Raw genomic sequence first — 72,089 nt, forward strand, 5'->3', positions numbered from 1 at the left:
CAGAAACTGTGGGCATGGGCTTGGCGAAACAAGTACCCCCACAGGTCATTCAACTAAAAGCCAGTGCTACACCAGTATCAGTCAAACAATATCCCATGAGCCGAGAGGCCCGAGAAGGAATTCGGCCCCATATCCTAAGACTGATTCAACAAGGTATTCTGGTATCAGTTCAGTCCCCCTGGAACACTCCCTTACTGCCAGTTAGAAAACCCGGAACCAATGATTACCGCCCAGTACAGGATTTGAGAGAAGTCAATAAAAGAGTACAGGACATACATCCAACTGTCCCAAACCCTTACAACCTCCTTAGTGCCCTCCCACCAGAGCGGATTTGGAATACAGTGTTGGATCTAAAAGATGCTTTCTTCTGCCTAAGATTACATTTGGACAGCCAACCTCTTTTTGCCTTTGAATGGAGAGACCCAGATACAGGAAGGACTGGGCAGCTCACCTGGACCCGGTTGCCCCAGGGATTCAAGAACTCCCCAACCATCTTTGATGAAGCCCTACACAGGGACCTAGCCAATTTTCGAGTTCAACACCCACAGGTAACCCTCCTTCAATATGTTGATGACTTACTCCTGGCAGGAGCTACCCAACAGGACTGTCTAAAAGGTACAAAAGCATTACTACTGGAGCTGACTGACCTTGGTTACCAAGCCTCGGCTAAGAAGGCCCAAATATGCAAAAGAGAGGTAACATATTTGGGGTACTCCTTGCGGGATGGACAAAGATGGCTGACAGAGGCATGAAAGAGGACTATAGTACAAATACCGGTCCCAACTATGGCCAGACAAGTTAGGGAATTCCTGGGGACAGCTGGGTTCTGCAGACTATGGATCCCAGGGTTTGCAACCCTAGCTGCCCCCCTCTATCCACTAACTAAAGAGAAAGGAAAATTCATTTGTACCTCTGAACACCAGGGGGCCTTTGATGCCATCAAGAAGGCACTATTAAGTGCACCTGCCCTAGCCCTCCCTGATGTGACCAAACCATTCACCCTTTATGTAGATGAGCGTAAGGGGATAGCCCGGGGAGTCCTAACCCAATCCTTAGGGCCATGGAGAAGACCCGTTGCCTACCTATCAAAGAAACTTGACCCCGTGGCTAGTGGATGGCCTATATGTCTAAAAGCCATAGCGGCAGTGTCCACATTGATCAAAGATGCTGATAAACTAACTCTAGGGCAGAGGATAACTGTCATTGCCCCCCATGCCCTGGAGAGCATTGTCCGGCAGCCCCCAGACCGATGGATGACTAACGCCCGTATGACTCACTACCAGAGCCTGCTCCTCACCGACAGGATAACGTTTGCTCCACCTGCCATCCTCAACCCCACTACTCTTCTGCCTGAAGAAACTGATGAGACAGTGACTCATGACTGTCATCAACTGCTGGTTGAGGAAACTGGGATCCGAAAGGATCTCACAGATGTCCCACTGACTGGAGGAACATTAACCTGGTTCACAGATGGAAGAAGTTACATTGTAGAAGGTAAGAGGATAGCTGGGGCGGCGATAGTAGACGGAACATGAACAGTCTGGGCCAGCAGTCTGCCAGAAGGAACTTCAGCACAAAATGCTGAACTCATAGCCCTCACACAGGCCTTACAACTAGCTGAAGAAAAGTCTGTGAATATCTACATGGACAGCAGGTACGCTTTTGCTATGGCACACGTACACGGGGCCATCTACAAACAGAGAGGGCTACTTACTTCAGCAGGGAAAGAAATTTAAAACAAAGAAGAAATTCTAAGTTTGCTAGAAGCTCTACATCTACCCAAAAGACTGGCCATTATGCATTGCCCTGGCCACCAAAAAGCCAAAGATTTTATCTCCAAAGGAAACCAGATGGCTGACCAAGTGGCCAAGCAGGCTGCCCAGGGGGTCAACCTTCTGCCCATAATAGAAAAGCCAAAGAACCAAAAAAGTGAGCAACGATATACCCCAGGTGACTGGCAAGAAGTTAGAAAGTTAGGCCAGTTCTCTGAAACTCCAGAGGGGGCCTGTTTTACCTCAGAGGGAAAAGAGATTCTACCTCAAGCATAGGGACTAAAGTATGTTCAACTAATACACCGCCTAACTCATCTGGGGGCCAAACATCTACAAAAACTGCGGCAGACGTCTCCTTACCATATTCTGAGGTTGCCAGAGATAGCTGGCTCAGTAGTCAAGCACTGTGTACCTTGCCAGATGGTCAATGCTAATCCCTCAAGAATGCCTCCTGGGAAGAGGCTAAGGGGAGACAGTCCAGGTGCTCACTGGGAAGTGGACTTCACTGAGGTAAAACCAGCTAAGTATGGTAATAAGTATTTACTAGTTTTTGTAGACACTTTTTCAGGATGGGTAGAGGCTTATCCTACCAAGAAAGAAACCTCAACCGTGGTGGCTAAGAAAATACTGGAAGAAATTTTCCCAAGGTTTGGGATACCCAAGGTAATAGGATCAGACAATGGTCCAGCCTTTGTTGCCCAGGTAAGTCAGGGACTGGCCAAAATATTGGGGATTGATTGGAAACTACATTGTACATACAGACCCCAAAGCTCAGGACAGGTAGAAAGGATAAATAGAACCATTAAAGAGACCCTCACCAAATTGACCGCAGAGACTGGCACTAATGATTGGATAGCTCTCCTACCCTTTGTGCTCTTTAGGGTCAGAAACACACCCGGACAATTTGGACTGACCCCCTATGAATTGCTATATGGAGGGCCTCCTCCACTGGTAGAAATAACCTCTATACATAGTACTGATGTGCCGCTTTCCCAGCCTTTGTTCTCTAGGCTCAAGGCGCTCAAGTGGGTGAGACAACGAGCATGGAAGCAACTCCGGGAGGCTTACTCAGGAGAAGGAGACTTACAGGTCCCACATTGCTTCCAGGTGGGAGATTCGGTCTATGTCAGACGCCACCATGCAGGAAACCTTGAGACTCGGTGGAAGGGCCCCTACCTCGTCCTACTGACCACTCCAACGGCCATGAAAGTTGAAGAAATACCCGCCTGGATCCATGCATCTCATGTCAAGCCTGCTCCACCACCGGGCCCCGAATGGCAAGCCGAGAGGACAGATAATCCCCTTAAACTTAGGCTTCACTGTGTGGCTTCTCCTTCTCCAGCTAGGTGATGCCTCCAATCCCCATGCCCCCCAAAAGTTGACTTGGCAAGTGCTTTCTCAAACGGGGGATATAATATGGACTGCAACTAGGGAAGCACCCCCCTGGACTTGGTGGCCTGTCCTGACCCCAGACATATGTGCCCTGGTAGCCGGGGTAAAATTTTGGGATATCCCAGAGCTCACCCCGGAGAAGGTCTCTAGAGAAGTCCACTCTCATGTGGCTAAGCGGGCACTCACACTAGGGGTCATCTCCCAAGGACAATACATGGCAGACAACCCGGGGTGCAGCTCTGGGCCAGCCCAACGTAAGATGCAGCATACTCCATTTTATGTCTGCCCCCAAACTTCTAAACGAAGTTGTGGAGGGATAAAACAGTTCTACTGTAAATACTGGGGTTGTGAAACTACAGGCAATACCTACTGGCACCCAGTTTCCTCCTGGGACCTGATTACTGTGCAGGAAGGATTAGATGGGAAAAAAGCAGTTCCTCTCAGCATCTCTTTCACCCCCCAAGGTCGAGAGTCCCGAGATTGGATAAAAGGAAAAACTTGGGGACTCAGGTTTTATATGACAGAATGGGATAAGGGCCTAACCTTTACTATACAACTTAAGATAGAGCCTCCCACCCCAAGACCAATAGGACCTAATAAAGTTCTAGTAGAACAGGGACCCCCTAAAGTGGCATTACCCAAGCTCCCACCCACAGTGGCAGCCAAGACCCATCACATAACGACTGCTAAAACCCCTCTGACTAGCCCACTCTCGGAAGCCCCACATGGGACAGGACAGAGGCTCTTTAACCTAATCCAAGGGGCCTTCCTCGCCATAAATGCCACCAACCCCAACATGACCTCTGCCTGCTGGCTTTGTTTATCCTCAGGACCACCCTACTATGAGGGGATGGCAACTATGGGAGAGTTTAATATGACTAAAGAACATAATAGCCGGTGTTCATGGGGGACCAAAAACAAGTTGACTCTCCCCGGGGTCTCAGGAAGGGGGGCATGTATAGGAAAGGCCCCCCCGTCCCACCAACATCTTTGTAATGTTACTCTGACCTATAGTCAGACTTCAGACAACCAATATCTAGTGCCAGGGTATAACAGGTGGTGGGCATATGATACTGGGCTAACTCCCTGTGTTTCTACTTCAGTTTTTAACCCATCCAAAAATTTCTGTACAATGGTCCAGCTTGTCCCCCGGGTTTACTACCATCTTGAAGAAGTAGTCATTGATAAATATGACTATCATCCCACCCGATCCAAAAGGGAGCCTGTAACCCTTACCCTAGCAGTCATACTTGGTTTAGGGATAGCCGCCGGTGTGGGGACAGGGACCACAGCCCTGGTCACGGGACCACAACAATTAGAAAGAGGGCTTGGTGAACTACATGCTGTCATAAATGAGGATCTCCAAGCTTTAGAGAAATCTGTTAGTACTCTAGAGGAGTCCCTGACCTCCTTATCTGAAGTGGTCTTACAAAACCGGAGGGGATTAGACCTACTGTTCCTAAAAGAAGGCAGATTATGTACAGCCTTAAAGGAAGAATGTTGCTTTTATGTAGATCACTCAGGAGCTATCAAAGACTCCATGAGCAAACTCAGGGAAAGACTAGAAAAGCGTCAAAGGGAGAGGGAAACTGACCAAGGATGGTTTGAGGGATGGTTTAACAAGTCCTCCTGGATGACTACTCTGCTTTCCACCCTGATGGGACCCTTAATGGTTTTGCTCCTGATGCTTTCAGTTGGGCCTTGCATACTTAATAAGATTTTTACTTTTGTTAGAGAACGAGTGAGTGCAGTCCAGATCATGATGCTTAGACAACAATATAAGGGCCTTCAGGGCAGAGAGGAAGATTACATTTAGTCCTTCCAAGTTCTAGGATTCGAACTATTAACAAGAGAAAAAGTGGGAAATGAAAGGCCCAAGAATTCAGAAGCTCAGAAATATTATCATGCTCCAAGGGGAGCTTAAGCAGGCCCCCTGCATACCACAAACTCCAGGCTTTACTCTCTGATGGAAGCAAGTAAAGAATCCCTCTTCTCAATATATCAGAGCCTGCTCCAAATATAAAACTAGGTAAAAAGGGCATGAGATAGCCCTCAAGGATGGGAAATGAGTAATGAAGTGAACCACTTATTTGGTTTCTGTAAATAGCCTGCACTATAAGCCTTACACTATAAGCCTTAATAGCCCACACTGTAAGCCTTAGTAGCTTGCACCATAAGCTGTAGCAGCCTGCCTCAGACCACCAAGGTCATAGGAGGCTGATACCATACTCTGCTACCCTCACCTAAGGAATTGCGCAAAGGCTGACCTCCAAGGTCATAGGAGACTGGTACCACACTCTGCTACTCCCACCCAAGGACCTGCGCAAATGCTGACCACCAAGGTCATAAGAGAATGATTGGTCCACGAGGGGCTTGAACAAATTAAACTAATTGGCTTAGAAACTATGAGGTGGCACAAACTGACTGGCTAACACCCTGCGGGCTCCTGATATTAAAAAAATGATTGGTCTAATGCACAGGCTTTGTTAGAAACCCTATAAAAACTGTCCTATTCCTGCATTTGGGGCTCTGCAGTCCTCTACCCCTGTGAGGTGTATGACTGTAGGCCCCAGCGCGCTTGGAATAAAATCCTCTTGCAGTTTGCATCAAGACCACTTCTCGTGAGTGATTTGGGGTGTCGCCATATCCGGGCAGAGAGTGGGGACCCCCCTACTGGGGTTTTTTCCTTCAATATATCTATAAAAAGTATGTTTTTAATTAAAAAAAAAAAAGTATACAAAAGGACCTAGGATTTCCGGCCAAGATGGCGACCGCCTAGCTGCACTCCAGATACCAGGGGAAAAAAAAAAGATAGATGCAGATCCTAAGGAGAGAGCTGCCCCAACATACCTCAAAAGGGGCCCAACTGAAACTAAGGACAATTGGCGAAACAAGCAAGGGTGATGTTTTCCTGTGAACCGGATACCAGCACAAAGGGGAAGGAGACCAGCAGAGAAAAATCAACTCCTACCAAATCAGAGAGCAAGAGCCTCAGAGGCCCCCAACACCTTAGCACTGAAGCAGACCAAAAATGAACCCAACATGGCTCAGGGAAATTTTGCAGAAGAGGGGGCGGAAAGAATGTCAGAGTCACATGTTGGGTCATGATTTGCAGAGACATTTATCATACCAATAACTGGGGGCTAACTCCACAATGTATGACCCATTTACATCAACAAGGAGGGTCCAATGGGAGGGGGTAGATCACAGATGAGCCTAAACAATGGTACCAAACTGCCTGTATTTACTGAAAAGAAAACTAATAAATTAAATTTAAAAAAATATGAAAACAATAATATAAATTATATAAATGGATAGCTAACCAGTTCATGGAACAATAAAAGACAGAAAGTAAGAAAAATAAATATGGATATGTTGAACTTACTACAAAAAAAAAAGGATCTAGGTATGTGGGTCAGCCAGTAGAATGTTTGTCTAGAACACATGAGGCCCTGGTATTGGTCCCCCAAACTGCATAAACTGGGTGTAGTGGTCCACACCTGTAATCCCTATATTCAGCCATTCGGGAAGTGGGAAGAATCAGAAGTAGAAATTCAAAGTCATTATGGGCTACATAAATGTGTGTGTCTATCTTTAAAGTGAAGAAAATACACAGACAACAAGTTCATGAAAAGATGCTCAAAATTACAAGTATAGGCAAGAAAAAACAATATACAAATGGGACAATTCCCCAGTACCAGATACAGACGGTGGTACAAGTATCTGGAGTTTGCACTGCCAGGAGGTCCTGGAGTGCCCATTCTCCCCCACCCCTTTTTTTCTCTATTTCTCAAATAAATAAATTTTTTAATTTAGTATATGATATGTGGCATAAGTATTCTAAAACCAAGTTCCTCAAGTACTTTTCAATTTAGCCTCAGGAAAACCAACTAAAGAGCTTCAGGCTCCAAGGATAGACTGGCCTCAAAGCATTTCCTCCTGTGTCCTTTCTTTACCGTGTTCCTTCTTCACTTTTATGGCTTGCGTTCCTCTTTCTAAGAGGCTTCATCTGGGCTTTTTCTGTTTCTCCTTTCATTTTCTTTCTTTGGCTGCTCTTGTGTTTGTTTAAATCCACTTTCTCAGAACTTCTTTTTCTCTGTACTTGGGCTGCTCTTTCTCAGTTTTTCCCCTGTAGGTGCCTTTTCCTTTTCTGATGCATTTGTTTATGACTAGCTTGAGGGTCTCAGACACTGTGATTACAAATTCTATGTTGTATGAGGCACAGTTGTATTCATTCTGACTAAGGTTCAGGGATACTTTTTTTCTTGATGTTCAATGCTAGTTTTAAAAATATATTTGTAAATATACAGTTTTAAAATTTCATTGATTTATTTTATAAAAATGTTGCACACCCTGACCCCCACCCCCACCCCAGTTCTGCTGAGGGTCTTTGGTGGGGTTATTGGTATTCATTGTGGGGAACAAGAGGCTGCAGTCAGTATCTGCAGGGATGGGAGAAAACATGGTATCTCAGGCTATTCTCACCCACCCTGATAATCTTTCTGCCTACTCTTCCATGATACTCCCTGTGCCTTGATGAACACAATAGAGATCTGACTTAGTGTTGTTTTCACTACAGACTGTAGTTTTTTTTTTTAAGTTAGGATCTCGCTCTAGCCCACACTAACCTGGAATTTACTATGTAGTCTTACGCTGGCCTCAAACTCACAGCAGTCCTACCGCTTCTGCCTCCCAAGTACTTGAAATAAAGGTATGTGCCACCATGCCCAGCAAGGATGTCAGTTTTAAGAGGTTTGAGTGACCATGGTGTCTGTAGCCATTTCTCTGGAATTGGGTTCGGAATAGCTATGAGAGCAGTATTGGTGTCACCACTTCCATTATAATGACTTCTGGGCCCAGGCAGATGAGGTGGAGGTGACCCACCTCCTGGTTGACAGTTGACTCTCCCTTCTTTATGTATTGATGTATCCTTGTTCTCCCCTGTATTCTCCATCTGTAAGATAGAACAGATTCTCCAACCAAAAGTGAGAACAGTTTGAATAAAAGGGGATAAACCTTGTCATTAGAAAGATATATTGATGTGTATATTCATTCTTCTTAGAGAACAGTGGAGGTTCTTTCTGGAGCCTATTGGATTCCTGTTCTAGGAAATCTGGCTTGGTTCACAGAGGCAGATATAGGTTCACCACCGACTGTGTTTGATGTTCAATCCATGGGGTTGCCTATGTCAGCTGGGTGCCACTATTGCCCAAGTGTATACTGCTTGCTTGGCTGGTTGATTTTGTAACTGACATCATTTCCTGCTTAACCAATCAGTTGACAACTGTTATTACTTAGCTACTCTCACAGAGCACTGCCCAGTACTATGAGGGGTAGCTGGGAGGAAAATGGATACTTTCTCAGTTCCAGCATGGTCACTTGATGTCCTGTAGCTACAGACTGTGGTGTCTTCAGCAACAGGGACTTACCTTTTAGCTCTTGTAGGTAATAGGTGTTTTGGCAATAACCTATATTAATTTGGGGACCCCGTGTCTCCATGACCTGTAACAGTTCACTGTGTGGGGAAAACCCAATTTTGGCCCTGAGAATTACCAGCCAGTGCCCATGGTTTTAGGTTAATGCTTTCTCCACCTTTTATGGAGCTATTCTGTTTGGGGACTTACTCCCCTATTGAGGGTAATAATGTGTAAAGTGGTATCCCACCCCTCCATCAGCATATGATATCATCTGATTTTTTTTATGGTTGCCATTCTGACTGGAGTGAGATGGAATCTCATAGTAAGTTTTAATATGCATTTCTCTTTCTCTGATGAGTAGAGATATTGAACATCTCTTAGGTGTTTAACAACCATTTGCATTTCTTCCCTTAAGAACTCTCTGTTCAATTCCCTACCCCATTTAAAAAAAAAATTTTGGGGGCTGGAGAGATGGCTTAGCGGTTAAGCACTTGCCTGTGAAGCCTAAGGAAAATTTATTTGAGAGCGACAGACACAGAGAGAAAGACAGATAGAGGGAGAGAGAGAGAATGGGCGCGCCAGGGCTTCCAGCCTCTGCAAACGAACTCCAGACGCGTGCGCCCCCTTGTGCATCTGGCTAATGTGGGACCTGGGGAACCGAGCCTCGAACCGGGGTCCTTAGGCTTCACAGGCAAGCGCTTAACTGCTAAGCCATCTCTCCAGCCCAAAAATTTTCTTTTTTGAAGTAGGGTCTCGCTCTAGCTCAGGTAACCTGGAATTTACTCAGTAGTCGCAGGGTGGCCTTGAAGTCATGGAAATCCTCCTACCTTTGTCTCCCAAGTACTGGGAATAAAGGCACGCATCACCATGCCTGGCTCCCAGACCCTTTGTTTGAGTGGGGTGCTTGATTTTTTATTGTTTAGGTTTTTGAGTTTTTTGTAGATTCTAGATATTAAATCTTTGTTGGAGGTATTGCCGGTGAAGATTTTCTCCCATTAAGTAGGTAGTCTATTGACTGTGTTGATGGTTTGTTTATCTGTACAATAACTTTTTTTATTTTCATGAGGTCCCAGTTGTTGAATGTTTGTCTAATTCCTTGGGCCAGTGGAGTCTTGTTCAGAAAGTCTTTCCCTATGCCTATATCTTGGAGTGTTCTCCCACCTTCTCTTTTAGTTTATTTAGAGCTTCAGCTCCTATGTTAAGGTCCTTGGTCCATTTGGAGTTGTTGATTTTAATGCAAGGTGAGAGAAGGGGTCCAAATTCAATCTTCTACATGTGGCTACCCAGTTTCTCCAACACCATTTGTTGAAGATGCTGTCTTTGCTCCAGTGAGCACTTTTGGAAGCTTTGTCAAAGATCAGGTAGCCTGTTGTTATGCCAGTACCTTACTGTTTTTATTACTATTAGCTTGCAATTAGGTATGGCGATACCATCAGAGGTGTTCCTGATGCTGAGTACATTTTTGGCTAAGGTCCTTTGTGCTTCCATATGAATTTTAAGAATGTTAGATAAAAGTCTGTGAATAATATTTCTGGAATTTTGATTGGAATTACATCAAATCTTTATATTACTTTTGGTAAGATGGCCATTTTAACAATATTAATTCTTCCAATCCATGAGCACGGAAGGTTGTTCCATTTTTACATGTCTTCCTCCAGTTCTTTCTTCAATGTTTTTATGTTTTCATTGTACAGGTCTTTTACTTCCTTGGTTAGGAAGATTCCAGGGTATTTAATTTTTTTGTGGGTGTGACTATTGTAAAGGGGACAGCTTCCCTAATTTCTTTTTCCATGCTGTTGTCATTGATATATACGAAGGCTAGTGATTTTTGTGAGATAATTTTATATCCTGCCACTTTGCTAAAAGCATTTATCACTTCTAGGAGTGTTTTGGTGGAATTTTTTTGGATCTCCTTTCAAATTTGGATCCCTTTTATTTCCTTCTCTTGTCTTTTTTTCTTTTCTTTTTTTTTTGGTTTTCCGAGGTAGGGTCTCACTCTGACCCAAGCTGACCTGGAATTCACTATGTAGTCTCAGGGTGGTCTTGAACTCACAGCGATCCTCCTACCTCTGCCTCCCAAGTGCTGGGATTAAAGGCGTGCGCCACCACGCCCAACCTCTTGTCTTTTTTCTTGAGCTAAGACTTCAAATGTTATGTTGAAAAGCGATGATGAAGTGCTTCGAGTATTTTCCTATTTAGTATGGTATAAGACTTTGTTCTGTTGTATATTACTTTTATCATGTTGATATATGGTCCTTCCATCCCTGTCTTCTCCAGTGTCCAGTGTTTCTTTTTTCAGTTATTTGAGAGACAAAGGGAGAGAGAGAGAGAGAATAGCATACCAGAGCCTCCACCCTCTGCAAACAATTGCAGATACATGCGTTACCATGCGCATCTAGCTTATGTGGGTACTGGGGAATTGAACCTAAGTCCCTAGGCTTCACAGGCAAATGCATTAACTGCTAAGCCATCTCTCCATCCCTTCTCCAGTGTTTTAATCATGAAGGGATGTTGAAATTTGTCAAAGGCCTTTCCTGCATCTATATGGATGATCATGTGGTTCTTGAGTTTGAGTCTGTTTATATGATGTTTACTGATTTCTGTATGTTGAACCAACCCTGCATCCCTGGGATGAAACCTACTGGATTGAGGTGGATGATGCTTTCTTGAATTCAGTTTACAAGAATTTTATTGAGGATTTTTGTGTCTAAGTTCATCAGGAATATTGGACTGTAGTTCTCTTTACTTGTGTCTCTATCTGGTTTTGGTATTAATGTAATGCTGGGTTTATAGGAGGAATCAGGGAGTATTCCCTCCTTTTCAGTTGTGTGGAATAACTTGAGAAGAATTGGCATTAGTTCTTTAATGAAGGTTTGATAGAATTCCGCAGTGAAGCCATCTAGGCCTGGACTTTTTTTTTTTTTTTACAATTTCCATAATTATAGACAAGGTGCTTGCCTGCAAAGCCAGAGGACCCAGGTTTGATCCCCCAGGATCCATGTAAGCCAGATGCAAAAGGGGGCATATGCATCTAGAGTTTGTTTGCAGTGGCTAAAGGCTCTGGCATGCCCATTTCCTATCTGCCTCTCTCTTGTGCTCTCTCTAAAATAAATGAAAAATAAAAAAGTTAAAAATTTATATGTGTGAATGTATGTATGTGTGGATGTGTATAACATGTGTGAGCACATGCATGCCATGGCACATGTGTGGAAGTCTGAGGACAACTCAAGGTATCTGTATCTCTTCTTCTACCTTGCTTGAGATAGTCTGTCTCCCTTCCCTCCCTCCTCCCTCCCCCCCTTCCTTCCTGCCTTCCTTCCTTTCTCTTTCTTTCTTTCTTTCTTTCTTTCTTTCTTTCTTTCTTTCTTTCTTTCTTTCTTTCTTTCTTTCTTTCTTTCTGTGTGTATGCCAAACTAGCTGGTCTGTAATCTTCAGAATTCTCCTGGCTCTATCTCATATTGCCATAGGCACATTGGGATTGAAAAACAAGCATCAATTTGTATCCTGCTAAACATGGGTGCTAGGAAATTGAACTTGGAAATTGTACTTGGATGGGCAGGCTTAACTGTTGAGCCACCTCCAGCTCCTGTTGTGATGTTTAAAGAGTTAAACTGAGAGCTAGAGAGATGACTCAGTATTTAAGGGCACAAGAAACATGAGGGTTTGAGGGGACCTGAGACCATTTGTATTTGAATTTCTAGAATTCATGTAACCAACTGGGGCTGGCCACACATATCTGTAATCTTGTCCCATGGGGAATCAAGACCAGAGAATTTCTGGGGCTCATGAGTGGCAAGCTCAGGAATCAGTAAGAGAAATTAGTACAGACCTCACTGCAAACAAAAATAGCTGGTGAATGATGGGGGGGACACCCAATGTTCATCAGCCTTTGCAGGCAAGCTTATGGGGTACACACACCACACCACACATTAAAAGAAAAAACAAAACAAGACTTACATCAAAGCACTTGGAACGGTGCCACAGCTGTGGTAAGAGCCATGTGCTGGATAGCACCAAGCTTGTCATCATCACCACTGATTCACTCACAGTCACTGGGTTCTCTGTGGGAGATGAATGGAGATGAAGAGGCTGGGTCCCAGTTTGCAAAAGTTGCAGCCCTGTGTGGAAGGCACAGAACTGCCACATGTGGAGTGGAGGGAGTCCTGGGTGTGATGTCACCTGAGCAGGGATATCTGGGAAGGCCTCCCTGGGGGTGGCAGAAACCAGCTCTGAAACTGTGACATGGCTCAGAAGCATGTTAAGGCTCTCCAGACTGTTCACTCTTGGGGTGGCTGGACTCGAGGACCCAAGGTGTCACAGTGAAGAACAAGAACTAGTCCAGCCTGCTGGACAGGTCTAAGAGCACAGCCTTGCCACGGGACCTCTCACACAGTTCAGGCCCACAGTCTTCTATCCTGAGCCTGGGGCCCTCTGTGTTTAGCACTGAGCTTCAGGTCCCCTGTGATATGCTGATGACCTGTTCTGGTTTATAGCTGATTGTCAGGGTCATCCCATTTTACTGCAAAGGAAACGGGCTGGTACAATAAGTGTCATATAAAAAGCCAAACCAGTTACTGGAGTCAAAATCAGGTGCCATTTCAGTACCCCACCCTGAGCAAGAGCAGGGTGACTCAGATGAGAACTCTGTCCTCTGGGAAGGTGGAGTCAGGGATCTGATAGCTGACCCCTCAGCCCATGGGAGGATAGAAGGGCTAAGAGAAGCCAGGCGTGGTGGTGCACGCCTTTAATCCCAACACTTGGGAGGCAAAGGTAGGAGAATCATTGTGAGTTTGAGGACACCCTGAGACTACATACTGAATTCCAGGTCAGCTTGGGCTAGAGTGAGACCCTACCTCAAAAAGAAGAAGAGGAGGAGAAGGAGGAGGAGGAGAAAGAGGAGGAAGAAGGGCTGAGAGAGCTCTGCTCTAGCCACCCACAGACGCTGGGTGTGGGGTCCTCTACAAAGACTGCTTAAAGAAGTGGACCTCAGGCTTAAGAAACACTGCTATAAACATCTGTGGCTTTTTTCCCCCAGTAAAATTTCTTTTCCATTCTTTTTTTTTTTTTTTTGAGACAAGGTTACATGTAGCCCAAGCTGACTTCGAACTCTCTATATGTAGCCAAGGATGGCCTTGAACTTCTGATCATCCTGCTTCTACTTTCCAAGTGTAGGGATTATAGTCATGTACCATCACACATTATTTATGTGGTCCCGGGGATCAAATCTAGGGCTTCATGCATGGGAGGCAAACACTTTATCAACTGAGCCCTATCTCCAGTCCTTCCAAACCATTTTTACTTTTTGTGGTGTTTGGGATTGAACCCAGGGCCTCATGCATGGTAGAGAAGCATTCTACCACTAAGGCAGCCCTAAACCCCAACCCCCAAACCAATTTTTTTTTTTTTTGTTTTTTGTTTTTTGAGGTAGGGTCTCACTCTAGCCCAGGCTGACCTGGAATTCACTATGGAGTCTCAGGGTAGCCTTGAACTCTTGGCAATCCTCCTATCTCTGCTTCCCGAGTGCTGGGATTAAAGGCATGTGCCACCATGCCCGGCTCCAAACCAATTTTTTAGTGGTCAAAACTTGTACTTATGAAAGACAAACTAAAAATACCAAGGAAAACAAGAAGGGACGAATTACTTTTTGAAATTTTGGTCTTAATGTGATATTTATATTTGTGTGTTTTGGGACACAAAAGGTTTACAAATAACTGTTTTGAAGATCTATACCCTTTGCTTAGAAAATTTCTCCAAAAACATAATTTTAACAAGATTTTGGGGCCAGGTTTGGTGGCACATGCCTTTAGTCCTAGCACTTAGGAAGCCAAGATAGGAGGATCGCCATGAGTTCAAGGCCACCCTGACACTACAGAGTGAATTCCAGATCAGCTTGGGCTAGAGTAAGACCCTATCTCAAAAAACAAACAATCGCCGGGCGTGGTGGCGCACGCCTTTAATCCCAGCACTCAGGAGGCAGAGGTAGGAGGATCACCATGAGTTTGAGGCCACCCTGAGATGACAGAGTTAATTCCAGGTCAGCCTGGACCAGAGTGAGACCCTACCTCGTAAAACCAAAAAAAAAAAAAAAAACAAACAATCAAACAAGAAGACAATGGAAGTACCCTGCATTGGTGGATAGTGTGCCCAGATGCTATAGGTTATTAAAGGAAAATTCTAGTGCCAGGTGTAGCATTCTTCCCAGCAAGTTTTTAGTCAGGAAGGTCCCCGAGGCCCCAAAAACAATACAGGCTATTGTTATTCTCGGTTGCCCACCAAAACTAGATGGTAAGACCCTATTGCCCACCAGAACTAGAGAGTAAGACCCTATTATTGGGAGACATAATATAATTCAGTTGCAAGACACAGAAATCAAGCTGGGGAATGGAGGGAAGCCTAATGAGCTGAGTTCAGTTCACCAGTACCCACACAGAGCCAGATGCACAAGGTGGCACATGCAAGGGCTAAAGGCCCGGGCACACCCATTCTCTCTCTTTCTCTCCTCTCTCTCTCTCTCTCTCTCTCTCTCTCTCTCTGTTGAGAATGAGGGGCTGCATGCCTTTAATCCCAGCACTCGGGAGGCAGAGGTAAGAGGATCGCTGTGAATTTGAGGCCAGGCTGACACTACATAGTGAATTCCAGATCAGCCTGGGCTACAGCAAGACCCTACCTTAGGTGGGGGGAAGGAGAGAGAGAGGGAAAGGAATCAGGCTGGAAGTGAGCTGGAAACTTCCTTCCTGCTGGCTAGCATTGTGATTCTGGAAGGATGGAAGTGCTGAGAGACCCCTGTCCAACAGGCTGCTGGGAGAGAAAAGCCATCAACAGTGGAATCTGTTTGCTATGCAACTGACCAGCCCACTGGTGCAATAGTGACAAGATTGCTGGGTATAACCAACTGCTCTTTGATCAAATTTGAGACTTGCTCCATAAGTATGAATCCATTTGATACTGAAAGCTAGTCAAAAGCCTATGGCTATGGAAGTCATAGAAGAAGGGAAGGTACTATTGCAGTTTAGCTAAATATACAAGTCGTGTTCATCAAACTGCCTTGTAAGTATTTATGCCTTTAGAATAGTGCTGCTCTCAGATTTGGTCAGAGATGGCAACTATTGGGAGACTCAAAACTCATCAAAGTGTGGAGAATAAGTGACTATTGATTGCTCGGCCCTAGATGAGACATCTATGTTACTCCCCCCAAGACTCAGAGAACACTGAAGGAAAGGTGACAGAAAAAATGTCAAGAGCCAGTCCAGGCATGATGGTGCACACCTTTAACTCCAGCACTCTGGAGGCAGAGATAGGAGGATCACTATGAGTTTGAGGCTAGCTTGGAACTATAGAGTGAATCCCAGGTCAGCCTGGACTAGAGTGAGACCCTACCTCAAAAACAAACAACAAAGCTGGGTGTGGTGGTGCATACCTTTAATCCCAGCACTCAGGAGTCAGAGTCGGAGGATCGCCATGAGTTCGAGGCCACCCTGAGACTACATAGTGAATTCCAGGTCAGCCTGTGCTAGAGTGAGACCCTACCTCGACAAACCAAAAAACAAACATACAAACAAACAAACAACAAGCCAGGCGTGGTGGTGCACACCTTTAATCCCAGCACTCGGGAGCCTGGACTAGAGCGAAACCCTACCTCAAAAAACAAAACAAGACAAAAAACAACCAACAAACAGAATGGAAGAGCCAGAGAATGTGGAGGAGGGCTATGGAATGCTGATTTCTGGACATCACTATTACTCTTATGAATTCACAGAAGCTGTAGTTAACCTGCACAAAGTTGAGCCCTTCAACATTCTGTCACGGATGGTGATAGGAGTCACAGGCCCCCATTCTTCCCTGAGGAGTTATTGCCAGGTAATGGCTGCTGGGGAAGGGGGGGGATATTTTATTCAGTGGTGTAGCTACTAGTAAATTTCCCATGCTCTGGTAAATAACCACCTACCCTTGCTCATGCAAGCAACCCTGATTAAATTCAGTGGATAAAACACACACACACACATACACAAAGACATCAAAGTAGAAATGAGACTAGTTAAGAAGAAGTTCAATGGAAAGGTAATGGAGGGGTGAATATGATCAAAATATGTTACATATATATATAAAAATTGTAAATAAATAAGTAAGGCTGGAGAGATGGCTCAGCAGTTAAGGTACTTGCCTGCAAAGCCTGGGAAACTGACCCAGGTTCAATTCCCTAGTACCCACATAAAAACAGATACACAAAAGGGTGCATATGTCTGGAGTTTGTTTGTGTTGGCTAGAGGCCCTGGCAAGCCCATTCTCTCTCTCTCTTCTCTCTCTCTCTCTGTCTCTACTTGCAAATAAATATACTGAAATAAATATAACAAATTAAAAAAATAAAGGGTCATCAAATGCAACAGAACATTATTAGTAAAATGTAGTGGATAGGGGCTGGAGAGATGGCATAGTGGTTAAGGCACTTGCCTTTGAAGCCTAAAGACCCAGGTTTGATTTCCCCAATACCCATGTAAGCCAGATGAACAAAGTGACACATGCATCTGGAATTTGTTTGCAGTGGCTAGAGGCCCTGGTACGCCCATTCTCTCTATATATATATGCCTCTTTCTCTCTCACACAAATAAATAATTAAATAAAATATTTTTTTAATGTAGTGGATAAATCCAGGTGTGGTGGTGCACAGCTTTTATCCTAGCACTCAGAAGGCAAAGGTAAAGGATGGCTATGAGTTCAAAGGCCAGGCTGGGCTAGAGTGAGACCCTGCCTTGAAAACAGCAACAACAAAAAATATGTAATGGATATACACACTGATACAGAAATTTCTTAATAAAGCAAAAAGAAAATCCCTTTGTCAGTATCCCATTGCTACCTTACAGGGAAGTCCAGCTGTTTGGTCAGGGAGATCTATAGTAACAAAGGAATGGCCGTCCATTAATGTAGCAGAGACCACCTGTTGCAGTCAGGTTTGCGTTGCTAGCTATAACACCCATAAGCCCGCCCCCAACAATACACTTCCTCCAGAGGCATTAATTCTCAACTCTCCATCAGCTGGGCACCTAGCATACAGAACACCTAAGCTTATGGGGGACACTGACGCAACCCGACACCACCACCATGGAAGTTCTCTACTTGCATCTGCAAGCACTTCACTGAGGGGCTTATCTGAGAGCAGTGGAAGTCTTTGAAACAATTTAAGTAGAGGTGTGGGGTGGCAGTGGTGATGATTTTCATCTCAAAGGTCCTGGGGAACAGGTAGAAGGTGTGCCCACTGGGGAAAGCTCTCATTCTCAGTTTGTTCTTCATGGACCCTGGAACTGGACTGTTTGGACCTGATGAGGGGGCAGGAGAAGGGTGATAGGAGGAACGCAGAAAGACAAGACACTTGGGAACACCTTTTGTCTTCAGTCTATTGTTGCAGCTGAGTGACTGGGGGTGGGCCAGCTGGTTGGCCCAGGGTCTCTGATTCTGTAGAACTCTCTGGAGCCTCTACTTTACTTAGCTCAGCATCTCCTCACACTCCTCAACCCATCTCAGCCCCTCTGATCAGGCTCATACTACTTTCTGGCGAGTGTCTCTCTCCTTTCCCTTCCTTCCTAACCCAAGATTTATCCCTCGGGTACACATATGCTGCATGACTTGAATCCCCATCTTTGCTCCTCTTGTTGATAGGAATTGGGAACAAGATAGCCCCATTTTGTAGGTAGCTAGTCAGGGTCACAGGCTCTTAATGAACAAAAATATTTACATGCTCTGCCAACACTTGGAGTCAACTCCAAGATCATGCAAGTTTTACAGTGAGCTCTGTAGTCCGTGATCAGTTCAATGAGCTTAAGCCCTGACTCATCAAGATGTGGGCTGACCACCATCCTTTGTTCTTTTTACTTCCTGGTTCGTCCTCCTCCTTGGGACCTTTGGCAGGCTTTTTTCTTTGGTGGACTTTTTCTGGGTCTACACTCTTCCACCTAACCCTTCAACCAATCTGGATCTCCCTTATACACTTAAACCAATCAAACAGGCTCATCCTAGTTTGATGCCAGGACCAACTGGGCCATGGTCAGGATATAAAAACCTCCAGTCTGGAGTGCTATGGGCAGACCTTTTGGTGCTCTCCCTGCTTCAAGGAAGTTGTCTTACTCTCACATCTCAGTAACGCTTTGCTTACCTGCCCTTCTTCTGCTGTCCTCATTTATTACTCCTTACAATCATGAGACAACAAACTCTGATACAGGAAACCAGGAACATCACCAAGCTCAGTCCTTTGAGGTCTTCAATCTGTAGCCTGTGATGGGCTGGGGTGGACGGCACACTGGTGGCAACCTTCTTCATTGTCAGCTCTAATCAAGAGAGTCTTCCCAGTGAGTGGAACAGGCAGGAGGGGGACCATGCTGTGTTCCCATTAGTGACATTCAGGCAGATAGAACAGGGTGACACTTGGCCTGACAGAGACCAGCAATGGCGGCTCCCTAGGGAGAATCTGCTGGAATCATCCTTCACCTCCAGGGTCACATGGTGCCCAAGTGCCCAGTGGGAAGAAACTGTAACTACCATCAGAGCCTCAGACACCTCTTGTGGTCTGCCGCCTGCACGAGGGCTGGGATCTGTTGCTCCATTTCCGGTGTGTGGGCTCCTTCTGCTCAGCACAACTGCACTGGGGACAGAAAGACATGTTCAAAGAAGCTTTGTACATGTCTCTTGATGATCTGGGAGGCCTTGACTAATGTGGTAGGCAGCTCCTAGGCAGCACTTTTTGCACAGAGACCAGGGCCACAGCTCTCTTACTGCAACAGCAGGCTCTTGGGGAAGGCCGTTCACCTTCTGGGGCCCAACAGCTCCACGCCACACACGCTGGGCCACACTGGAGAGTGACCTGGCAAGAGGCAGACCAGCGAGAAAATGATCTGAAGGACAGAGCCTCTGCACTTGTGTGTGTTCACGTGTATATGCAAGCTTGCTTGCACGTGGAGACAACAGCACTACCAAAAGTGGTGCTCCTCTAGATGCTGATCTTTTTTTTTTTTTTTTTTTTTTTTTGAGAAACAGGGTCTCTAACTGGCCTGAAGCTTTCAAATTAGCCTAAACGGATTGGTCAGTGAGCCCCAGGGATCTTCTTATCTCTGCCTCCCAGTGCTGGGATTACAAGTACAAGTTTCTTTGCCAGACTTTTTTTTTTTTTTACCAACTCAGCCACCTAATTGTGACACAGGCATTTTACTCACTGAGCTATCTCCTCAGATCCCACTTGTTTGTTTTGATTAGAATTTGAGTTTGGCACTTAGCTGGCTTTTATAAGAATTGGGTACATCTGTGCCCTACTTGACTATGTGGAAAGCCTTCCAGCCCCACCCCTCAGGTCTAGGACAACTTCCTCCTCCTTTGAGGTATCCTCTGATCCCACCAGCAACCCACATCCTGAGATTACATTGATCGACTGATTGATTGATTGATTCACTGATTTTTTTTTTTTATTTGAGAGCAACAGACACAGAGAGAAAGACAGATAGAGGGAGAGAGAGAATGGGCGTGCCAGGGCTTCTAGCCTCTGCAAATGAACTCCAGACGCGTGCACCCCCTTGTGCATCTGGCTAATGTGGGACCTGGGGAACCGAGCCTCGAACCAGGGTTCTTAGGCTTCACAGGCAAGCGCTTAACCGCTAAACCATCTCTCCAGCCCGATTCACTGATTTTTTGAGGTAGGGTCTTATTGTAGCCCAAGCTGACCTGGAACTCAATCTGTAGTTCCAGGCTGGCCTCGAACTCACAGCAATTCTCTGCTTCCTGAGTGCTAGTATTAAAGATGTGTGCCACCACACCCGGCCACACTGAGATTTAAAATTTTCTCATGGTATATCATGTGTATTTTAAACTCAAACATCTAAGCCTTCTCCCTTGAATGTGATGAAAAGTTTCCCTATAATAACACAATGATGAGAGAAAGGGTTTTACAGATCCCTGTTCTCAGTGACTTCTGTGGTTAGCTACCATCACCCATGCCCAGTTCTGGGTCTCTGGCCTGCTGAGCTCTCCTGTTCCTCCTGTGACACAAGATAGTGCTGGCTTCACTGTCTCCATGAAGATCTCAAAGGGCAGCCTTGTTGTCTTTTTTTTCTCACCCTATGTCTGGCACATTAAAGTCATGTATCTGTTGAATGGATAGAATGTTAAACTCCCTGGGGGTGGGGATTGGATTTTTCTCCTTAGCACTTCTACCTCCGCACCCTTCCCAGAGCTGGGCACATAACAAGATAACTCCATATATAACTCCAAACATTTCCTGAGTCATTGAGGAATACCGTGACATTGCCAAATTTCTGCAGTGCCAAGGGCCCAACCCTGTCACATGGGAGCTGTTATCATAGGCCACAGGAAGGTGGCTCAGTGAAGAGAGAAGAACTTGAGCAACTAAAAAGGAAACCAGGTGTGATAGCACATGCCTGCAATTCCAGCACTTGGGAGACAGAGGCAGGAAGATCTATGCAAGCTCAAGGTCAGCCTGGACTACATAGTTCTGCATCAGCCAGGGCTACACAGAGATACTCTGTCTCAAAGAAAACAAAACACCAAAAGGGACTTTGCCTGCATCAGTTCTCTGCCCTTGAGATATAAACCCAAAAGAAAGAGAGGGGAGAGGAAGGAAGGAAGGAAGGAAGGAAGGAAGAAAGGAAGAAAGGAAGGAAGACAGAAGAAATGAAGGGAGGAAAGGAGGAAGGGAAATAAGAAAGAAGGGAGGGAGGGAAAGAGGAAAGGAGGGGAAAAGATCCAGACTCAGAAGCTGGATCAAGCTGGACCTGAGCCTATTTCTTCCCATTATGGAGTCCTTGGTAGGTGATGGAAACCCAGGAAAAAGTAGGAGTTACTGCAGTAGCATCATGTTCTGTGTGCTGCATCAGCTCGGGCTGAACTAACTAAAGATGAAAGAGGGACACATATTAATACTCCTAACTCACAGAGTTGAATCTCAAGAGCTCAAGAAGGCCAGGGATGGTGTACTGGGATTTCAGGAATGGGAAAGATGTCCAGGGCCTCCCTGTGAGTTTCACTGACTGGTTTGGGTCCTGTGTAGAGAGCCCTGTCAGCCCCATGTGGGGCTGAGCTCCTGGGAAAGTGAGGTGTGGATCCAGAAAAGGGAGAACCCAGGCTGCACAGTCTACCCAGCCAGGTCATCTGGCATGTGCTGAGCATGTTACTATCACTCCTCCATCTCTCCTGCCCTTCATATTCCTGCCTCAGAGTTCATGTCAACATGCAGCATGTGTAGCTAGCCCATGTGGCCTTGAGCAGAAGCGTGGATCACTGTTTAAAGACCTGCTCTGTTCTAGGGCCTTACACATGCTCACTTGCTGTTTACAGAGTTCCATGTACCACTGGAGCACCTTGGGCCAGTTCTTAAAGCTCCACTTGTTCATATTTTTCCTTTTTCAAACCACATTCCTTGTCCCCAGCCCAAATTCACCTTTTAATTTATTTTATTTGCAAGGAGAGAGAGAGAGAGAAAGAGAGAAGAGACAGATGGAATGGGCATGTCAGGATCTCTAGCCACTGCAAACAAACTCCCGGCACATGTGATTGTGCATCTGGCTTAACAAGGGACCTGGGGAATCGAATCTGGGTCATCACGCTTTGCAGGGAAGTACCTTAACTATTGAGCTATTTCTTCAGCCCCAAATTCACCTTTCAAAGTTTTCAGTGCCTTTCAGTATATGGATAAAGTTGTGACTTTCACTACAGTCTTATTACAGCGCATCTTCATTTTCATCACCCTGGACGCATCAGTCCTGGCAACCATGAATCTACTTTCTGTCTCTCTGTCTTGACTTTTTTTTTTCTTTTTTTTTTTTTTTTTTTTGACTTTTTGAGGTAGTGTCTTGCTAGCCCAGGCTGACCTGGAATTCACTATGTAGTCTCAGGGTGGCCTCGAACTCATGGCGATCCTCTTACCTCTGCCTACCAAGTGCTGGGATTAAAGGCATGCACCACCATGTCCAGCTTGGTCTTGACATTTTATATAAAAAGTATCATAAAATATGTGGCATTTTGCCTGATTTTTTTTTTGTTGTTGTTGTTGTTTAGAGGTAGGGACTCACTGTAGCTCAGGCTGACCTGGAACTCACAGCAATCCTACCTCTGCCTCCTGAGTGGGATTAAAGGGGTGCACAACCATGCCTGGCTTGCCTGATTTTTTTTCAGATTATGTATTTAAATGTGTGTGAATCCAGGTATGGTGGCACACCCCTTTAATCCCAGCACTCGGAGGCAGAGGTAGGAAGATCACCATGAGTTCAAGGCCACCCTGAGACTACATAATGAGTTCCAGGTCAGCCTGGGCTAGAGTGAAACCCTACCTTGAAAAACAACAAAAACAAAAAAATATGTGGGTATGTGTTCACATACACATGTGCACATACACGTGCACGTGCCAAGGTCTCTTGTCACTACAAATGAATGCCCAACTAGCTTTATGTGGATGACTGGTAAGTTGAACCTGGGCCAGCAGGCTTTGCAAACACCTTAGCAGTTGCAAAACTGCTGAGCCATCTCCCCAGCCCCTGCCAGGTGTTTTACACTTCATACTGTCTTCAAGGTCCACCCATGCTGTAGCCTGTACCAGGCTGCATAATACTCCATTGCTGGATTATCCCAGGGTGTTTTTCCTACTCTGGCTGCTTTGAAGACTCATATGCACCTGTGTTTGTGACATGAGTTTTCACTTCTTTTGGGTAGACACCAAGGAGTGAAAGTGTTGGTAATTTTATGTACAATTTTTAAAGGAATGGACACAGGAATTTTAAATACATTTTTTCTTCATAATGACCAAAACTTAATTAGTGTAGAAATTTATAGGAAGCTGGGTGTGGTGGCACACACCTTTAATCTCAGCACTCAGCAGGCAGAGGTAGGAGGATCTCTGTGAGTTTTAAGGGCAGCCTGAGACTACAGACTGAGTTCCAGGTCAGCCTGGGGGGTGGAGGGCCTAATAAATAAATAAATAATAAATAAATAAATAAATAAAAGAAAAACTTTTTTTGAGGTATGGTCTCACTCTAGCCCAGACTGACCTGGATCTCACTCTATAGTACCAAGCTGGTCTCATACTCAAAGAGCTCCTCCTACCTCTGTCTCCCCAGTGCTGAGGTTAAAGGTGTGTGCCAGCATACCCAGCAAATAAAATTAAGTTTACAGGAACTCCAGAGATAGCTCAGTGGTAGTGTTTGCCTGGCAAGCAAAAGGACCTGAGCTTCACTCCCCAGTACTTGTATTTAAAAAGCCAGTCATGAGCCAGGCGTGGTGGTGCACACCTTTAATACCAGCACTCGGGAGGCAGAGGTAGGAGGATCACCATGAGTTCGAGGCCACCCTGAGACTCCATAGTGAATTCCAGGTCAGCCTGGGCTAGAGTGAGACCCTACCTTGAAAAATCAAAAAAAAAAAAAAAAAAAAGCCAGTCATGAATCTCAGAATAGTATCAGTTGAAAAGTCTGGGTCTAGAAAAATGGCCTCACCATTAAGGCACTTGCCTGTGAAGCCTAAGGAGCCAGGTTTGATTCCCCAGAACCCACATAAGCCGGATGCACAAGATGGTGCATGCATCTGTGTGCCCATTCTCTTTGCCTCTCAAATAAATAAATAAAATATAAAAAGAAAAAAAAACAAAAAAAAGTAAAATAAAAAATTTTTAAAAAATAAAAAATATAAAAGTTTGTGGTAGGTAGGAAAGGTATGGCCCTCCATGTTATATAATAAAGCCCTGAAATTCAATGCCAAAAAATAAAAAGCCAGGCATTGTCATACCTAATTATAATCCCAGTGCTGAGAAGGCAGAGACAAATGGATTCCTGCAATATCCTGGACAGCCAGTCTGGCCTTCTTTTTTTTTTTTAAATTTTTATTTTATTTATTTGAGAGCGACAGACACAGAGAGAAAGACAGATAGAGGGAGAGAGAGAGAATGGGCGCACCAGGGCTTCCAGCCTCTGCAAACGAACTCCAGACGTGTGCGCCCCCTTGTGCATCTGGCTAACGTGGGACCTGGGGAACTGAGCCTTGAACTGGGGTCCTTAGGCTTCACAGGCAAGCGCTTAACTGCTAAGCCATCTCTCCAGCCCCAGTCTGGCCTTCTTAGCAAGCTCTAGGTCAGTGTTTCTAAAATGATAGAGAGCATTCTACCTGAAGTTGTCCTATGGCTTCTCTACATACATACACACACACACAATGTGTGTGTATATACATATATATGTGTGTATATTCACATACATATTATTCAATATATATATATACATACACACACATATATATTTATTCATTCAGAAAAAAATAAAACTCACTGTAATACAATGACCCATTAGTGACCACCTTTAGTTATATTTAGGGCATGAATATCTGTGAGGCTTTGATATGCACATGCACAACATACATGTAGGTACATATGTGTGTGTGGAAAATTTGTATCAGTATTTTTTAAGTTTTTTTATATTTATTCTTAGTTTGATTTATTTATTTATTAGAGACAGAGACAGAGAGAATGGGCACACCAGGGCCTCTAGACACTGCAAACAAACTCCAGATGCATGCACCACCATGTGCATCTGGCTTACGTAGGACCTGGAGAATCAAACCTTGGTCCTTAGGCTTTGCAGGCAAGCACCTTAACCACTAAGCCATCTTTCCAGCCCTGTATCAGTATTTTTTTAAGATATATTTTATTTATTTGCAAGGAGAGAGAGAGAGAATATGGGTGTTACAGGGCCTTCAGCCACTGCAAATGAAACCCAAACACATGTGCCACCATGTGCATTTGGCTTACATGGGTCCTGGGGAATCGAACCTGGGTCCTTAGGCTTCCTAGGTAAGTGCCTTAACTGCTAAGCCATCACTCCAGCCCCTGCTCCTTTTTAAACTTTTTTATTTTATTTATTTGAGAGATAGCGAGAAAGAGGCAGATAGGGAGAGAGAGAGAAGTTGAGAGAAAGGGCATGCCAGGGTCCTCCACCTGCTAAACATCAACTCTAGATGCATGTGTCCCCTTGTGGATATGGCTTATGTGGGTCCTGGGGAATAGAACCTGGGTCCTTTGGCTTTGTAGGCAAGCACCTTATCTGCTATGCCATTTCTCCAGCCCTCAGCCCTCTTTTTTTTTTTTTTTTTTTTTTTGGTTTTTGCTTGCTTGTTTTGTTTTTCAAGGTAGGGTCTCATTCTATCTAGTACAGGCTGACCTGGAATTCACTGTGTAGTCAGGGTGGCATCCAACCCATGGTGATCCTCTTACCTCTGTCTCCCAAGTACTGGTACATAAGGCATGTGCCACCACACCCAGCTGTAAGTATTTTTTTGGGGAAAAAAATCTTCTCTTTTGAAATAGCTTCAGATTTACAGGAAGATGGGCCAGAGGAGTCCCGACCCACTCTTTCCCAGTCCCTCCAAAGCTATTGCCTTTCCTAAACAGGACACATCTACCAAAACTAATAACTGACCACAATGTGAACTAACTTTAGACTCCATTTGTGCTTCATTATATTTTCCACAAATGTCCTTCTCTGGGATCCAATTTAGGACACTGCATATTTAGAGTGTGAATATCTGTGAAGCTTTGAGATGCATACACAGGACAAGTATGTATGTATGTGTGTATGTAGGTATGTATGTATGTATGTACAAGTCTGTATGGAAAAGTTGTGTCAGTATATTTTTCCTGGGATGCTGGAGATAGAACCCAGGGCCTGGCTAGTGCTAGGCAAATGCTCAGCTGAGCAACATCTCAACCTCAGTTGTATTGATTTGTATCCCCCAAACAGCCTTTTTGTGTGTGGGGGGCAGGCTTGGTCAGATTAACAAGCATGACACCAAAAATGGGCTTTTTTAGGAAGTTCTTGATTGCTAGTGAGTTTACAGATCTTTTCAGTCAGGTGACCAGTTGCGTTTTCTGGCTTTTTAAAAATGTGTATTTAGGGCTGGAGAGATAGCTTAGCGGTTAAGCGCTTGCCTGTGAAGCCTAAGGACCCCGGTTTGAGGCTCGGTTCCCCAGGTCCCACGTTAGCCAGATGCACAAGGGGGCGCACGCGTCTGGAGTTCGTTTGCAGAGGCTGGAAGCCCTGGCGCGCCCATTCTCTCTCTCCCTCTATCTGTCTTTCTCTCGGTGTCTGTCGCTCTCAAATAAATAAATAAATAATTTTTTTTAAATGTGTATTTAGGGCTGTAGAGATGGATTTAAAGTTAAAGAGGTTTGCTGTCCTGGGTTCGATTCCCCAGTACCCATGTAAAGCCAGATGCACAAAGTGGTGCATGCATCTGGAGTGTGTTTGCAATGGCAAGAGGCCCTGGTGCATCCATTTTCCCTCTCTCTCTCTCTCTCTCTCTCTCGCTCTCCCCCTCTCTCCCTCCCTCCCATTATCTTCTATATATCTACCCCTGCTTGCAAATAAACAAATTAAATAAATTAATTAATTAAATTAAATGTATTTGTTTGAGAGAGATGGAGGGTGGGAGGGGGAATTGGTGTACCAGGCCTTCCTGCTGCTATAAACAAACCCCAGATAATCCAGCCACATGGAGATATGACAGGAAGACAGAGTCTGTATTCCAATGTCCCAAACCTGCGGTATGGCATCCAGCACACTTCACTGCTGCAATAATGTTCCAATGGGCCTGGAACCTGCCACTTCCTGGATGGCACCAGGGCTCAATTTGGTTATTGACATTCCTGGTTACTGCCTGAGCAGGGCACCATGGTCGCTGGGAAGATTTTCCTGTGACCTCTCCTTTGTCTAATCAGGGAGGTTTCTGCAGCTCTGTGTTAGCATTATGGCAAGATGGACAAGTTCCAGGTTTGGCCCAGTGTCTCCACACACTGTTTTAGCTTGGTATTATCTGTGAGGCCTGATGCTGTCATGGTGAAGGGAGGCCAGGTGGCTTTTCCATAGAGGCCTGGCAGGTGAGGGGTAAGCCTGGTAGGACTCAAACTGAGCTCTCCAGTTCTCTGGGTCTACCCACAGTGGGGCAGAAGGAACTCAAAGGCAGCTGTCCAGGGATGGGTATGGCATTTTCACACAAGTCTGGAAGACCCTGTCTGAGAAGATCTACATTCTGTTTTCCTCTGTATCCTGGCAGGATGGGGAAAGTATAGCCTGCCCTCCGAGAGGCTTCTTTGTGGAATTGCAGCAGTCCTGTCTCAGTGCTGGGGCCTAGCCAGCACATCCAATATGCAGAGGACTATGCCTAGGGATCGGCACTGGCACAGCTGAGTTCATACAAAGGAGGTGCCAGCCCCACCTCCATCCTTACCCAGATGGGCTGCATGGGGCAGGGCTGGGATATTTGGCCTTAGGTCCTTACCTGGGAGAGGATGGTTACCTATCTACACTCCTGCAGCTCTGCCCAAGGGTAGCGACTCACTTCAGAGGTGCTCAGTGTAGAGGGCAACCTAACAGCCTCAAGGTGACACAGACAAGCCTGCCTCAGAGATCCAGACATGTCTCTAATTCCCAAGTAGAGTCACTCCTTTTTCAAATCTCCATCTTTCACTCCTTTACCTCAAAGGCCAAAAACTGGCCTTGGAAAGAAAACTCCTTGGACTTGTGATCCTCCAAAAATACCTCTATTCAGCTCTCCCCAGGAACTAGTGGAGAAACAATACTTTGACTGTATCTTAGCTTAAGCTACTGCAGAAGGGGGCAATCTTCATTTGCCTTGTGAAGACCTTCCTAGGAACATAGGGATCAGGTACTAAGAGAGTATAGAAATTGAAGACACAGAAGTTAAAAGGTCACATTTCATTTTAGATGGACACAAGACCGCCCAGAGATTTGCAAGGTCACATAGCTAGGAAGGGGCAGGCTTAGGTCTAGAAGTCAAGGTTTCTGCCTTTCAGCAGCCCCATACTCTTCTCTCTCTCTTTATCTTTCTGCTGCTGCTGCTTCTTTCTCTTCTCCTCCTCCTCCTTCTTCTTCCTTTTCTTTTGTTTTTCAAGGTAGGGTCTCACTGTAGCTCAGGTTGACCTGGAATTCACTACATAGTCCCAGGCTGGCCTTGAACTCACAGTGATCCTCCTACCTCTGTCTCCTGAGTTCTGGGATTAAAGGTGTGTACCACCATGCTCAGCTCATACTCTTAATACAGCATCTTACACAGTTTCCCTAACAGTGGAGGGATAGGAATTACACCTACAAATAATTGCAGAACTTGAGGTGTGTGCATGTGGAGGACTTCCCCTCATAGGTGACTTCCGATCCACAGTGAGTTTGCAGTCAAGGTCTTCATTGTGTTTACTTATAGACGCATGTCTGGAGATTACAATTTTCTTTAGAGATACTGGGAAATTCCAAAAGTAAAAAAAATGTTCAGGGGCTGGAGATGTTGGTAGATGTTAGGTCACCCTAGAATATATCAGACCCTGTCTCTAACAAACAAACAAAAAAAAGAGTTAAGAAGGTTGGGGAGATAGCTCAGTGGTTAAGGATGCTTGCTTACAAATCCTGATAGCCTGGGTTTGATTCCCTAGTGCCCACATAAAGCCAGATGCACAAAATGACACACATTATGGGGTTCATTTGCAGTGGTGAGAGGCCCATTCTGTCTCCCTCTCTCTCTGTCTCTCTCTCTCTCTGCTTACAAATAAATTAAAAAAATTATTTTAAAATTAAAACGAAGCTGAGCATGGTGGCACATGCCTTTAATACCAGCACTTGAGAGGCAGAGGTAGGAGGATCGCCGAAAGTTTGAGGCCACCCTGAGACTACATAGTGAATTCCAGGTCAGCCTGAACTAGAGTGAGACCCTATCATGAAAAATGAATAAAAACAAAAACAGGGCTGGATAGATGGCTTAGCAGTTAAGCGCTTGCCTGTGAAGCCTAAGGACCCCGCTTCAAGGCTCGGTTCCCCAGGTCCCACGTTAGCCAGATGCACAAGGGGGCGCACACATCTGGAGTTCGTTTGCAGAGGCTGGAAGCCCTGGCGCGCCCATTCTCTCTCTCTCCCTCTATCTGTCTTTCTCTCTGTGTCTGTCGCTCTCAAATAAATAAATAAATAATTTAAAAAAAAAAGAAAAATGAATAAAAACAAAAACAGGGCTGGAGAGATGGCTTAGCGGTTAAGCGCTTGCCTGTGAAGCCTAAGGACCCCGGTTCGAGGCTCGGTTCCCCAGGTCCCATGTTAGCCAGATGCACAAGGGGGCGCACACATCTGGAGTTCGTTTGCAGAGGCTGGAAGCCCTGGCGCGCCCATTCTCTCTCTCTCCCTCTATCTGTCTTTCTCTCTGTGTCTGTCTCTCTCAAATAAATAAATAAAAATTAAAAAAAACAACAAAAAAACAAAAACAAAAACAGTTCAGTAGTTCAATTTCTATACTTTTGCCCATTTTCTTTCTTTTTATTTATTTATTTATGAGAGAGAGAGAGAATGGTTGCAAAAGGGCCTCAAGCCACTGCAAATGAACTCCAGATGCATGTGCATCTGGCTTACGTAGGACCTGGAGAATTGAACCGGGGTCCCCTTGAGTCACATTTGACTCCAATTTCTTTGGAACTATGATTGGGATGATTTCATCTCACCTACTTTGGACGTCCATGAGGCAGCAGCTAGAGGGAGGGAGGGCAGCAGGCATGAAGGCTCTTCTTTTGGATGATTTAGCAACTTCCCTTGACTCTTGAGCAAGAACAGGTGTAACCCCTGAGCCTTGAGACATGCTGCCTCCGTCATAGGCCTGTGATTCCCAAGGCCAAGAAGTTCAGCTCAGCCAAAGCAAATTAGAAACCAAAAGATTTGCTAACCATCAAGTGGAAGGCTGGGTGTTATAAAACAGCCTCAGGCTGGCCTTCCATCCACATGGAACCTAAGCTGCCTTGAGTACCTGTCCATGGGAAATCCTCACTCCTTTTCCTTTTGCAACTCAGGAAAAGCCATGCCTTCCGATAAAGCCATAAGACTACAGGCAGAAGACCCTAGGCTTGACTTGGGTCTCCCACTGAGGGCTGCTGGTATGAAAGCTCTTGGCAAATTCGTACACACATACCTGCTGCAATGACTAGGTGCTTTCTCAGACTTGCCAATTCCTCTGTCAGCAGGGGGGAGGCAGAAGCTCTGCAGGATAGGAACAATGTGGGCAAAGGTCCTGTGGTCACATGGCTAGGTAGCAGACATTGAGTTAGATGACCAAGAAGGACAACAAATCACCATCACTGAGGAATCTGAGGTATCACAGGATACCACTGCACAGCCTCCCACAGTTGCTGGGAACATATGCCTGTCATAGAAAGTCTTCTGGGGCAGCATCTGACCTGCAGCCAGGAAGGACAGCCACACTGTCCACCATCCAGGTTGCCAACTTTTCCTGTCCTTTCTATCACTCTCTGGTTCTTACAGGCCACATCAGATACATGGCTGGCCATTCTGATCCCACAGGATGGTGGCTCCCACAGTCCTTGCTGCCTCATATTTCTTCCTGGGCTCTCTGGCCATGAACAAGAGCCTGAGGAACAGAGTCCTTGGCTGTTCACCCACCTTCCCTGCTCCCGACTCTACACCTTGATAGCAAGCAAGTCTGCCTTTCTCCTTCCTTCATGGCTGTGGGGTCTTCCTTGCCACCCAGTGTCACTAGGGCCATCATGAGCCCAAGTTTTCATGTCCCTGGGCCAGTTTTCAGTCTTCTCTGCATTTTCTCTGTCAGGTACTACCTCCTTTCTTGTCAATTATCCATGGGAACTGCAATGGAAGGTAGTCAGTCATGCAGTAGGGGAGGGTAGGAGAGCAGTTACACTGGAGTACTCTCTGGAATGGAGTTTATTTAACAGGACTGTCCCAATCCCCAGTCTGTAGCTGGGACCCTGAAGGAGCCACTTTATGTGTGAAACCCCTAGCATAGCAAAGGGGAAAAGCTACCTGGACATCTGGTATGGAACTCTGATTTGAGGGGGAATCCTAACTGAAAGTGGGAGTCATCATCTTTCCCATGGAGTGAGGGAAGGAATCCACTGAGAAGGGAATGGAGGCCGCAGAACATTAAGCAAAGGAACTGTGGCCAGAGGAAGGGGACTGGGCAGGGATGAGTCAGGTAAACCATCAAAAGGAGGGTATGTTAAGGGGTCTGACGCCAGTTCTGTGAAAGCAGAGGTTGGGGGTGGAGGGCATGCTGGAGAGGAATCTGAGAATCAGGACAAGGGAGGTGGGGCAGAGACTACTGGGCTGAAAGCCTAGTTTTGCCCAGAGAACAAAGCAGGCAATAAGCAGCACAGGAAAGCTACAGGGAGGTGTCAGAAGCCTGTGAGAGAGGGCTGAGTGAGGAAAATCCAGGTGAGAGACATGAGTTTGTGGCCTGAGAGGGCACAGCAGAGAGCATGGGCAGACTCTTGATGGCAGTGAACTTGCTCCAAAGAAGGTTTAAGGCTTTGAGAAGGTTGACACTGTGGTTTCTGACTTAGGGTCCTGGGTGGGTGGTTAAATCCACCCCCCCCCCTCAGCACAATGGTGCTAAGAGTCAGTTTCATTTATAAGACAAGGGATCAGGGCCTGGAGAGATGGCTCAGTGATAAAAGGCACTTGTTTGCAAGCCTGTCAGCCCAAATTTGACCTCCCAACATCCATGTAAAACTGAACACAAAGTGGTGATGTATCTGTGATCCCAGCACATCTCTGGCAATGGCAGACAGAGACAAGAGAATCTGGAAGTTTGGAGCCTGCTAGACTGGCATACATGAAGCAAAGCAACTAAAGTGGCAAAAACAAAATAAGAAGAAAAACACCCTAAGGTGTAGACATCCTTAGGCATTATACACATTCATACATATACACTGATACACACACACAATTAAAAAAAAAAAAAGACATGGGCTGAGCTCTCAGCAAGGTGACAAACACCTGTAATCTCAAAACTTGGGAAGTGGAGGCAGGAGGATCATGAGTTCAAGGCCAGCCTGAGCTACATAGTGAGTTGTAGGCTAGCCTGCCTATGGACTCAGTCTCAAAATACAAGCATTGAAAAATGTGCATTGGAAGGGGCCCTCAGATCCCAGCTGTGTTAATGCAGGCTTCTGAGAGTTATATTTACAATTTTAAGAATTTTATGAGCCATGGTTAAACCCAGGTATTATTAACAATTTAAATGCTGGGGAAATAGCTCAGTGGGTAAAATGCTATTATGCAAGCATGAGAACCTGCGTTCAATCTCCAGAAACCATGAAAAAAAAAAAAAAAAAAAACTTATGTGGTGGTACTTGTCTGACATTCCAGTACTGGGGCAATGGAGACATTCTGGGGCTTACTGGGGATTTCTGGCCAGCTGATCTAGGTCTAGCCTAATTGGTGAGCTCCAGGCCAATGAGAGACCCTCTCTCAAAAGGAGGTAGACAGGGCTGGAGAGATTGCTTATTGGTTAAGATGCTTGCCTGCAAAGCCTAAGGACCCATGTTCAACTCTCCAGATCCCATGTTGGCCAGACACACAAAGGTGAGGTAAGTGCAAGGTCACACATGCCCTCTAGGTTGCACAAGCGTTTGGAGCTCAAGTGCAGTGGCTGAGGCCCTGGCCAACAATTCTCTCTCTGCCTCTGTCTGTCTCTCTCTCTCTTAAAAAGATAAAATAAAACAAAGTAGGTGGACAGCATTCTTAAGTATAACACCCAAGGTTGTTATTTAGCTTACATACACACATACACACACACACACACACACACACACACACACTATACACATGCACTCCCCCAAATGAACACGTATATACACACAGGCAAAAAGTTTAACTGTATAAATTTGTCATTAAATTATACTAAAACAAAGATAATGAATATTCAAAATGCAGCACTTCCTAATAATTACTGAAGGCTTCAGACAACTGACCTCGGTGGACCATAAAACTTTCCAGGACCATAGCATGGTAAGGGACTTGTGTCACAAAGCAAGCTCTCAAAGATCTCACCTCAAGAGCTATCAGACCACCTGGACAGGCGATTAGTAAACAAAAGAAAAGGCTTTACCTCCCCCATTCTTCTCTCCCAAAGACCCGCCCCTCACCCTGCATATGTCTGCTCTGTCCCGCATTCAGTGTGTTTCTTCCCAGGAGAGCTTCTGGCCTCCAATAAAGAACAGTCTGTGCTGGCTTTCTTTCTCTCTTGTATTTCTCACATCACTCTAGTTAATCCCAAATTTCAACAATGATTATATTAAATATTTTGTTGCTTTGTTTTTTTGGTTTTTCAAGGTAGGGTCTCACTCTAGACAGGCTGACCTGGCACTCACTCTGTAGTCCCAGGCTGACCTCAAATTCACAGTGATCCTCCTACCTCTGCCTCCAGAGTGCTGGGATTAAAGGTGTGCACCACCACGCCGGGCTTGTTTATATTTTTAACAATAGCTTGACAGGGTGGCTCATGCCTTTAATCTCAGCATTTGGGAGGCTGAGGTAGGAGGACTGCCATGAGTTCAAGGCAAGTCTGGGCTACAGAGTGAGTTCTAGATCTGGGCTAGAGTTAGAGTCATCTCTGACTCAAAAACAAAATGAGATAAACAAACAAAAATGAATACTGAGGTGATGCTAAAGAGCTATGAGAAATAGTTATCCCCTTAATGAAATAATGTACTGTTCCCCTTCCCTTGGTACAATTGCTTAGAGACTCTCACTGTGAATCCTGCTAGATTATCTGAGTTCTAACCTAAAAGGCATGTTTCCTCTTTTTTCCTCCTTCCTCTTTAATGCTGGCAGAAATCCTAAGCATGCTTCACTGACATTTTAGGGCACTTCCACTTTTTCTTTTTTTAAAAAAATATTTTATTTATTTGAGAGAGAGAGAGAAAGAGAGCCAGATAGAGAGAAAGAGAGAATGGGCACATCTAGCTACTGCAAACGAACTCCAGACACATGCGCCCCCTTGTGCATCTGGCTTACATGGGTCCTGGGAAATAAAATTGGGTTCCTTAGGCTTTGCAGGCAAACACCTTAACTGCTAAGCCATTTTCCCAGCCCCATTTTTTCTTTTCTTTTCTTAAAAAAAAAAAACAAAAACATTTTTTTTCATTTTTGTTAAATTTTCATTTTATTTATTTATTTGAGAGAGAAAGAGGATGGGTGTGCCAGGGCCTCCAACCACTGCAAACAAACTCCAGATGCATGCGCCCCCCCCTTGTGCATCTGGCTTACATGGGTCTTGGGGAATTGAACCTAGGTCCTTTAGCATTGCAGTCAAGTGCCTTAACCACTAAGCCATCTCTCCAGCCCCCCAAAACATTTTTATTTATTTATTTGAGAGAGAATGGGAAAGAGACAGACAGATAGACAGAAAGAGAATGGGTGTGCCAGGGCCTCCAGCCACTGTAAACAAACTCCAGATGCATGTGCCACCATGTGCATCTGGCTTTATGTTAGTACTGGGGAATCGAACCTGGGTCCTTTGGCTTTGCAGGCAAGCACCTTAACTGCTAAGCCATTTCTCTAGCCCATCACTTTTTCTTTCTTTCTTTTTTTGAATTCGAGAGCCAGACTTGGTGGCACACAACTTTAACCCCAGCACTCGGGAAGCAGAGGTAGGAGGATCACCATGAGTCCAAGGCCACCCTGAAATTACATAGTGAATTCCAGGCCAGCCTGAGCTAGAGTGAGATCCTACCTCAAAAAACCAAAAAATAAAAAAATTGAGAACTTTAATATGTGAACATATAGTAATTTGATCATGTGTGCTCCCTCTTTTCTTCTTTTTTTTTTCAAAAAAATATTTTTTATTTATTTAAAAGAGACAGAAAGAGGCAGATAGAGAGAGAGGTTGGGTGTGCCAGGGCCTGAAGCCACTGCAAACAAACTCCAGATTCATTTGCATGCACTACCTGATAGATCTAGCTTACATAGGTCCTGGGGAATTGAACCTGGGTCCTTAGGCTTTGCAGGCAAATTGCTTTAACCACTAAGCAATCTCTCCAGCCTGATTTTTTTAAAATATTTAATTTATTTATGAGAGAGAGAGAAAGAGGGTGCCAGGTTAAGGCACTTGCCTTCAAAGCCTAAGGACCCAGATTTGATTCCCCGGGACCCATGTAAGCCAGATGTACAAGGTGGTGCATGCAAATGAATCTGGAGTTTATTTGCAGTGGCTAGAGGTCCTGGTGTACCAATTCTCTCTCTCTCATAAATAAATTAAAAATTTAAAAATGTTTTTTAAAATAAATGAGAGCTGGGTGTGGTGGTGCACACCTTTAATCCCAGCAGTTGGGAGGCAGAGTTAGGAGGATCACTGTGAGTTTGAGGTCACCCCGAGATCTTGAGATTACATAGTGAATTCCAGGTCATCCTGAGCTAGAGTGAGACCCTACCTTAAAAAACCAAAAGATTAAAAGACAAGAAAGAAAGGAAGGAAGGAAAGGAAAGGGGCTAGGGAGGAAGGTTTGCTTAAGAAGTTAGTGAGGAGTAAGGAGAAGGAACATACAGGATGAGGAAGACAAGAAAAGCAGCTGGACACAGTGAAAATCCAGGTGACAACTGAGTCAGAACCCCATGAGTGCACCAGGTTCCAGCCCTGCCCTGGGCTCCCAGCATGAATTACTATATTAATTCCCTAGAACAATCCTAAGAGGAGAACAAGGGTTAGAAACATTAAACCCAGGCTGGAAAGGTAGCTTAGCAGTTAAGGCATTTGCCTACAGAGCCTAACAGCCCAGATTCAATTCCCAGTATCCACATGAAGCTAGATGCACAAAGTGGCACATTGCATGTGGAGTTCATTTGCAGTGGCTAGAGGCCCTGGTGTGCTCATTCTTTCTGTCTGTCTGTATCTCTTCTATTTCTCTCTGCTTGCAAATAAATAAATATAAAGAAATATTAAACCCCATTAATCCAGTGTCCTCATTAGTCAGTTGGCTAGGTCAAGATTTGAACTCAACCATCCTGGTGCTATCAATGGACAGGAAGCTACACACAGGCACTTTGCTCCTCAGTATGGCCCCAAAGATGCATGTTGAAATTGCTCTGAGATTGGCAGGGGAGGTGTGGCTCTACGCCATGGATAAGAGTATCAAAAACACTGACAAAACTACTCCACGCCTCAGGGCCCACTCACCACCAACCTCTACTCATCTGAGGTTCTTAGCACCCCACCATGCTTAGTGAATTAATAACAAATGGAGCATGCGTTTATTTATACATTACTTATCTTACTTTGTAACAATTCATCTTGTGCTTGCTTCAGCAGCACAAAATTGAAATGATACAGAGATTAGCATGGCCCCTGCACAAGTATGACACACAAATTAGTGAAACAGTTCATCCTTATTGTATTTTTAAATAGTAATATGACAGATTGGAAATTTACCAAACTCTCCCCTGCCCCTTAGAATAGTGAGAAGTCCATACAGCCTCGCTCCACGGAACCCAGCAGAGCCCCACTGGATGGGACAGTTTTTCCAACTGGAAAACTGGAAGATTGAAAGATTAATTTCATGTTTCATTATCAGGATTTAAGAAAGAAAGCAGGCTGGAGGGATGGCTCAGTGGCTAAAGGTTATTGCTTGCAAAGCCTAATGGCCCAGGTTCAATTCCCCAGTACCCACAGAAAGCCAGATGCACAAAGTGGCACATGCATCTGGAGTTTGTCTGCAGTAGCAAAAGGCCATGTTACACCCATGTTCATTCTTTTTCTCTGTATGCCTCTTTCTCTCACTCTCTCTTAAATAAATAACTAAATAGAGCCAAATAGATACAATCAGAGCATATTGTATATGGAAGACTAGACTACACATAGAAAATCAGATTACATATGGAAAATTCATTTTATTTGACTACATATGGCAAATCATATTACTATGGAAAATTCATTTTATTTGGGCAACACATATATTTCATAGTTCATTTTTTCTTTTTGTGGTTTATTTTTTTGTTTTTGAGGCAGGATATCACTTTAGCCCTGGGTAAACTGGAATTGACTCTGTAGCCCCAGGCTGGCCTTGAACTAACATTGATCCTCCTACCTCTGCCTCCCCAGTGGTGGGATTAAAGGTGTATACCACCATGCCTGGCGTTTTTTAGTTTTTAAAAAAATATTATTTATTTATTTATAAGGAGACAGGGTGGGGGTGGAGGGAAAGAGAGCATGGTTGCATCAGAGTCTGTTGCCTGCAAACAAACTTCAGATGTATGTGCCATTTTGTACATCTGCTTTACATGAGTACTGGGGAAGTACCCAGGAAGGTAGGCTTTGCAAGGAAGCACCTTTAACCACTGAGCCTTCTCCAAGTCCAAGTTATTTATTTATTTTTATTTTTGAGGTAGGGTCTCACTCTGCCTATGCTTGCCTGAAATCTACTATGTTGTTCAAGTTGACCTCAATCTTTTGGTGATGCTTCTGCTTCAACCTTCCTAGTTCTGAGCCTATCTAGCTTATACATATCTTTTTATATTTTTATTTATTTATTTATTTGCAAAGTAAGAGAGAGAGGGAGAATGGGCATACTAGGGCCTCTAGCCTCTGCAAACAAATTTCAGATGCATGTGCCACTTTGTGCATCTGGCCTCACATGGGTACTGTAGCATCAAACCCATCATTAGGCTTTGCAGGCAAGTGCCTTAACCACTGAGCAATCTCTCCAGCCCTGGTTTATACATTTCAATGCAAAATCTATATACTAGAATATGATGAAAATGGTGTGGGGGGAAACCCCTTTGAGTGTGGACCTTTATGGATAGTCAGCAGTGCCAGGTTGATGCCCAAAGCCCTTGGATACAGGAGCTCCTGGTGAAGATGCTCAGGTAGGAACAAGGGGGGCGGGTGGCTGTGGAAAATGCCCAGGTATGACCAGGAGAGGCACAGACATACTCTGAGCTCTACAGCTGGGTGGGAAACTGAACTTCACCTCTAGGGATATTGAGGGGGGTCCCAAAGTGTGCTATGGAAAGCAGGAGAGACTCCTGGATATAGCACCCCCCCCCCTTGGCTGACTTCTGAGGGAAGCATTATTAACCTTTTGCTAGAGGACAGAGCTGTGCTTGAGTAGATTGAGAAAAAGCCCAATAAAGTCATTCTGTCTGGGGCACATGCATCTGGAATTCATCTTCAGTGGCAGGGAGCCCTGGCTCACCAACTTTTTTTTTTTTTTACATTTTGAAAGAAGTTTAATATGAAAATGTACATGACCTGATTTCACATCAATAGTAAAATAGGCCTTTTGAGAAGGGGGCATGAATTCCTCTGAAAAGCCACTGTTTAAACTCATTCCAAAGCTTCCAACATGATGATGCTATTTCCTCGTATGACCACCATCCCAATACTATTTTGCTGCCCACTAGTTGCCATTTCCACACATTCATCAATCACAAGATTCATGAAGGGATCAAATCCCTGCAGTATTCCTTGGACATGTCTGCCGCCATTTAATTTCATTCTTCAGCTCGGGAGGGTGGGCCTTGCTCATGGCGGCTCGTCCGCAGGACCCGCGCTCCTCACCAGGGGGTTCCCAGCCGGTCTCGCGCGCGGCGCCTTGTCGACTGGCGTCTTTCAACTGTTTTTTTGTTTTTGTTTTTTTTAACTCTGAAGCATATTGCTGGGATTTTGATTGGAATTGCATTGAATCTGTATATTGTTTTTGGTAGGAAGGACATTTTCACAATATTAATTCTTTAAATCCATGAGCATGGAAGGTCATTCCATGTTCTCATGTCTTCTTTCTTCAACGTTTTTATGTTTTCATTGTGAAGATCTTTATTTTATTTTATTGGTTTTTTTGTTTTGTTTTGTTTTGTTTTGTTTTGTTTTGTTTTGTTTTGTTTTGTTTTTGAGGTAGGGTCTCACTCTAGCCCAGGCTGACCTGGAATTCACTATGTAGTCTCAGGCTGACCTCAAACTCACGGTGATCCTCCTACCTCTGCCTACCGATGCTGGGATTAAAGGTGTGTGCCACCAAGCCTGGCTTTTGTATAGGCCTTTTACTTTCTTGGCTAGAGAGATTCTAAGATACTTGATTTTTTTGTGTGTCAATGGGACAGCTTCCCTGTCAGCCAGGTCTACAGGGACTGAGGCCTTGGCTCTCATCTAAGTTCTCCTGCCAGCCTGGTTTACAGGGCCTTGGCCATCATCTCCACATCCCTGTCTGGGTGGCCTGTTGGACACAAGGAAAACGAACCCACACTCATAATTTATTGGTGTCCTCAGTCCGTGGCTTCAGTGACAATGCACTTCCTTCTTTTCTTGTTCTGAGATAGGGCATAATTATGTCGCTGGAACCTGCCATCCTTCTGCTTCAGCCTCCCAAGGGCTAGGATTAAAGGTTTGCACCACCATGTCAGACAGGTGCTGGCATACCTTGCCCAGTGTCTCTAAACACCTGTGGCATTCTCTCCTCTCATATCATCGCCTTTCCAGATTCTGAGAATCTGGGTTTGATCTTCCCTCACTCCACCTTCACAGCTCACCTACGAGCTCTGTGGGGTAGGCTGTGAGCCTGGTTCATCTTTCAGAGGAAGGCATAACCATTTATGTTGCAAAATCTTCAAGTGCCTTACACTAACCAGCAGCAGTGTGTTTGGCACAGAGTAGGCAATTTTCACTAACATTGCTACCAATCACCTGGAGGCTTCCATCAAAGTTAGGGCTCTACTGTCCTTTCCTTCTTCCTTTTTCAGCCCTTGCTACTTCTGATGTGTAAGAAGAAAGAGTGCTCTGGGAAGGTACCCTCCATCATCCCACTTCTGAGAGACAAGCTGGGTTAGCAACGCATTCAGCAGAAGAGCATTCTGACCAAGAGCACTTTATGGTTTGTGTTGCTCACCATATTAGTTAGCATTAGCTTACTAATTAAAACAATTTCAGGCTCAGTTCAAAGTTGCCTTTGAGGTATCCAAAGCTGGGCAGGATCCTCCATATGCCTCCCTCCAAGCCAGGGTTTCTGGCCTCACTAGAAGCCCACTTCTATCTAGAGTTACTCAATCTATTTGGTTGTCTGGGTAGCTCATAAATTTCAGGGGTGTACTGTGAGAAGTGGTTTAACATACTCAACTCAGTCTGGACCTACTTTACAAGTCTTTCTTAACTCAGGTGAATGGAGGGAACCTTGAAGGTAGAGAAAGGGTCTTTCCTAGAAGCTGATGTCTAGCCGTGCACCTGTGCCTTTGTGGTTCTGAAAAGAGAAGGGAAGAGGGCAAAAGACGAGACTGGCAGTAATGTGGGCTGGGCCAAAGGTTGGGCCACTGGAATGAAGGAAAAGGTGGGAACTCAGCTGGAAGGGCTGACACAAGGTCACCTTAGTAATCTTCCTATTTGAAAGATAAAAGCAGGACAGAACCGGTTTCAGTAACTTGGACTTCTACTAATTAGTCAGCAGCTTGCTTCCATAGACTCTTGGTTGACCCTGGTCTTGACCCCAAATCTGAGAACTCCTAATAGCATTAGAGCCCTGACTACTGTTTTGCGCAGTGCCTTGGACCCTGTGCCAACCTGTTCCCAAGTATCTTTGTGCCTGCTGATGTATTAGATTTACTGGTGGGCTACACTGAAGCATTTCTGATGGAAGGGCTCCTAAGTGCAGTAGTAAAGAAGGAGAGAGTGACCCAAACCAGAGGGGAGGTTGTAGAACAGGGTCATATAAGGAGAAGTGCTCTGTCCCTCAGTGGCTACAGTGATCTGGTTGGTGAGGATTGTGACAGGGACACTTATCTTCAGGAAGTTGGAAGAGCCCAAGAAGATGAACTGGGAAGGAAGAGCTACCATGCCACATGCCTTGGCTGTAGCTGATGTGAATGCGGGATAGTTCCCACATAGTCATAGTGGAGCTGTGGTTTGGCGTTAAGGAACATGCTTGGATTTCCGAGCACTCTTTGGTTTGGTTAGAATCTACTGCTTCTCTTGGGCTCCTATCTGAACTCCTAGATATTTTTATTGAGTCAGGATCTCATATACTTGCCTTGAATTCATTATACAGTTGAGAATGACCCTGAACTCCTGATCCTCCTGCCTCCAACTTCCAAGTGTTAGGAATAGTGCTACCATGCTTGGTTTAATACAGTGCTGGGAACTGAACCCAGTTCTTCTTGTATGCAAACTAAGTATACAACCAACCATGCTACATTCCTAGCCCCTGGTTATATTTCTTACCAAATTCACCTCTTCTTTTTGTCTTCTCAACTTGAAGACCTGTAGCCACAATCTTTATGAAGAAGGTATTGGAAGGCGGCATGCATGAGACAGTACTCCTAGGACTGTACCACCAGCACTTACAGCTTACAGGTGCTCATACCAACCCCAGGATGGGGCTTCAGGATGGGCTGTGGTGGCAAGTGGGGGTGGGGAAGATGGAGGATCTTACCCTGATTGTTATGAGCCCAATGGTAGAAAGAAGGCCTCCTGCCCTTCACGTTACAGAGTGGGAAGAAGCGGAAGACAGATTACCCATTTAAAAGTCCACTCCTGGGCTGAAGAAATGGCTCAGCAGTTAGGGAGTTTGAAGGCAAAGCCTAAGGACCCAGGTTTGATTCTCCAGCACCCATGTAAAGCCAGATGCACAAAGTAGCACATGAATCTGGAGTTCATTTGCAGTGGCCAGAGGCCCTCGGGTGCCCATTCTCTCCCCCCCCCCTTCTCTCTTTCCTTGCAAATAAATAATTTTTTAAAGTTTGCTCCTTTCAAAGTGGCGTGGCTGTGACTGGGAACTGCTTTAAGTGGGTCAGCCTGCATATATATGTTGGTCTTAAATGCTTCAAACCCTGGCTGTTAAACATCAGCATCCTATTTTCATTAGCTTGTAAGCCACTGTGATGGGGACCTGCCTTGTTTTCTGAAGCAGTAAGTGTACCCAGAGGCTAATAAACAGCAGGTGCCTCCAATAAATAGGATTTTAATACTCACTGTAAAGACAAGCACAGATATATGAAAGAAAAGATGGAGCTTAATTCTACATGCACGTTAAAACATTTCTCATCCATCTGGATCTGAACACTGTGGGATGAGTTTGTGTAGCTGATCTGGTATGTATTTTACATGCCCAGAATGTGTGTACTGTGTGTGGAGACTATGCTTCTATTGGTAATATCTATATAAGTAGTGTGTGGTGAGGAGTACTTGTGTGTGTACAAAACAGAGAGAGAAAGAAAGAGAGAAGAGTAGTGTAGAGAAAAGAAAGATTTACCATTAGATAGAGAAAATATACAGCTACAAAACTTTGCAGGACCCAATGCAAAATGAACACATTAGTTCAAATCTCAGGACAGCTACATACAAGCAGCAAACCAAGTTTGATTCCTTTTTTTTTTTTTTTTTTTGCTTGTGTGTAATGTGGTATGATGATGGAATGTGTGTGTGCTATATATGCATGTACATGTGCCCACATGGTGCCCCATATACTGGCCTGCAATGAGATGCGTTTGCCTACAGTATCCCACTCCATCATTCTTCTATTGGTTCTTACTTGACCTGGTGTATCTTAACTGATCCTGGACCTTGCTATTTTTTCCATGAGCTCTGGCAATTCTCAAGTCTCTGCTCCCCTCTGGGATTGGGGTTTTAGATGCATGTGACCATGCTATCTCCTGGGCTTCTCAGACTCTCAAGATTGTACTGGAAGGGCTCAACCACTGAGCCATCTCTCCAGCCCTCAATTCCTTTTTTTAAATTTATTTACTTTAAATATTTTATTTATTTATGGGGGAGCTGATAGATAGAGAACAGGGCCTCTAGCCACTGCAAACAAACTCCAGACACATGAGCCACCTTGTGCATCTGGCTTATGTGGGTCCTGGAGAATCAAACCTAGGTCCTTAGGTTTTGCAAGCTTAAGCACCTTAACCGTTAAGCCATCTCTCCAGCCCTTCAATTGTATTTTGAGCAAAGGTCATGAAGCCCTTGTTGCTAACCTTCCATAAGAAAGCACACATCCTTTCTCTCCCCTACTGCTCCCTCCAGCCAGCTACCCAGTGTGATATTGGCCAAAAGCAGTGCAGGAGGTGGCCAGAGTCAGCCTGGACAGGGGCTGCGGAGGGGCTTGTGTCGCCAGGTCAGTCTTCCCCTTTCCTATGCCTCTTCTTCCAGGCTCACAAGGAGCACCACCATTCATAAGGTGCTTCTTCACCCTTGTCTTCTTGTTTGAAAAGCATCCTCACCTACCATTTTCCACCTGTCCACACCTGGCCTTGGACCCTTCAGGGCTGTAAAGGCTTAGGCCTCTCTCCCACGTCCTTACCAGGCAACAGGAGCCATCTAGAGAGCAGGGATTTATGCTGCCCACCAAGGGCTTCAGCACTCAAGGCCTGTATGACCCTCCTCTGGGCTCTTGTTGGTTTGTCAGCTCTCCTGGGGGGAAATAAGTAGCCATGAGGAACTGGAGAGATGGGACAGAATTGGGCTGACAGAGCTCATAGCCCAGGCCTCTTCAGAAGAGGTGTGGAGGGTGGAGAGTCCTTAAGCCCTTCCTGTTTATCATCCTCAAGTTCAGTGTACCTGCTTCAGAGCATGCTCAGGAGATGGTAATGGGTGATAATGAGGGTGTCCCACCCTAGCCTCAATACCTATAGTGGTCAATAATTAGCTGTGATATCCTGGGCTCTGGAAGGAGATGGTGGCTCCCTGCCTGCTCTGGCTGGTTTAGCTCCTCAGCACACCATTAGCATCAGCCACCTGGGAGTTCCCAGAGTGTCCTGATATCCCAAGTATAGTTGTCTTCCAAGGACTGAAGAAACTTGAGAACTTAACTTCACTGAGTTCCTGCTCCTAGCCAGAAATGAGCCCTACACTCAGCCAGAGGTCATTTAGTCATGAAACCCCATGTGAACCCCAGGAAACCCTGGACAGTCTCCCTGTGGAAGACCATCTGTTTCAGTCACCCACGTGTAGAGACTGTGGGTGAGCCTGGAGGTCTGATGGTCTTGGTTCCTCCATAAATGATTTAGGCCCAAGTTGTTGTAGATAGCTATGAACTTTGTTGTGTGTGTATGTGTTTGTGAGAGAGAGATTGGGAAAGATAATGGAGTTGGGGAGATGGTTCAGTGGGTAAAACACTTGTGGCACAAATGTGAGTACTTGAGTTCAGATCTCCAGAACCCACATAAACCCAGATGCAGTAGCTCTGTAATTCCAGTGTGCCTAGGACAAGAAGGGTAGCAGAGACAGAAGAATTTTCAAGAAGCTCATAGGCCAGCTAGCCTGGTGAGCATAGCAGTGAACAACAAAAGCCCTGCCTCAGAAAGTCAGAGGCTGACACCTGAAGTTGTCTTCTGACCCCCACACGTACAGTGTAGCATGTTTGTGCCGGCACTCTCACAAATGAACACACACACACACCAAAAAGAAGAGGAAGAAAGCCGGGCATGATAGCGCACACCTTTAATCCCAGCATCCAGAAAGCAGAGGTAGGAGGATCATCATGAGTTTGAGGCCATCCTGAGACTAGAGAGTGAGTTCCAGGTCTGCCTGGACTAGAGTGAGACTCTACCTCAAAAAAACAAACCAAAAAAGAAGAAGAGGAGGAGGAGGAGGAGAAGGAGGAAGTGGAAGAAGATGAAGAGGAAACAAAGGGGACACAGGCCCCCAGGCAAGGGTAAGTTGTTTTCCAAGGGAGACAATCTTCAATTGGCATTTGCCAATTTCCAATTTCTGTGGTGTAAATACTCCCACTGAGCCACTTAAAACTACCAAATTGGCATAGCAACTAACTCTGAAAATTTCTGAACATTTTTTTTTAATTTATTTATTTATTTATTTGAGAGCGACAGACACAGAGAGAAAGACAGATAGAGGGGGAGAGAGAGAGAGAATGGGCGCGCCAGGGCTTCCAGCCTCTGCAAACGAACTCCAGACGCATGCACCCCCTTGTGCATCTGGCTAACGTGGGACCTGGGGAACCGAGCCTCGAACCGGGGTCCTTAGGCTTCACAGGCAAGCGCTTAACCGCTAAGCCATCTCTCCAGCCCAAATTTCTGAACATTTAATAATCAGCTCTTGCCTCACTGTCCACTGCAGACCCTGTTCTCAGAGATCATCAACAGTACAAGCCCTCAGAACCTCAGCGTGACCTCCAAGTACCCAGCACCCCATTACCCTGATCTTATTTGCACATGCCTCACCTCACCTTGGGACCAGGAGGTCTAACAACGTTCAGCACCATGGTGTGAGGAGTCAGTTTGGAACATCTCAATATCCTCTATCCTTTCTCTCCTCTCCCTCAACCACATGCTACCCTCCTTGTTCCCACTTCTAGGGGACCAGGTGTGCAAAGTGACAAATCCTAGAGAGCCAGAAAGCCACAAGGTCAGATCACTGGGCCACAGAACAATGCCTGTATCAAGGGCTCACAGTCTATCCACCAAAGTCCACCTGTGGAAGGGGCTTCCTGGTTTGGTGGGTGGCTGGGTTGTGGCTCTGGATGTGTGGTTTTTCTTGTGCAATCATCTTGGAGATCTATTGCTCTTGACATCTTCCTGCGACCTATTTCTCCTCCTCTTAGTTCTTGGCAACTCACCATGGCCCCACCTCAGCCAGGCAGCTGTGACAAGAGGTGTTGATCACATGTTTCTGTGCTGGCTCACTTGTGTCAGGTGGAAGGGACTGTGAACAGCAGCAGGGACTGAGGGGTTTGCAATCTAGCTGGGGACCCTGGGGCCATCCAGGAGTAGGATTAGGGTCTCAGCCAGGTACTAAGTGATAAATGTCCTAACAACCCCAGAGCCACAGGTGTGCCACAAACCAGAACGTTTTCCCTTAATCTGTCTGGTTTTGTGATAGCCAGGCCTAGAGCCAAGAAGAGACTATAGTAAGTTTCTGAACATGGGGTTGGTGGGGGGGCAAGTTTGTACACCCCAGTCTGGTTCACTTCAGAGAAGGACTCATAAACAAACATAAGGAAGTACATAGCATATCCTCACCCAGAGTGTGTAGTGTACATGTGCTAGGGACAGGGCAGAAAGCTCCATGGACGAGAGGCATTTGAACAGTGTTATAAAACTAGTTCCTTCAACAGCCCCTATGTATCTATACTGGCCAAAGTCAAACTTCCAGCTCTTGGGCTCACAGATCAGCCCTTTGGGTGTCTGTGGCATCCCAAGCAGTGGAAGGCTCCTCCAGCCAAAGCCTTCCTCACCAGTGGTGTTGCCAACATGGCCAATGGCTGTGAGAACAAAGGGTGAGACTCTCCGTTGCTCTTTGGGAGAGGAAGGGTTACAGCACAAGTGGGAAGGTCTCTTGGAAGAATTCTGGAAAGGAGAAGGCAGGGTTAGGGATTGTGTCCCAGTTAGTAGAGGGCTTGCTTGCCTACAATGCACAAAATTCTGGGTTTAATCCCCAGCATTACACAAACCAGCGTGGTGGTACACACATGTCTATAATCCTAGGAGGCAGGAGGATCAGGAAGTTCCAATTGTCTATATTAGGGGTGGGAGGTTAGCTTGGACTAGAGACTCTGTCTTTTTTAAAAAATATTTCATTTTTATTTATTTGACAGAGAAAAAGGCAGAGAGAGAGAGTGAGAGAATGGGTATGCCAGAGCCTCTAGCCACTGCAAATGAACTCCAGATGCGTGCATCCCCTTGTGCATCTGGCTAACATGGGTCCTGAGGAATTGAACAGAGGTCCTTAGGCTTTGCAGGTAAATGCCTTAACCCCTAAGCCATCCCTCCAGCCCTAGAGACTCTGTCTTGAAAAGAAAGAAAGGAAGGAGGGAAGGAATAAAGGAAAGGAGGGAGGCAGGAAAGAAAAATAAAGGTATAGGAAAGAAACAGTACAAGCAGGTCAAATATAAGGCCTACCCAGAGGTTGCAGTCCTATCCTAGATTCTGGCCATCACTTCTTGAGGTTCACCACCTAAGATATCTGGCTCTTAATGAGCCCCACAGGCCAACGTCTAGTCCTCAAAAGAGCTGACTCTGAATTATGAAATAAACTTACTGAAGAGATTGTGTTCATAGAAAACAATTTCTGGTTGGGCATGTGATGGCACATGCCTGAGATTCCAGCACTCAGGATGCTGAGGCAGCAGATATGCTCTGAGTTCAAAGATATCTAGGAAGACCCTGTCTCGAAAAGGGAAATAAGGAGCCAGGCGTGGTGGCGCACGCCTTTAATCCCAGCACTCAGGAGGCAGAGGTAGGAAGATCACCATGATTTCGAGGCCACACTGAGACTACATAGTGAATTCCAGGTCAGCCTGGGCTAGAGTGAGACCCTACCTTGGAAAAACCAAAAGAGAAAAAAGGGGGGGGGGGGATAAGGACCAGGCATGGTGGAGAACATTTATAATCTTGGCATTTGGGAAGTGGAGGCAGGAGGATAAGGAGTCCAAAGCCAACCCAAGCTACATGAGGCCCTGTCTTTAAAAACAATGGGACAAAGGGGAGGCATAGTCTCCAGTGATGTAGCCACTGGTAAGTAGCCTATATTGCAATAAATAAACAGTCACTCATGTTCAAGCAAGCCCAATTAGACTTAGTGGGACACACACACACACACAACATGAAAATAGAAAAAGCATTAGTTGGGTAGAAGGGGTTTAGAGGGAGTAAGAGGAGATGAGAGAGAGTAATGGGCCAAAAAACATTATACACACATATGAAATTATATGTTATAATATAATAGAAAACCACACCAAAAAAATCCAAGAGCAAGACAGCTAAATAGACTTCTGTGCATTTTTGATTCTAGGATCCTCATTTCTCCCTCCCCAGAGAATCTTACAGGATCCCACACTTGGGTTAGAATGTATGAGATACTCCATTGGTGCCTAGTACACAGTAGGAGCTCAGTAAATGCAGGTGCCTTTCTTTTGACCTTGCATAGTGGTGCCAAGTGAGGGTAACCAGGTTCTCAAATTTCAAAACAGATGGACTCTAGTTCCGGCATCTTTTCTCCAGCTAATGACAGACACCTGAATTTCATCACATCTTCCATGTCCCCACCTGGGTTATTCAGGGACACGGGCTGGGAAGGGTCCTCATCAGCCCCCTCCTTCCACTAGGACTTGCCTTTCTGGCAGTGAGGGCTGGCCTGTGTCAGTTCTTGTGGATAGATGCAGAGGGTGAGGCACCCATCTTGCAGGTCCGGCAGGATGCTGGTAAGAGGGCGGGACGATGGGGTGGAGCTTCCAGAACAAAGGAGAATGAGGAGCCCTGGGGGCCCAGGCTGGCCATCAAAAAGGCTCTGCAGCGTGAGCAGGCCACAGACAGCTCTGCACCCAGCAGCCAGCCGTGCACCTGCTTCCTTCTGCTTGCCCAGGCTGGGCAAGAACACAGCACTGCCAAGAGAGACCTGGTGCTCCAGCGTGATTGCGCCCACACTGTTCTGTGGCTTTCTCTTGGTGTGGGTTGCTGCCGAGCTTCCAGAAGTGAGCAGGAGGATGGCTGTGAGTGGATCCAGGAGCCAGGTGCACGCCTTCACCCCAGAACCTTTCGATGGAGCCAACATAGCCCCAAGCCTCTGGATGCACCGCTTTGAAGTCATTGACAACCTCAACCACTGGGACCATGCCACCAAGATGAGGTTCCTGAAAGAGTCGCTCAGGGGAGATGCCCTGGAGGTGTACCAGGGACTCAGTGTCCAGGCCCAGGACGACTTTAAGACTGTGAAGGAGACCCTCCTGAAGGCCTTCAGGGACCCTAGGGCCTCCCACAGCTTCCAGCCCAAGGAGATTCTGTTTGCCAACAGCATGGGTAAGGGTTACTACCTCAAGGGGAAGATTGGCAAAGTGCCTGTGAGATTCCTGGTGGACTCTGGGGCCCAGGTGTCCGTGGTCCATCCGAGTTTGTGGGAGGAGGTCACAGACGGTGATCTGGATACCCTGCGGCCCTTTGAGAACGTGGTCAAAGTGGCCAATGGGGCAGAGATGAAGATCCTGGGCGTGTGGGACACAGTGGTGTCCCTAGGCAAACTGAAGCTTAAGGCAGAGTTCCTGGTGGCCAATGCAAGTGCTGAAGAGGCCATCATCGGCACCGATGTGCTACAGGACCATAATGCAGTGCTGGACTTTGAGCATCGCACCTGCACCCTGAAGGGGAAGAAGTTCCGCCTGCTGCCGGTTGGCGGCTCCCTGGAGGATGAATTTGATCTGGAGCTCATTGAGGAAGAATCCTCTGGGGAGCAGCTCTCCTTCTAAGAAGCCTTCTCCTGCTCCCCACCTGGGGACAGGTGCTCAGGGCGACTCACTGGGCTTGATCAGCCTCCTCCTGTAGGGCTTTATCCTGTCCTTGGTAGGGAGGCATCAGGGAAATGGCTCTGGGGAGGGGAGGGCTGGCTTAGAGCAAGGGTCCCTGTGGTAGGAAAATTTCTGTGGGCAGCAAAGACTCTTCCAAGGATAATACAAATGTTGGTCACCAGGGACCAAGGATCCCTTTAGATCCCTGGAGGTGTAGCTCAGCCACTTTCAGGCCCCCAAGCCCACTTAGTTGGTCTGGGTCTTGGCTGTAGGAGCCTCCAGGGTCCTCCAGACTTCTCTTTTCCTCCCTGGCCAGCCCTCTCATGTGCACAAGGGCATGTTTCCTTCTGTCATTTGCTTTGAAATCCATTGAGCCTTGTGATAACAGTTCAATTACTTCAAAAAAGCAATAAAGATCTGTTCTGGGGAAAAAAAAAACCATGCAATGTGCTGAATAGTGGTGACGGATGGGTATGAGGGGGAAAACTCAAGTATTTTCTGAATATGTGGCCTGGAAAAGCAAGACAGAAATAGTAATGGCATGTCTCTGATCTTGTTGTTGTTTGTTTGTTTTTCGAGGTAGGGTTTCACTCTAGTCCAGGCTGACCTGGAATTCACTATGTAGCCTCAGGGTTTCTATCTTGTTTCTTTGAGGTAGGGTCTCACTAGGCCAGAATTCACTATGTAGTGTTAGGCTGGCCTCAAACTCAAAGGTGACCCTCCTACCTCTGTCTCCTGAGTGCTGGGATTAAAGGCGTGTGCCACCACTCTCTTTTCTTTTCTTTCTTTTTTTGCTTTTACTTTTTTTTCTCCCTCCTTTTCTGTTTCTTTCTTTCTTTTTTATTGACAACTTCCATGATTGTAAACAATGTCCCATGGTAATTCCCTCCCTCCCCCCACTTTCCCCTTGATACTCCACTCTCCACCTTATCCCCTACCCCTCTCAACCAGTCCCTATTTTATTTTGATGTCATCATCTTTTCCTCCTATTATGATGGTCTTATGTAGGTAGTGTCAGGCACTGTGAGGTCATGGATATCCAGGCCATTTTGTGTCTGGAGGAGCACGTTGTAAGGAGTCCTACCCTTCCTTTGGCTCTTATATTCTTTCTACCACCTCTTCTGCAATGGACCCTGAGCCTTGGAAGGTGTGATAAAGTTATTGCAGTGCTGGGCACTCCTCTGTCACTTCTCAGCACCATGGTGCCTTGTGGGCATTCCAAGGTCACTGCCATCTAAAAAGAGAAGGTTCTCTAACCAAAAGTGAGAGCATCCTTCTTTTCTTTTTGTCTTTTCTATTAAGATCTCATGTAGGGGCTGGAGAAGTGTCTTAGTGGCTAAGCGCTTGCCTGTGAAGCCTAAGGACCCCGGTTCTAGGCTCGATTCTCCAGGTCCCACATTAGCTAGATGCACAAGGAGTTCATGCATCTGGAGTTCATTTGCAGTGGCTGGTGGCCCTGGCGCGCCCATTCCCCCCCTTCTCTCTCTCTCTCTCTCTCTGCTTCTTTCTGTCTGTCGCTCTCAAATAAATAAATAAAAATAATTTTTTTAAAAAAGATCTCATGTATCCCAGGTTGGCCTGGAACTATGTTGCTGAGGATGACCTTGAACTTCTGATCCTCCTGCCTCTACCTCTTGAGTGCTAGCACTTACAGGTCTGCATGTAAATCTAGTTTATGTAGTATTGTGCATGTTAGGCAAACACTCAACCAACATCCCTAGCCCCAGGTGTCAGACTTTCTAAAACTCTCACTTCAACTATTTTTGTTGTTGTTGTTTGCTTTTTGTTTTTTCCAAGTTAGGGTCTTGCTCTAGCCCACGCTGACCTGGACTTCACTCTGTAGTCCCAGGCTGGCCTCATGGAGATCCTTCTACCTCTGCCTCCTGAGTGCTGGGACTAAAAACATATGCCACCATGGCAGGCCTCTCTAATTGTTTTTTATTTATTTATTTGAGAGAGAGAGAAAGGCAGATAGAGAATGGGCACACCAGGGCCTCTAGCCACTGAAAACAAACTCCAGACACATGCATCACCTTGTGCATCTGGCTTACTTGGGTCCTGGGGAATCTAACCTGGGTCCTTAGGTTTCACAGGCAGGTGGCTTAACTACTAAGCCATCTCTCCAGCCCTCCTCTAATTGTTTTAATCTATAATACTTTAGCATACAAATTGCCCCTTATGCTTAAAAGTGAGCCAAGGACTATTTATGAGGTATCTTGATTAGGGATCAGGAAATGATGGTTCATGGTAAACAAATAGAAAAGAATCTGCTGGGCAAATGGCATATTACAGGTACCCTGGGAATAAAAAGCTGAATGTAGTCAAGCATGGTGGGTCACACCTTTACTCCCCGAAGTAGGAGTATCATCTAAGCTTAAGGCCACCCTGAGACTATATAGTGAGTTTCAGGTCAGCCTGGGCTACAATGAGACCTTACCTTGAAGAGGAGAAAAAATACTGAATGTTAGAGGCTGAACATTAAGCCAGGATACAGGTGTGGATTTGTGTAGGGATGCCCCAAGGGAGGCCTCTGACTCAGACAGCCAGAGGCAGCTCTGGCAGTGGGAGGACAGTTTGTTTCTGGGGTGGGTGAGGATCTTGATGGATCCTTCTGGAGACTCCAGAAGGAGAGGAGGTCCTGGAATGGGATTCAGATCTTGTAGGGGTCCACCTCATATTTGCTTCCAACTTCTTGTCACCCGTAGAACTCAGCATGTTAGGAATCTGAAAACCCCTTAGTCCTGGGGAGAAGCAGAACATATGGAAATCCCCAGAGAGGAACAGATATGTTTCAGACTTGGGATCCCTACCAAGTACCTCAAGGGTGCTGGACCTCAGGGAAGATGGCCAACACCCTCCATACTGAGCAAGCCCAGGAGGTACAAGTCCAGAAACTCAGATGGGCATCGACCTGCATGGAACTGGGGACCCAGAACTTTGTGCTCTTATTGAATCTAGGGCTTTGTAGGTGCTACACAAGCCTTCCCTCAAGGGAACAATCAAGGTGATACTCCCTTGAATTATATACACAGCCCTCTTCCTTTTCAAATGTGTATGGGGGGTATGTGCATACCAGGGTGCCTGTATGGAGGTCAGAGGAGAACCGTGGATACCAGTCCTTACTCCTCCCTTTCTATAGTTTTAGAGATAGGGTCTCTTTGTTTTTCTCTGCTGCATATGCCCGGCTAGCTGGCCTTGAACTTTGAGGGTGAAGGGATGGTATTCTCCCATCTCTGTCTCCCATCTTGTCCCAAGTATACTTTGGGAATACAGACATTTATGCCACTTATCCAGCTTGACATGGATTTAAGGATCCAAACTCAGGTCATCATGCTTATACAGCAAGTGCTTCTTCCACCTTACCATCTCCCCAGTCCTATTTTATTTATTTATTATTTCATTTTACTGTTTTTTTTTTTTGTTTGTTTGTTTGTTTGTTTTGAGGTATGGTCTTGCTGTAGCCCATGCTGATCTGGAATTCACTATGCAGTCTCACGCTGACCTCAAACTCATAGCTATCCTCCTACCTCTGCCTCCTCGAGTGCTGAGATTAAAGGTGTGTGCCACCATACTAGGCAGAGAGAGGGAGAGAGAAAGAGAGAACAAGAGAGGATGGGCATACTAGGGCCTCTAGCCACTGCAAATAAACTCCAGATGCATGTGCCACTTTGTGCATCTGGCTTTACATGGGTACTGGGGAACTGAACTTGGTGTTAGGCTTTGCAGGCAAGTGCATTAACTGCTGAGCCATCTCTCCCGCCTGCTATTTTTATTTGAAGACAAGGTTAGACAAGGTTTCACTAAGTTCCCTAGGCTGGCCTTGAATTTACTCCATAACCCAGTCAGGTCTTGTACTCATGATTCTTCTGCTTCAGGCAACTTAGTGCTGCCCCTGGCTAGCATTCTCCAAATGGGAGGCCAAGGTCCCCTTTCCCTTCTTCAGGGCAGAAGGAGCCATTACTGGATTTGTCTCAGAAGGAGGCAGCAGGTGGGGGTGACCCTTATTTCCTCAAAGTTCTAGGACCTCTGATCCAATCCCAGACAGGATCACATGCTCGTTGGCCTTTCCTTCTTCAGCACCACCTGTGACTCCTGGGACCTGACAGCCTCTAATACCAGGGGTTTACTGAAGCAAGCTCAGAATGAACTGGAATAAGCCCTATACTATGTGGGTGAGGGGCAGATGTGGATGGGAGGCCTGGAGAACAGAATGGTCTCCAAATGCCTCCCAGGTACCTCTCTCTTCTGTTATTCTCTTGCACCACGCCATCCCTCGAGGGAACAACCCTGTCCCTATGACCTATTTTACTCTTATTTGATTCCCAATCAAAAAATTTATAGAGTTAAACGATAATGAGAACACAACATACCAAAAACTCTGGGACACAGTGAAGGCAGTTCTAAGAGGTAAATTTATAGCCTTAAGTGACAATATTAAGAAATTAGAAAGGTCGCAAGTAAACGACCTATGCTTCACCTTAAAGCCTTGGAAAAAGAAGAACAAGGCAAACCAAAAATCAGTAGACAGGAAGAAATAACAAAGATTAGGGCAGAAATTAATGAAATAGAAACAAAAAAAAAATCCATTAATGAAACAAAGAGTTGGTTCTTTGAAAGGATAAACAAGATTGATAAACCCTTAGCAAATCTGACCAAAAGAAAGAGAGAAGAGACACAAATTAATAAAATAGAGATGAACAAGGTAACATCACAACAGATTCCAGAGAAATTCAACAAATCATAGGGACATACTATAAAAGCATATACTCCACAAAGTATGAAAATCTGAAAGAAATGGATGATTTACTTGATTTATGTGACCTACCTAAATTAAATCAAAATGAGATTAATCACTTAAATAGACCTATAACAAACATGGAGATCCGAACAGCTATCAATAATCTCACAACTAAAAAAAGCCCAGGCCCAGATGGATTCACTGCTGAATTTTACCAGACTTTTAAGGAAGAGCTAACACCATTGCTTCTTAAGCTTTTCCAGGAAATAGAAAAAGAAGGAATTCTACCAAACTCCTTCTATGAAGCCAGTATCACCCTGATACCAAAACCAGGCAAAGATAGAACAAAAAAAGAAAATTACAGACCTATCTCCCTCATGAACATAGATGCAAAAATTCTCCACAAAATATTGGCAAACAGAATACAAGAATATATCAGAAAGATCATTCACCCTGACCAAGTAGGCTTTATCCCAGAGATGCAGGTATGGTTCAATATATACAAATCTATAAATGTAATAGATTATATAAATGGACTGAAGGACAAAAATCACATGATCATCTCATTAGATGCAGAGAAAGCATTTGACAAACACCAACATCCCTTCATGATAAAAGTCCTACAGAGACTGGGAATAGAAGGAACATATTTCAATATAATAATAAAAGCTATTTATGACAAGCCTACAGCCAACATATTACTAAATGGGGAAAAACTGGAAGCTTTTCCACTAAAATCAGGAAAAAGACAAGGGTGTCCACTGTCCCCACTTTTAGTTAATATAGTTCTGGAAGTCTTAGCCACAGCAATAAGGCAAGAGATACACATAAAAGGATACAAATTGGAAAGGAAGAGATCAAGTTATCATTATTTGCAGATGACATGATTCTATATATAAAGTACCCTAAAGGCCCTACTAGCAAACTGTTAGAGCTGATAAAAACCTACAGCCATGTAGCAGGATACAAACTAAGTACACAGAAATCAGTAGCCTTCATATATGCTAACAACAAACACTCAGAGGATGGAATCAGAGAATCACTCCCATTCACAATTGCATCAAAAAAAACCAAACATAAATAAAGTACCTTGGAATAAACCTAACCAAGGAAGGAAAGAATCTGTACAATGAGAATTTAAAACACTCAAGCGAGAAATTGCAGAAGACACTAGAAAGTGATTCCCCAGTACCCACGTAAACCCAGATGCACAAAGTGGCACATGCATCTGGAGTTCATTTGCAGTGGCTGGAGGCCCTGGTGTACCCATTCTCTCTGTCATTCTTTTCTCTCTCTCCTTGCAAGTTAATTAAATTTTAAATAAATAAATAAGAAAGATATAAATTTGGTCAGCTGTGGTGATGTGCACCATTTATCCCAGCACTTCAGAGGTTGGGGTAGGCTTGCTATGAGTTCAAGACCACCCTGGACTACACATTGAATTCCAGGTCAGTTTGGGCTACATGAGACACTACCTCAAAAAAAACCAAACAACAACAACAAAAAAAAAAAAAAAAAGGAAATAAAGCCAGGCATGGTGGTCCATGACTTTAATCCCAGCACTCAGGAGGCAGAGGTAGGAGGATTGCTGTGAGTTTGAGACCACCCTGACTACATAGTGAATTCCAGGTCAGCCTGAGCTAGAATGAGACCCTAAAAAAAAAAAAAGAAAAAAAGGAAATAAGGAAATGTATGAATGTATGAATTTACATTAACAGTGATAGGGGTAGAACCCAAGGCCTAGTGCATATTAGGCAAGCATTCTGTCTGGATACTCTTACTGCCAAAGAAAGTATTTTGTTTTCTGGATCCAACTCAGATACAGACTGTATGCCTTATGAGCTCTTTTCATCTGAACAATTCATCAGTCTGTCTTATTTTTATGACTTTGAAACCTTAAAAAACTTATTTGAGTATGGGCATGCCAAAGTATTTTGCTACTGTAAACAACTCCAGATTCATGCACCACTTTTTGTATCTTGCTTTGTATTGGGTACTGGAGAATCAAATCTGGGCCTTTAAGCTTTGCATACAAGCACCTTAACTGCTGAGCCATCTCTCCAGCCCCCTTTGACTTTTGAATTCCAGGTATGGGTGGTCTGTGGCAGCATGTAAGTGGCATGATGAAATCTGAATGTTCACCTCTGGGGCACAGGGTTGGCCTGAGGACTGGTTGCAAGAATTTTGTCATCCAAGAATACTGGAGGGCAATGGGAACTGAGACCAAAAGCCACACATGGTTCTTTTGTGGTGTGCTAAGGGAATCAATAGCTTCCATGTCCCAGAGAGGTGACCTGGCCTGTCTGGTCCTCTGGGGAGACACTGAGGCATCTGGTAGAAATGGTGCCACTCCATGTTCCAGACCAGTCAGTCACTACTCCTTGTCTGGAGTCCACTGTTACCAAGCAAATGCAGGTGATGGAGCTGCCTTGGACAGGGTTATAGGAGGAAGAAGTGTGGTTGGGCCCCTGTGACTATCTACTCCACTCGGCTGCCAGGTTTCCCATTGAGGATTTGTGAGTCTACTCTCAGGTGTCCACTGCCCAGATACTGTGTATTGACGTCCCTAAGCCTGGTGACATCCATGATTTTGATTACTGGGCCTTAGAGAATTCTCCCAGGTGATTATGGCTATAGGGCCTGCTCTGCTCCTCTGAGCACCTGTGGTAGTCTCCCTGCTCTGAGTGCAGCAAGCAAGCTCAGGGGAAAGAAGGCCTTAGTAGTGTTCTACCCATGCTGGAAAGGTAACCAAAGGAGGGGCTGGTGGTCAAGGATGGTAGAGGAGACCTTTAAGCTCAAAGATGAGTGAGTGTTACTTCTGAGAAGCTGTGAGTTAGAGGGAAGGAAAGGAGGGCCAGCTAATGCAGGTTTGCCAGGGTGAGAGTGGGACACAAGCACAAAGGCAACTCCTTTGTTTTCTGAGGCCAAAGAGGCAGATCTAGTCAATTTTTAAAGTATGTTATAAATTTGGGCTGGAGAGATGGCTTAGCGGTTAAGCGCTTGCCTGTGAAGCCTAAGGACCCCGGTTCGAGGCTCGGTTCCCCAGGTCCCACGTTAGCCAGATGCACAAGGGGGCGCACGCGTCTGGAGTTCGTTTGCAAAGGCTGGAAGCCCTGGCGCGCCCATTCTCTCTCTCTCCCTCTATCTGTCTTTCTCTCTGTGTGTCTGTCTCTCTCAAATAAATAAAAAAAAATTTAAAAATATATTAAAAAAAAAGTATGTTATAAATTTAATGTTCTCCACAGTCATGGAGAAAAGATTGGCCAAGCCTGATGGAGGAGGCCTCCAACAAAGAGGGCTGTGGCTGAGGAGGCTTCACCTGCTGTGGCCCAGGTACAAGCTGAAGAGGCTGCCCAAAGAGCATCCAGGCGACCCTGTGGGGCTGGAGGTAGTTGTTGTGGAGGTGAGGGTGCTCAGGCAGCAGTCCTGGCAATATCTTGTGGGTAGCTTTCCTACTTTGCTGGGGTTGCTTTGGGGAAGAGCTGATGCTGCACATCTCCTTTCAGTGCACACACAAGACCACAGGAGCCCCTTCCCCAGTAGAAAATTCACAGATTGCTGATTTGTAATTTTTTCCCTAATTCTCACAGGTACTTCCAGTGGTGAACAGATGGGGAAAATTGAATCAGCACAGGTTAATTTGTATAATATTGCTCAGTGCCAAATGCCTGGTGTGAGACTGGAACTCAAGCCTGCTGGACACTGGGATATTCATAAGTTAGCTGAGCAATTTGAGCAAAGAGATTTGTTTGAAATGAATTGAGGTTGATTCTTCCATTCAAAATAGAGCAAGGCAAGACAAAGTGAGCAAAAATGAATTGGAAAGGCTGAGTTAGGTAACAAATGGATCTTGATAAGCAAACCTCAGAACCTTAACTGTGGTGGAAACCTTTTTGTTTGTTTGTTTGTTTTTTTGAGGTAGGGTCTCACTTTAGCCCAGGCTGACTATGTAGTCTCAGGATGGCCTCAAACTTATGACGATCCTCCTATCTCTGCCTCCCAAGTGCTGGGATTACAGGTGTGTACTACCACGCCTGTTAGAAACATTTGTTTTTAATCAGCCTATGAAATAATAAAGATTAGGACAGAAATTAATGAGATAGAAACAAAAAGAACAATCCAAAGAATTAATGAAACAAAGAGTTGGTTCTTTAAAAGGATAAACAAGATTGATAAACCCTTAGCAAATCTGACCAAAAGAAAGAGAGAAGAGACACAAATTAATAAAATCAGAGATGAACAAGGTAACATCACAACAGATTCCAGAGAAATTCAAAAAATCATAGGGACATACTATAAAAGCATATACTCCACAAAGTATGAAAATCTGAAAGAAATGGATGATTTCCTTGATCTATATGACCTACCTAAATTAAATCAAAATGAGATTAATTACTTAAATAGACCTATAACAAACATGGAGATCTGAACAGTTATCAATAATCTCCCAACTAAAAAAAGCCCAGGCCCGGATGGATTCACTGCTGAATTTTACCAGACTTTTAAGGAAGAGCTAACACCATTGCTTCTTAAGCTTTTCCAGGAAATAGAAAAAGAAGGAATTCTACCAAACTCCTTCTATGAGGCCAGCATCACACTGATACCAAAACCAGGCAAAGATAGAACAAAAAAAGAAAATTACAGACCTATCTCCCTCATGAACATAGATGCAAAAATTCTCAACAAAATATTGGCAAACAGAATACAAGAGTATATCAAAAAGATCATTCACCCTGACCAAGTAGGCTTTATCCCAGAGATGCAGGGATGGTTCAACATACGCAAATCTATAAATGTAATACATTACATAAATGGGTTGAAGGACAAAAATCACATGATCATCTCATTAGATGCAGAGAAAGCATTTGACAAAATCCAACATCCCTTCATGATAAAAGTCCTACAGAGACTGGGAATAGAAGGAACATATCTCAATATAATACATGCTATTTATGACAAGCCTACAGCCAACATATTACTAAATGGGGAAAAACTGGAAGCTTTTCGACTAAAATCAGGAACAAGACAAGGGTGTCCACTGTCCCCACTTCTATTTAATATAGTTTTGGAAGTCTTGGCCATAGCAATAAGGCAAGAGACACACATAAAAGGGATACAAATTGGAAAGGAAGAAATCAAGTTATCATTATTTGCAGATGACATGATTCTATACATAAAGGACCCTAAAGACTCTACTAGCAAGCTGTTAGAGCTGATCAAAACCTACAGCAATGTAGCAGGATACAAAATAAATACACAGAAATCAGTAGCCTTCATATATGCTAACAACAAACACACAGAGGATGAAATCAGAGAATCACTCCCATTCACAATTGCATCAAAAAAAAAATAAAATACCTTGGAATAAACCTAACCAAGGAAGTAAAGAATCTATACAATGAGAACTTTAAAACACTCAAGCGAGAAATTGCAGAAGACACTAGAAAGTGGAGAAACATCCCTTGTTCCTGGATTGGAAGAATCAATATCGTGAAAATGGCAATCTTACCTAAAGCAATCTACACATTTAATGCAATCCCTATCAAAATTCCAAAGGCTTTCTTCATGGAAATAGAAAAAACAATCCAAAAATTCATTTGGAATCACAAAAAACCTCGAATATCTAAAATAAGACTGAGCAACAAAAAAGAGGCTGGTGGTATCACCATACCTGATTTTACCCTATACTACAGAGCCATAGTAACAAAAACAGCATGGTACTGGCACAAAAACAGACATGTAGATCAGTGGAACAGAATAGAGGACCCAGATGTAAGCCCAAGTAGCTATAGCCACCTGATATTCGATAAAAATGCCAAAAATACTCATTGGAGAAGAGATAGCCTCTTCAGCAAATGGTGTTTTGAAAACTGGATAAATATCTGCAGAAGGATGAAAATAGATTCTTCTCTCTCGCCATGCACAAGAATTAAGTCCAAATGGATTAAAGACCTTAACATCAGACCGGAAACTTTGAAACTGCTAGAGGAAAAAGTAGGGGAAACCCTTCAACATATTGGTCTTGGCAAAGACTTTCTGAATACAACCCCAATTGCTCAGGCAATAAAACCACAGATTAACCACTGGGACCTAATGAAATTACAAAGATTTTGCACCGCAAAGGACACAGTGAAAAAAGCAAAGAGGCAACCTACAGAATGGGAAAAAATCTTCGCCAGCTATATATCTGATAGAGGATTAATATCTAGGATATACAAAGAACTCAAAAAGTTAAATAATAAGGAATCAAACAAGCCAATCAAAAAATGGGCTATGGAGCTAAATAGAGAGTTCTCAAAGGAAGAAATACGAATGGCATATAAGCATCTTAAAAAATGTTCTACGTCACTAGTCATCAGGGAAATGCAGATTAAAACTACATTGAGATTCCATCTCACTCCTGTCAGATTGGCCACCATCATGAAAACAAATGATCATAAATGTTGGCGGGGATGTGGAAAAAAAGGAACCCTTCTGCACTGCTGGTGGGAATGCAATCTGGTCCAGCCATTGTGGAAAACAGTGTGGAGGTTCCTAAAGCAGCTAGAGATTGATCTACCATATGACCCAGCTATTGCGCTCCTAGGCATATATCCAAAGGACTCATCTCATTTCCTTAGAAGTACATGCTCAACCATGTTTATTGCTGCTCAATTTATAATAGCTGGGAAATGGAACCAGCCTAGATGTCCCTCAACAGATGAGTGGATAATGAAGATGTGGTACATTTATACAATGGAGTTCTACTCAGCGGTAAAGAAAAATGAAGTTATGAAATTTGCAGAAAAATGGATGGACCTGGAAAGTATTATACTAAGTCAGGTAACCCAGGCCCAGAAAGCCAAGCGCCACATGTTCTCTCTCATATGTGGATCCTAGCTACAGATGACTGGGCTTCTGCGTGAGAATGAAAATACTTAGTAGCAGAGGCCAGTAAGTTGAAAAGGAGACATAAAGGGTGGAGAAAGGAAGGGATGAGGCTACTTAATAGGTTGATATTGTATATATGTAATTACAATGATTGTAATGGGGAGGTAATATGATTGAGAATGGAATTTCAAACGGGAAAGTGTGGGGGTGGGGAGGAGGGAATTACCATGGGATATATTTTATAATCATGGAAAATGTTAATAAAAATTAAAAAAAAAAAGCTAAAAAAAAAAAAGAAAATATAAAAATCTCAAAAACATCAACAAATGCATAGAGGAGACAAACTGGCTTGAAAATAACCCAGGAGATTAGCTAAACATGGTAAGATCCTACCTCAAAAATAAATAAATGGGAACTGGTAAGATGGCTTAGCAGTTAAGGCGCTTGTCTGTGAAGCCTAAATACCCAGGTTTGATTCTCCAGTACCCATGTAAGCCAGATGCACAAGTCAGTACATGTATCTGGAGTTTGTTTGCAGTGTCTGGAGGCCCTGGAGCACCCATTCTCTCCCCCTCTCTCTATCTGCCTCTTCCTCTCTCCCCCCCCTCAAATAAATAAATAAACAAACAAACAAACAAACCATGACAAAAAACCCTAAAAGACACCCTAAACTCCAAATCCTTTTCTTTGTTATTTTATTAAGTACTATAATTATTACTTATTATTGCTTTGTTGATGCTTTTATGGTTCTTTAAGTGTTTTCTTTTGTTGTTGTTGGTAACAAAGCAATAAGTGCTCCTTGCTGGAAAATCAGAAACTTAAGGCAATCCATGACATCAACATAAATGAGAGACTGATTAAGACGGGGAGAGGATTTGATGGAGAATGGAGTTTCAAAGGGGAAAGTGGGGGGAGGGAAGGAATTACCATGGGATATTGTCTACAATCATGGAAGTTGTCAATAAAAAATATAAATAAATTAAATAAAAGATCTTAGGGAAGTGTGTGGTATGTTTAAGGCCTGTGCACTCTGACCAGGTGAAGAGTGCCAGCATGTTTGGAGCCTATGTACTTGCACCAGGTGAGAGGCACCTGGCCTGGGGTGGTTGAGTAAGTGCTGATTGTAGGCATGTTTGAGATCCCACTTGGAGAGGTTCCAACAACTTCTCCAAGCTTGGAGACAGCACATGAGACTGGAATACCCCAACGACCAAGCCTAGCTACAACCCTAGTGCCCATACATCCTTGGGGCTGATTGTATAGCAAGGGCCAGTGGTGAGGGAAGCCAGGCAGTCATCCTCAGGTCAGTATGCTTAACATAAAGTATCCACACCACCCCAGTTCACAGCAACCTGCCTGTCAGGCCTGGGGCATCAGCCCTGTGCCCCACGGAACCCCACTGTAGATCACACTCAAAGTCCTCAGGCAGTAAATAACATGGGGAGAATAGAGCACTGCCTGAACAGCAGGAGAGCCAAGCAGGCCAGAGTCACACCCTGACCCTCCTAGAGGTGACACACATAAGGAGGACTCTGCTTAGACCTTAGGTCATCCAGCCCAAGCAAGTGGGTAGACAACCTTCCAACACTCTCCTTTTAACCAAAGCTGACCTGGTGATACAACTCAGGGGAAGAGGAACAAGTACCTCACCTTAAACACAACAAGAGGTCAAAACAGAGATGGGCAAACTCCAGCACAAAACAAACAATGCAGGAAAGATCCAGAGGCTCCTAAGAGCCCATCACTAAAGTAGACTTACAGTGTACCCAACATAGCTCAGGGAATTTTGTGGAAGAGGGGACAGAAAGATTGTTAGAGCCACAATTATGCACAGAGATACTGCCTTTCCTCCATAACTGACTGCTGCCCTCATAATGCACGACCCATAATCCCCATGGGGTTGACCTATATCCCCAGTGAGGAAGGCCCCTTCAAAAAAGGGGCAGGGAAGAGGGAAAGGATGGTATCAACATGTGTTGTTTACATACTCAGTATATCTAAATCTAATAAAAATAAATTTAAAAAAGATAATGCAAGACATCAAGTCAATAGATCCCCAACAAAAATGCCTAGCCTCTTAATAGAAGCCTCAAATGAAAACAGAGGATACTCCAGACATAGAAGTCCTCAATGAGCACATGCTAACCAAAATAAAATGAATGAAATCATAAACAAACAGATGTTGGAACTAGAAGAACATCATCAAAGAACCAACAATTGAATAAATGAAATGCAAGATACCCATCAACAAGAGCACATAGCTCTTGCTTCTCATCTCAACATAATAGAAGAAAAGTAGAGAGATATAAATAGACAGATAAACTATTTGAATTTGACTCAATAGACAGATGACCTTAATAAGCAGTACATCAAGCTTAATGAGGAAATCATCAAATACAGACATGAATTCCAAGAAATAAAGAAAATGTCAAACCAGGACCTGAAAACGGAACCATTACAGAGGGATAGAAATGATGCAGAAAAAAATACAAAAAACAACAAAAATTAAATAGACTTCTTTATTTTCAGTGTTTTATATTTTCTCAATTTTTATTAACATTTCCCATGATTATAAAAATATCCCATGGTAATACCCTCCCCCCCACTTTCCCCTTTGAAATTCCACTCTCCATCATATCCCCTCCCATCTCAATCATTCTACTTACATATATACAATACCAACCTATTAAGGACCCTCCTCCCTTCCTTTCTCTTCCCTTTATATCTCCTTTTTAACTTACTGGCCTCTGCTACTGAGTTTTTTCCTTCTCACGCAGAAGCCCAATCATCTGTAGCTAGGATCCACATATGAGGGAGAACATGTGGCACTTGGCTTTCTGGGGCTAGGTTACCTCACTTAATATAATCCTTTCCAGATCCATCCAATTTTCTGCAAATTTCGTAACTTCATTTTTCTTTACCACTGAGTAGAACTCCATCGTATAAATGTGCCATATCTTCATTATCCACTCATCAGTTGAGAGTTACCTAGGCTGATTCTATTTCCCACCTATTATGAATTGAGCAGCAATAAATATGGTTGAGCATGTACTTCTAAGGAAATGAGATGAGTCCTTCGGATATATGCCTAGGAGTGCTATACCTGGGTCATATGGTAGATCAATCTTCAGCTGTTTTAGGAACCTCCACCCTGATTTCCACAATGGTTGGGCCAGAATGCATTCCCATCAACAGTGTAGAAGGGTTCTTCTTTTTCCACATCCCCGCCAACATTTATGATCATTTGTTTTCATGATGGTAGCCAATCTAACAGGAGTGAGATGGAATCTCAATGTAGTTTTAATCTGCATTTCCCTGATGACTAGTGACGTAGAACATTTTTTTAGATGCTTATATGCCATTCATATTTCTTCCTTTGAGAACTCTCTATTTAGCTCCAAAGCCCATTTTTTTATTGGTTTGTTTGATTCCCTTTTAACTTTTGAGTTCTTTGTATATCCTAGATAGTAATCCTCTATCATATATATAGCTGGTGAAGATTTTTTCCAATTCTGTAGGTTGCCTCTTTGCTTTTTTCACTGGGTCCTTTGCAGTGCAAAATCTATGTAATTTCATGAGGTCCCAGTGATTAATCTGTGGTTTTATTGCCTGAGCAATTGGGGTTGTATTCAGAAAGTCTTTGCCAAGACCAATAGTAGGGTTTCCCCTACTTTTTCCTCTAGCAGTTTCAGAGTTTCAGGTCTGATGTTAAGGTCTTTAATCCATTTGGACTTAATTCTTGTGCATGGAGAGAGAGAAGAATCTATTTTCATCCTTCTACAGATATATATCCAGTTTTCCCAACACCATTTGCTGAAGAGGCTGTCTTTTCTCCAATGAGTATTTTTGGCATTTTTATTGAATATCAGGTGGCTATAGTTACCAGGACTTACATCTGGGTCCTCTATTCTGTTCCATTGATCTACATGTCTGCTTTTGTGCCAGTACCATGCTATTTTTGTTACTATGGCTCTATAGTATAGGTTAAGATCAGGTATGGTGATACCACCAGCCTTATTTTTGTTCCTCAGTATTATTTTAGATATTCGAGGCTTTTTGTGATTCCAAATGAATTTTTGGATTGTTTTTTCTATTTCCATGAAGAATGCCTTTGGAATTTTGATGGGGATTGAATTAATGTATAGATTAATTTTGGTAAGATTGCCATTTTCACAATATTGATTCTTCCAATCCAGGAACAAGGGATGTTTTTCCACTTCCTAGTGTCTTCTGCAATTTCTCACTTGAGTGTTTTAAAGTTCTCATTGTAGAGATTCTTTCCTTCCTTGGTTAGGTTTATTCCAAGGTACTTTATTTATGTTTGGTTTTTTTTTGATGCAATTGTGAATGGGAGTGATTCTCTGATTCCATCCTCTGAGTGTTTGTTGTTAGCATATATGAAGGCTACTGATTTCTGTGTACTTAGTTTGTATCCTGCTACATGGCTGTAGGTTTTTATCAGCTCTAACAGTTTGCTAGTAGGGCCTTTAGGGTACTTTATATATAGAATCATGTCATCTGCAAATAATGATAACTTGATCTCTTCCTTTCCAATTTGTATCCTTTTATGTGTATCTCTTGCCTTATTGCTGTGGCTAAGACTTCCAGAACTATATTAACTAAAAGTGGGGACAGTGGACACCCTTGTCTTTTTCCTGATTTTAGTGGAAAAGCTTCCAGTTTTTCCCCATTTAGTAATATGTTGGCTGTAGGCTTGTCATAAATAGCTTTTATTATTATATTGAAATATGTTCCTTCTATTCCCAGTCTCTGTAGGACTTTTATCATGAAGGGATGTTGGTGTTTGTCAAATGCTTTCTCTGCATCTAATGAGATGATCATGTGATTTTTGTCCTTCAGTCCATTTATATAATCTATTACATTTATAGATTTGTATATATTGAACCATCCCTGCATCTCTGGGATAAAGCCTACTTGGTCAGGGTGAATGATCTTTCTGATATATTCTTGTATTCTGTTTGCCAATATTTTGTGGAGAATTTTTGCATCTATGTTCATGAGGGAGATAGGTCTGTAATTTTCTTTTTTTGTTCTACCTTTGCCTGGTTTTGGTATCAGGGTGATGCTGGCTTCATAGAAGGAGTTTGGTAGAATTCCTTCTTTTTCTATTTCCTGGAAAAGCTTAAGAAGCAATGGTGTTAGTTCTTCCTTGAAGGTCTGGTAAAATTCAGCAGTGAATCCATCTGGGCCTGGGCTTTTTTTAGTTGTGAGATTATTGATAGCTGTTCGGATCTCCATGCTTGTTATAGGTTTATTTAATTGATTAATCTCATCTTGATTTAATTAAGGTAGGTCATATAAATCAAGGAACTCATCCATTTCTGCGGGGCTCCTTCCCGCTCAGGTAGTGCCGAGGGAAGGACCAGGCCTGCTGGTTCCTCCCTAGGGGTTGAGGGGATGATGAGCGTCGGACGACTCAGAAACCTTCCTGGCCACGGGAGACACACCACACTGAGTCGGGAGTCTTTTCCATGCAGAAACAACTCGCTTTATTACTCTGAGCAGTTGCATATATCATGTTGGGGATTTTAGGATGGAGGAAGAGGTAAGGGCCAATAGTAAACTTTAACTATTGAAATGGTAATTACAATTGACACACGGAAGTAGCAGGCCAGAAGCCATTAGGCATCCTGCTGAGTCATAGCTGGCCAGAGACAGGTCACCAAACTTTAGCTAGGCTCAGGAAGTTCCACTAGGTCTCACGCCTGGGCCTTTCAGGGCCCAACACATTTCTTTCAGATTTTCATACTTTGTGGAGTGTATGCTTTTATAGTATGTCCCTATGATTTTTTGAATTTCTCTGTAATCTGTTGTAATATTACCTGTTTCATCTCTAATTTTATTAATTTGTGTCCCTTTTCTCTTTGTTTTGGTCAGATTTGCTAAGGGTTTATCAATCTTGTTTATCCTTTCAAATAACCAACTCTTTGTTTCATTAATTCTTTGGATTATTTTTTCTTTGTTTCTATTTCATTAATTTCTATCCTAATCTTTATTATTTCTTCCCATATACTGATCTTTGGTTTGCCTTGCTCTTCTTTTTCCAAGGCTTTAAGGTAAAGCATTAGGTCATTTACTTGCAACCTTTCTAATTTCTTAATATAGGCACTTAAAGCTATAAATTTACCTCGTAGAACTGCCTTCACTGTATCCAAGAGATTTTGGTATGTTGCGTTCTCATTATCATTTGACTCTATAAATTGTTTGATTTCTTTTTTGATTTCTTCATTAAATAGTCTTCTTAATAGTCTCCCCTAGAAAGTTTCACCAACAGAGTTGATCATGTGAAGGAAAAAATTTAAGAACTTGAAGACAAGAGAAAGGAATTGGAACATGAGTCCAAAAAATGTGATAAGTTTAAAAAATTGTACAAACAGAATATGAGGGAATTGTGGGATACATTAAAAAGACCAACTATTGGGATCACGGAATATAGTAAGGAGAAGAAATACAGGCCAAAGAAATGGAGAACATCTTCAACAAAATTATTGAATAAAATTTTCCCATCCCTGCAAAAGAGAGACCCACTCAAATACAAGAAGCTCACAGGATGCCAAATAGACCAAAGAAGAAACTCACCATTTCACATTATATGCTACACAATGAAAACAAGGAGAAAGTGCTAAAAGCAGCAAGAAAAAAACAGCTCATTATATACAGAAAGCCCATCAAAATTGTCTGATTTTTCAATGGAAATGTGCAAATCCAGAGGGCTTGCAATAAGAGCATTTCAAACCTTGAGAGACTGGCTGCGAACCCAAACTACTATACCCAACAAAAACATCCTTCATAAAAAAGGTAAAAGGAAAATTTTCCATGATAAAAGCCAGCTCTATGAATATATAACCACAAAGCCAACCCTACAGAGAATACTCCACACAAAAGAGTCCAGCAACCAACCTCCAGAACCCACAGGAGGAAAAAATAATAACCAAAACTGGAACAGATACAAAAATGTATAAAGCTTATTAACAATACCAAAACATGCAAAGTCTTCAGTATAACAGAAGTTAATTCTCATCTCATATTTACAACTCTAAACATCAATGATGTAAACTACTCAATCAAAAGACACAGGTTAGCTAGGGTAGTGGCAAATGCCTTTAATCCCAATACTTGAGAGGCAGAGGTAGGAAGACTGCTGTGAGTTCAAGGTCACCCTGAGACTACACAGTAAATTCCTGAATTCCAGGTCAGCCTAGGCTATAGTAAGACCCTACCTTAAAAAAGAAAAAGGAAAAAAAAAAAAAAGACACAAGTTAATTGGATGAATCAAAAAAATCAATCCATTTATCTGCTACCTATAAGAAACCTATCTTACTGTCAAAGATAGACAAATAAGGGGTTTTTTTTTGTTTTTTTTTTTACTCATCAAGGGAAAGATCCAAAAAGAAATCACAATCATAAACTTATATGCACTAAACACAGTTGAACCACATTTTATAAAGCAAAATCTACTTGCTAACAAACCAGAAATAAATCCCAAAACCATCAAAGTAGAGGACTTTGATAACCCACCATCATCAATAGATAGGTCATCCAAGAATAAAATCAGCAGATAAATAATGGACCCTAACACCACCATAGAGCAGTTAGACCTATCAGACATCTACAGAATATTCTACCCTAATTGTACAGAATACACATTTTTCTTAGCAAGTGATGGCATCTTCTCTAAATTAGATCATATATTAGGACATAAAGCAGGTCACTCTAAAAGCAGGAAAACTGACATCACAACCTGTACTATATCTGACCATAATGCATTAAATCTAGAAATCAATAAGAGAAACACCAGAAAACATACCAGCTCCCAGAGACTGAACAACTCACTATTAAAAAAATGAATGGATCCAGGCATGGTAGTGCACACCTTTAATCCCAGCACTGGGGAGGCAGAAGGTAGGAGAATCACCATGAGTTCAAGGCTACCCTGAGACTCCATAGTGAATTCCAGGTCAGCCTACCTCAAAAAAACAAACAAACAAAAAAAATGGGGCATGGAAGAAATGAAAAAGGAAGTTGTAAAATTTCTAGAACTGAATGATAATGAAAATACATCATACCAGAAATTATGGGATACAATGAAAGGCAGTTTTAAGGGGAAAATTCATAGTGTGAATTTCCTTCATATCAAAGCATATCAAAGCCAGAGAGATCCCAAATTAATAACCATTCATCTAAAGTGTTGGAAAAAACAAGAACACTCCAACCCCAAGACCTCCAGATGGAAAGAAATAATCAAGAGCAGAAATTAATGAACTGAAAATGAAGAAAACAATTAAAATGATTGATAAGACTTACAGTTATGATGGCAGGATAGTAGCCACACCAAGGCAGCCTAGGGTGGATAGAATAAGCACAAAAACACCACAGTACATTCTACTGAAAAGTGTAGGTATATAAGGACTTATCAACCACAGCAGAGAAGCAGGAGAGACCCAGAGATTCTATCAACCACAAAAGCAACCAGAATTGGCTCCCACCACAGCACCAGAGGTTCTGGTCATCTGGGAAGAGCTATAGCATGCCTACCCCTGCTTGAGCTGCAGGAGCAGAACCATGATGAAGGGACTCTCCCCTCACATCAGCTTCCTCACAAAGTCAAAACCCTGAAGGAGAAGACATAAAAGATAAGCTGACCAGCTCCTGAAGGAGAAGAGAAATGAGACCAGCTACATAGCTCTGATACAACTTCAGGCAGCCTCCACAGCCTCCTCTCCCTCAATTGCCAGTGCCAGCAACCATGGAAATCTGGGAAAGGAAACTCAGCTATATAACATCCAGCACAGCCATTCAGAACTGTGGATCCACTAACTCAGCCAGTCCAGCAGAGCCCACAGCGCAGCTAAGAACCCAAGTGAGCACTCAGCACAAGTGAGACTGAAAGCCATTATAAAAGGTGGGTGGGGGCTGGAGAGATGGCTTAGCGGTTAAGCGCTTGCCTATGAAGCCTAAGGACCCCGGTTTGAGGCTCGATTCCCCAGGACCCACGTTAGCCAGATGCACAAGGGGGTGCACGCGTCTGGAGTTCATTTGTAGTGGCTAGAAGCCCTGGCATGCCCACTCTCCTCTCTCTCTCTCTGCCTCTTTCTCTCTGTCTGTCGCTCTCAAATAAATAAATAAAAATAAAAATAAATTTTAAAAAAAAGGTGGGTGGGTGGGAAGGCTAATCAAAATCTAAAAGGGGATGAATAAGTCATAAGTAAACCTACTTTTTTGGACAATGGAACACCCAGAAGCCATAGATTGTTACTTGAAATTTTTCAGTGCCAGGGATGGGTTACCTTGCAGTGAATTGTTGGCCAGGGAGGTCCCTGATACCACCCAAACATTATTGGCCATTGCCAAGGCTCTTGGTTTCCCACCAGGAATAGATGGTAAGATCCTACTGCTGAAGATTCCACATACTTGGACTGTAAGGTCACTGAGAAATCCTGCAGGAGTTGAGCTGAAAACCTCCTCTGTGTAAACCAGCTGATAAAAAGCTGGATAAAAGCCATGCTGCATACAGTTCAATGGGAGAGAGAGAAATAACCAGTGGAGATACTCAACAGTGGACACTACAAGCCTTAAATTTGGCCAGTGAGGCCAAATGACCCAACGGATGCAACAGTGGTATGTCCGTTATGGGGGAAACCAACTGCTCTAGTTGGACTGTAGGCCAACTCCATGGAAGTGAATACACCCCTGATACTGAAAACCTAAAACAGGGGGTAGCCATGAGCCCTGGGGGTGTAACATCTGCTGCTGTCTGGCTAAATGTATATACTATGCTTGCCAAACTACCCAGTAAGCACTTCTCTTAATGTTCATATATTAATACTATTCTCACTTTTGGTTAGAGAAACTTCTCTTTTCAGATGGTGGTGACCTCTACAATGACTCAAAAGGCACCACAGTGCTGAGAAGAAGTGACAGAGGAGTGCTCAGCACTGAAGTATCTCTATCACACCTTCTAAGGCTCAGGGTCCACTGCGGAAGAGGTGGAAGAAAGAATGTAAGAGCCAAAGGAAGGGTAGGACTCCTTACAACGTACTCCTCCAGACACAAAATGGCCTGGATATCCATGACCTCATAATGCCTGACACTACCTACACAAGACCATCATAATAGGAGGAAAAGTTGATGACATCAAAATAAAAGAGAGACTGATTAAGAGAGGGAAGGGCTATGATGGAGAGTGGAGTTGCAAAGGGGAAAGCAGAGGGAGGGGGAATTACCACAGGTTATTGCCTACAATTATGGAATTTGTCAATAAAAATTAATTAAAAATAAAAGTTAAAAAAAAAAGGTAACAGGGCCTACTCATACTGGATCAATGCCTGCTCAAAGCCTGGCATACAGGACTGCACTAGAAGTGCTAATCACACCATCAATGTCAGGGTAGGTTATGTGTTAGATTTGATTTGCTGGTCAGCTTTACCATTCTTAAATAAGCAGCTGTGTTTTGGAGTTCTCTTTTGCTGCTTCCTGACTTATAGTGCCTTTGTCTTGCTATACTGTCATTCTTGGGGCCTCATTCAGCCCCAGGCTGACATGGAATCCATTGACAAAGCAGAAATCTCAGCCTCTCAATTGACAGGATTAAGGGTGTGAGTGAGCCCACACCCTTAGGGACTTTGACTTTGTTAGATTATCTGTTTTTTTTTTTAAATCTGTTTGTTTTAATACCCACTCTTACATAAATACTCTGTGCTGGTTTTGATTGACTGTGTATATTACTCAGTTGAATTTTAGAATTTTCCTGTATTCTGCTCCACGCAGCCTACAAGAATACATGCATATCAAACAATCCCAACATCTAGGGTCACTTCTGCTGCTACTCTGGGAGTAATATA

At 44.1% G+C, this 72,089-nt stretch overlaps 1 protein-coding gene and 2 pseudogenes across 1 annotated transcript; 2 read left to right on the forward strand and 1 right to left on the reverse strand.

Annotated features, from left to right (window-relative positions):
- The first annotated feature begins 36,699 nt into the window (after positions 1-36,699).
- On the forward strand, positions 36,700-36,796 carry LOC123461865 (annotated as a pseudogene).
- A 1,839-nt stretch (positions 36,797-38,635) lies between these two features.
- LOC123461704 lies at positions 38,636-38,930 on the reverse strand (annotated as a pseudogene).
- Positions 38,931-46,593: 7,663 nt separating this feature from the next.
- On the forward strand, positions 46,594-49,580 carry Asprv1 (aspartic peptidase retroviral like 1). Its single transcript, XM_012951101.1, is given in 3 exon segments — positions 46,594-46,606; positions 48,498-48,675; positions 48,677-49,580. Coding segments are annotated over 3 exon segments (1,095 nt in total).
- Positions 49,581-72,089: the final 22,509 nt, after the last annotated feature.

This window comes from Jaculus jaculus, chromosome 6, assembly GCF_020740685.1.
Source record: "Jaculus jaculus isolate mJacJac1 chromosome 6, mJacJac1.mat.Y.cur, whole genome shotgun sequence".
NCBI classification, from domain to species: domain Eukaryota; kingdom Metazoa; phylum Chordata; class Mammalia; order Rodentia; family Dipodidae; genus Jaculus; species Jaculus jaculus.